This window comes from Lygodium microphyllum, chromosome 2, assembly GCF_053477565.2.
Source record: "Lygodium microphyllum isolate KBCC chromosome 2, Lygodium_microphyllum_v1.1.10, whole genome shotgun sequence".
In the NCBI taxonomy this organism is placed as follows: domain Eukaryota; kingdom Viridiplantae; phylum Streptophyta; class Polypodiopsida; order Schizaeales; family Lygodiaceae; genus Lygodium; species Lygodium microphyllum.
Genome location: NC_141136.1, coordinates 93,615,177 through 93,687,265, shown reverse-complemented (window position 1 = coordinate 93,687,265; position 72,089 = coordinate 93,615,177). Strand labels below are relative to the sequence as shown.

Here is a 72,089-nt window from a genome sequence, read left to right as displayed (position 1 = left end):
CAACAAATGGTTTATTTGTAAGTGGATTCAATAAATCAACTCGTAGAAAAGTGAGAACCGTCGTATTCCGCTTGGATGCGACTCATTGTGGACCATTTTCAACTCATAATAGCTTCGGGCATTCATTCTTGTTGGAGGTCATCCAAGAAAACCTTCCTTCAATTCACAACCCTCCGGCAAGAAAGTGGTGTGTCCATGATATACCATCTGCTTCATGGTTTGTGATCTTCAAGAGTCTAAATGTGACCCACACAATGGATGTGCATGATAACCAAAGGTAACTAGACCTGTCACAATACCCCTATCTAGTCAACCCAAACTTGAACGAGCCATGTTAGATATCAATAACGAGAACGGAAGTGCACTTACCTGAGCACTCCCTAAATCCTAAAAAGTCATGCATAGTCCACATGAGAATGGCTCATTTATTAGCGGACCGCCAATCATTATGCTTGCTTATGTCTTCCATAGCAACCCCCTCCTCCCACAAAATCTTGAGCTCATCAACTAATGGATGGAGCTAGATGTCTATGTTCTTTACTTTATAGTGCCCAAGAATGAGCAAGATAAGGATAAGGCATCCTTTCTTCATAAAAAGCTATGGCAGGATATTGTAGTTTACAAGGACTATAGGCCATACACTGTAAGAAGTTAGGCGGAGACCGAATGGATTTACCCCATCCATAGTAAGACTAAGATGAAGATTCCTTGGCTCTCGTTCAAAGCTTAGAAAGGTGGAGTCAATGTGGTTTCATGCGTGTGAACCTGCTGATATTCATCGGACTCCATCTCTGGATCTATTTTGCATATGCCACATTGTCAAGCTCGCCATGTCCGATGTACGAAATATATGACGTATACGTACTACAAGTAAAAAGTGTCTTAGAACCTTCTAAGGGACAGTTTGCCCTTGTAAGTCTTGTCGATACCTGTGAGCACCACACTTCGGACATGTCTCCATAGTCCTGTGTCTCCTTAAAATAGCACACAATTGTTGACACATGCATAGATGCTATTGTAGTCCATGCCAAGCTTTCGTAATACCAATCGTGCATCATCATGGGACTCAAGTATCGTGTTTTCAAGTGACAATATGTGATATTTTTGCACTCTTAAAAAAAACCAAGCACCTTTGAAAAGCATAAAAAGTACTTTTATAATGGAGTAAAAAACACAGGAGCATAGAATGTACCTGAACAACTCAGACACACTCGCATCGCTCTACCTATACTTTGCCTATACAGTTAGAAGTGCAAGCAGTGTCGTTAAGCGAGATACTCGACAGCCATCATACAATGGTATGGTCGCTTCCTCTCTCAATGGACCAGATAATTCAGCGATAATGTATCAATCATTGCCTTCAGCTCAGACTCCAAGATTGGAGAAAGGTCCGAAAGGTCTACTATCTCCTCTGGTACTGAGAGTGTAATCTGCAACATGCCCTCCAATGGGTTTATTGGCTCAAGCACTCCATCCATCACACGCCCACAAACTATTCTGATAGGCCACGATAGGTGCATCCCTTGGGATGGAGCATCACCTTTCTGTAGACATTTCCAGGGCATGTCTAATATTATTATATGTGATATTCAATTACTCTGCGAATGTAAAGCATGATTGATACATACTTTTCTTACCATTCACTCAAACTCTGAGATTGCCTAGTCAATGAACTCCAATTGAAACTTGCCAAAGCATCGCACATGGTCTATAGATAACCAATACTTTTATCTAATTGTCAACTTGCACTTGTTGTGGATAAAGGAGCCTCCGCCTAGCCACCTGAGTATTACTACACTGACAGTACCTGCCACTGCACACTGTAGGTGATAGGCGCTTGTCATCGTCACTTTGTTCTTTATTCTTTTAGTGACAGTTTGAATAAAGGAAGGCCCGATCTCACACATTGTGACTGTTGGAGTTCCCATTTCATCTCTCTCTCTCTCTTGCTCTTTCTCTCCTGTCATAGCTCTTACAAGCAAGCTTCGATCCTTCTCACCTTTTAACTAGTATCAGAGCATGGTTGCTCGAGCATTCCGACTTGGTTCATGACTCCTTCAACTTCCTATTGATTACCTACACTCATTGGGTCTCCTTCTCGGTAGCCATAGCCGACTCTCTCGAGCTCCCGTCACTCCCTAGCTTCCCAAACCCCTTGGGCATCCTCAGGGTATTCCAACAAAGGTATTCATTCACTTACTTTAGGCTTTCATTGATGTTCACAAGTATAGCATGGTTTGCAAGATCAGGGGCAGCCATAGCTCCCACCATTGGAGTTTGTTCCCACCATATCCTACCTGAAGCCTTTGTAGGCTACCTCGGGCTTGAACTAGGCCTTCATTAGCTTAAGGTTGAGCCCTCTTCCACTTGGTATAGCCTCAGTAGGAGTAGTAGAAGCCATCAGCAAATCAGCGTGAATTTGTGCATGTTTCATGCAGCCCCTGGACATCTCTACTTCTAGTTGCTAATGACCATGGCATACATCTACTAAGTGTGGCACCCCTTGGCAATGATGCTTGACATGTTTTGAAGTCTCCCAAGCCTTGAACATGGATCTAAGGTCCTGTAGCACTATTTTGAACTAGTTTACAACGGCTTACAGATATTAAATGTCAATGCTACACTAGCAGTTGATGCCTATGCTTGTTTGGAGCTTCCTAATTAAGCCATTTGATTCCTATTGATGACCGATTGTTGGGGGATGTAAGACATATGTATTGCCATGATCTTGGACTGATTTTTGGGTTGAAAAATCTCAGTTTTGAATAGTAAATCACTATTGTGCAATAGTGGGCTGAAGCCTATTACTTCATGTTTGCCTATGCCTCTTGGAATCGGGACATGCTTTGGAGATATACTTTGATGTATTGATCATTGGGGATCGACTTTGAGATTGATATTGCTTCGAATCACGCTCTACATAGCATATGGATCTCCATCTTGGATGTACTTATGGCATGTACTTCACTTATGTCTGACCAGTCTTGACATGCTTGGCCTATGCCATTACTACATGCCCGTTACATTGTCTAGAGTTGGATTCTATTGAGCCTTGCTTTGGCTTGACATTTGATTTCCCGGAGCTTACTTTGGCTATTTCTTGGCTTGCCAAAGTTACAGTTTGGATGTACTTGATGTTTATGGATGCTATGTACAGATGCTACATGGCCTTTATGCTCATGGTGTCTTATTGATAATTGATCTTAGATCTTGTGTCTCACTAGTGCTATCATATGCTCTTTTGAGCTTTTCTGCTCGATATTTACGACTTTTGTGCCAGTGGGAGCATCTTTGGATGCTTGACAAACATTGAGCAGGTGGGTTTATGCTACTTGAGCATTCAAATCCTTGAGACTGGGATCTTGACTTGGATGTTACATGGTTGATATGTCATGGTCCTCACAGATGTACTTGGGCTAATTTGGGCTTTGCACTTCCTAAGCATACACCTATTTGTGTTAGATCTTGCTAGTGTTGTGCACACTTTGCCCTATTACACAAGGGGTGTGTCGGCTTAATAACGGATTTATTTGACATGCTTGGTTGTTTGTTCAATGTCCATATGATGGTCACTTGATGATTTATGAAAGCTTGATGCTGGTTATGCTTTGACAGTCAGTGGTTGACTTGGTGCATTCATTTTACCTACAGTTTGCTCTCATTGCATCTCGCTATAATTTATTATAGCAAGCAGGTATGTATGGACTGATGTGGAATTTTCATGTTGAATCATCTTGATTTTATGTATGTTTGATAATATTTTGTGGGAAACATCATTAGCTATCTGTTCGTGGTCATTTTGCCTTAGTTTTAGTGATATTTTGGCTGTTTACGTAGCAAGCAGTTTTAAACTGTCTGCATTGTTTTGAACTGTAGTATGGCTTCTTCTTCCACTGACAATGCTATCTTCAACATCACTAAGCTTTACCGTACGAATTATGCCTATTGGAAGAGCCAAGTTTGGTAGGCATTGGTGTAGAAATCGCAGATAAAACCACTAAGGTTGCATGGAGAGCAACCTGAAACCATGATTGATGATGAATGGATGAAGCTTGATGAGTTATGCAAGTCCACCCTCATCTTGTCTCTCACTGAACTGGTGCATTACAATGTGGTTGAGGAAGTACAATGTGCTTGGTAGCTTTGGGATAAGATCAAGAACCTCTATGACAAGAAAAGTCTAGCAAGTCAGATGTATTGGTGGCTGAAGCAACTTATGGATCTGTGCATGAAGGAGAATATGACGATGTCTGCTCATTTGTGCCACTTCCATGCTATTCTCAAGAAATTGACTTCACATGGCATTACCTTTAATGCTAAGGTTACTCCATTGTTTTTGCTTGGGACTCTGAGTGAGTCATGGGATGTATTCTGCACTGCCTTATGTGCTCATGCTACTATTTTGAACTTGCCTGATGTAGAGAGTGCTCAAGAGATTGATGGTTAGGCATTGGATGAGATGACGTTTTTCCTCATTTTGTTGTACATGTGTACGTTGTACTGTCTTTTCTTTTTTCTTTTTAATCCTCATTGAGGTAGATTCGCCTTTAAGTGGGAGGTTGTTGGGGGTAAAGGCACCTCCGCCTAGCCGCCCATGTATTACTACACTAACAATACCCGCCACCGCACACTATAGGTGGTGGGTGCCCATCACCGTCACTTTATTCTTTATTCTTTTAGTGACAGTTTGAATAAAGGAAGGCTCAATCACACATTGTGACTGTTGGAGTTCCCATTTGGTCTCTCTCTCTCTCTCTCTCTCTCTCTCTCTCTCTCTCTCTCTCTCTCTCTCTCTCTCTCTTACTCTTGTTCTCTCACCATAGCTCTTCCAAGCAAGCTTCAATCCTTCTCACCTTTCAGCACTGAGTGCAAGAACACAAGACACATTGATTAAGGTAATCATTGATAATCTTTCTCCATTTTAGTCTCTACTTATCTTTCTCGCTCTCTATTCTTATATTTCCCTCCATTCCTTTTCTATCCCCCTCTCTATTTCTCTCCCCACCCCTCTTTCTCTCTCTCTTTCCCTTTATTTGTTTGCCTCCCTTAATCTCTCTTTATTTCTCTCTCCCCCCTCTCTCTCATTGTTTCTCTATCTCCCCCATCTCTCTACTTCTCTCCATTCCTTTTTTCTCCCCCTCCCTTTATATTTTATCTATTTTTATCTATCCCCCTCTCTATTTCTCTCCCCACCCCTCTTTTTCTCCCTCTTTTGTTTTCTTTGTTTGCCTCCCTCCATCTCTCTTTGTCCATTCCTTTTTCTCACCCTCTCTCTTTATCTTTATCTATCCCCCTCTCTATTTCTCTCCCCCACCTCTCTCTCTCTCTCTCTCTCTCTCTCTCTCTCTCTCTCTCTCTCTCTCTCTCTCTCTCTCTCTCTCTCTCTCTCTCCCCCTTTTCTTTGTTTCCTATCTCTTTGTTTCTCTCCCCCCCTCTCCCTCATTGTTTCTCTCACTTATCCTCCTCTTTCCCTCTCTTCATATCTCATTTCTCTCTTCCTCTTCCACTTTATTTCCTTTCTCATCTTTCCCTCCCTCTTTCTCTCTTCCTCACACTTCATTCTTCTCCCTCTCTTTCAATGCATTTTATTACAAAGAAAAACAAAGAAAGAGAAGAAGAAAACACAAAAACAAAGCAAGAAGAGGTAATGTACCTACCTCAAAAGACGTGAAGATGAACTGTTTGCATCGTTAGACACTAATAGTAACACATATAGCGATGCTTTTAGTAACATCGCTATTTTATGTCATAAATCGCCATCGCTATTGCCCCATTCCCTTGTAGTGTCCCCATCTCTCACGATAGACTCCTGATAATATACTCTAACAATTAATTACGATTTTTCAATAAATCCTTTTGGGTAATATTGAGCTTTGGGGAATATTTATTTTTACAATGAGATTTGTAAGGTATTGACCTTTGTTTATTTCCTTTTTAGTTTGCCTCTTTGTTATAAAATTAGATCGATTTGAATTAAACTTTTAGCTTAAATACATAGATTCCTAGCTAAATTATATTTTCCCTTGAACAATCTTGCCTCTCTCAGTATATAATGATCATGAGAAAGAGAGGGGGGGGAGGAGGGAGGTATTTAAAAAAGCCTTAATAAGCTATAAAGAGAGAGACAACTATAGAGGGTTAGAGAGAGAACTAATATGCAAGAAAAATTTGAAGTGAAAACCAAATAATTTAAAAAACCAGATAAGCGAGAGAGAGAGAGAGAGAGAGAGAGAGAGAGAGAGAGAGAGAGGGAAATGTAATAAGGAACAATACTAATTAATAATAAAATTAATATGTTATATACACAAAAAGTTACTAAATAAAATGGATGAGAGAGAGAGAGAACTAACATCACAGGACAAATTGAAGTTAAAATTTTAAGTTAATTCAAAAATCAAAATAACATTATGTAAAATGCAAAACTTAATAATAAGTAAACTATAAAAATAACATTTGATCATCTAAATTTATAAGAAGATCAAAGTATTCACAAATATGAAAATGAAAAAATAAAACTTAAAGAGGGTGGCAAAGATAGAGATAGAATAAGATTAAATCACACACACACACACACACACACACAAAATGGAAGTAAACTATTACTATATAAGCTATTCAAAACAAAGAACAATTGAAAATGATTGCACAACATAATTGGTAAAAATTAAACTATCAAAAAATGATTTATTATTGCTATGAAAGAGAGATAAATTTTTAAAAACTTGTCAAGAAATAACATAAAAAATCACATAAAACTCTTAATAAGCACAACTCAATTTTAAACCGATTAAAGCATGTACCTCGAAAGGTGGAGTGCATGAAGGGATATAAAAACAAAAGTGTGGTAGCTACATTAAAAAAACCATCACAAATGTAATGTTAGAGAGTATTTAAAGAGTAAACACATATAGTTTTAAATGTTTTTTAAAAATGATGAAATATTTCAAATGATGTTTTTAATGTGAGGGATATTGGAAAAAAAATAAAAGTAAATAATGAAATAATATAAAAATAAAATATAATTAATATATTATAATATATAATAATAATAATAATACCAAAATGTTATTGAGGATTACGATAATAATGGAGAGAGAAAGAGAGAACTATTTTAAATATATCTTTCATAAAAATATAGACAACACATAATCACCAATGTAATATTAAAATATTTATTACTATGATTTTAACTATGAGTAAACATTTTTATGCATTAAAATAAGAATGGATATATATATATATATATATATATATATATATATATATATATATATATATATATATATATATATATATATATATATATATATATACATACATCTATACATACATACATACATACATACATACATATATATATATACATACATCTATATATACATCTATATATACATACATACATACATATATATACATACATCTATATATACATACATACATACATACATACATATATACATATACATACATCTATATATACATCTATATATACATACATACATACATACATACATACATACATACATATACATACATACATACATACATACATACATACATACATATATATATATATAACATACATACATACATACATACATACATACATACATACATACATATATATATATATATATATATATATATATATATGTATGTATGTATGTATGTATGTATGTATGTATGTATGTATGTATGTATGTATGTATGTATGTATGTATGTATGTATGTATGTGTATCTATATATATGTATGTATGTATATATATATAACTATTTAAAGAACGATTCTTTAAGTGAGAGGAGAGAGATTTATTTGATGAGTAACATAACTAAAAACAAAATAACATGTGAACAATGAAGAAAAAGAAGCACCAATTTAGACACAAATATTTATATATGAACTATTTGCAAAAGACAAATAAAATAATAAGATAAACACTAAACAATTATACCTACTAAAGTAAATGGTTTATTGTGATAAAAAAGAAAAGTAAACTACTTCAACCATTAGTACTTATCGTAATGAAAATGAAAAGTCATTGGTTTATGCCTATACCATTGATAATTTAGTGTTTATCTTTTTAGTTTATCCATGGGGGATTCACTAGTAGTAATAGGGAGACGTCACCTGCGTGCAAGAAATATATGAAAATGCCCCTTATTTACCCCCTATTTAATGGACCTTACCTTATAAAATGTACCTTTCTTCCCTTATATAAACCCCCTCCCTTACACTCACATGGTACCATATGGTAAACCCTAGTGGACCCCCCAGGAGTTTATCTTTCTTTTGTAAACTGTAATGGTTTTTACCTACACTATTAATTACTAGTTACACTAGAGAGTTTATCGTACAATAACTATTAATCACTAATTGTGGTTTAAAGAAAAAGAAAAGCTATCAATGACATAAGTATAAAATGCTAATCGGTTTACCTATCAAACATAGGTAGCTTAATGGTTTATACAAAGCATAAGAAGAAAAAGTATATATATCTCATCAATATATTAAAAGGACAATATTAACATAACAGAATGAAGTAATAAAAAGTGTGTGTGTGCATGAGTGGGTGTGCGTATGTGTGTATGTATGTAGTGAAATACCACATTTTTAAAATGAAACTAAATTATTTTTCAAAAAACATTATTGTGTGTGTGTGTGTGTGTGTAGAGAGAGAGAGAGAGAGAGAGAGAGAGAGAGAACGATTAAATAAATATTTTTACAAAGAGAGAACCTAATTAAGAGTATGTACTTGGAGAGATGAAGTTGGTGAAGAGAGCAAAAGTGTGCTACTCCATCAAAAAACAATTGCCATCACCAACATTAACATTAATATAGATTGATTGCTATGAATTTAATAAGAGTAAAGCATTTTAATGAATGCCACACACACACAGTGAGTGAGAGAGATATTTAAAGAATGACTTTTTATGTGAGGAGAGAGAGATGCTTTAATGAGTAACATATGTAAAAACAAAATAACATGTGAAACTAAAAAGAAATGACATAAACTTATCATGCAACACTAAACCATTATACCTACACTAAACTTTAAACCATTGGTGTATACAAAGCATTATTTAAACATAACAATCTTTTAATATTATAAATGCATTGATTTGGGGGGGGGGGGGGGGGGGGGGTTTGGATATTAACACAATAGTTAGAAAAAAATTTGTGCAAGAGTAACTAAAATAAAAAAATTTAACAAAAATAGTAAAAATAATAACATAAGAAATGCAAAATTTTATAATTAACGATTTACACAAAGCATAAGGAATATATATATATATATATATATATCATAAACACATTCATTAGGGGGGAAGGAAGGGGGTTATTAGCATACCATTTAAAAAAGTAATATTTAATTTAAAAAATCAATAATAACATAAGAAAAATTTATTAACATAACAAAAAAGTTAATTAATGTTTTATATAAAGCATAACTAGAAAACAAAATAGAGAGAATATTAACATGACATTAAAAATATTATTATCATAAGAATGAATGAAATAACAAAATAATATTATATTATTAATTGACGTTGGAGTTGGCAAGGTGGTAATGGAGGTAGAGAATGCCACTACTTACTATGGAACAGGGGGCGGGGAGGGGGCGCCAAGGTGGTTTTTTGTGGAAGTTGGAGAGAGAGAGAGAGAGAGAGAGAGAGAGAGAGAGAGAGAGAGAGAGAGAGAGAGAGAGAGGGGGGGGGGGGGGTACCTTAGCCTTAGCCTTGTGGGATGTGGAGAAAGGAACGTTTGATGTGGAGGTTAAACATTATATAGAACTAAGGTTGAGAGAGGATCAAGAGTGAGTTCACAAGGTGGTTACGGCATGTAGCTTGAAGAAGATGGAGGATGGTGGCTTTACCTTGAACTACACATGATGGATCCCCCTTCAAATTGAGGATGTCTAAAAGGGTGGGTTATGACTCAGGTAGGCCCAAATTATATGGGCATGGGCATGGTAAGTGAGCATGAAGCTTGGGCAAGCAAGGTGGGCTATGGTGTAGGCGGGCTTAATGTGAGCACGGGTGTGGCAAGTGAGCACAAAGCCTAGGTGGGAGGGCAACGACTGAAGGTTTTGGGTCACTTTACAAGGGTGGCAAGAAGGCAGCATGTGGGGAAGCAACCCAAAACCTTTCCACAATAGTGGTGTTTACCTTATTAGTTTATTAATGAGAGAGAGAGAGAGAGGGGGGAAGAGAGAGAGAGAGAGAGAGAGAGAGAGAGAGAGAGAGAGAGAGAGAGAGAGAGAGAGATTTAAAGAATGATTTTTAATGTAAGAGGAGAGAGATTTTCTAAGAGTAACATAAGTAAAAACAAAGAAACATGTAAACCATGAAAAAAGTATGATATAAACTAATAAGGTAAACACTAAACTTTTGACCATTAGTTTTTACAAGTCATTAAAAAATAGTAAAATATTTTTAATGCATTCATTGGGGGGGAGGTGGGGGTAAAATAATAATAACATAATAATAATAGATAACAAATATTAACACAATAAAAATGTTAATTGATGGTTTATATAAAGCATAAGAAAAAAGCTGAAATAAGGGATGGGGATATTAACACGACCTTTTAAATTTTATACCTACAATAAAATAGCTTTATTTTGATAAAAATGAAAAGAAAGTCAATTTAACCATTACTTTATACAAAGCATAAGACAAATTTATTTTTTGAATATTACAAACACATTCATTGGGGGGAGGGGAGCAGGTGGGGGTATTAACATAACATTCAAAAAAAACAACATTAACATAATAAAGAAAGTTAATTAATTGTTTATACAAAGCATAAGTTAAAAACAAAATAGGGGGATGTTAACATGACATTTAAATAATATTATTAATATAATAAAGAATAAGTTAACAAAATAATACAATATTATTAATGCACTCTTTTTTTTGGGAGGTGGGGGTAGTAACATCACATTGAAAAAAAAACAAGCATATGAACAAAAAATAACAAACTATCAATATCATGGTATAAGACACTAATAGATACCCTAATGGTTTTAGCATAAGAAAACAACAAGATAATCTTTTAATATTATCAACACATTCATATAAGGTGGTTTTATTAAGATAACATTAAAATAATAACAATACATTATCAACATATTCATTAGGGATTATTAATATAACATTAAATAGCAATATTAAAAAACAAAATAGCAAAATAAGAGGCACCATGAAGTTGGGATGACAAATGTGGTGGTGGGACATGGAGGCCATCGAAGCTAGTGAGGTAGTAGTGGAGGGAGAGACGGCCGCTACATGTCATGGAGGGGGGGAGGGGGGGGGGGGGGGGGGGGCAACCAAGGTGGCTTGCTATGGAAGGTGTACCTCAACCTTATGGGAGATGTGTTGGGGTAAAGGCGCCTCCGCCGTGCCGCCCCATGTATTACTACACTGACAGTACCCGCCACTGCACACTGCAGGTGGCGGGCGCCCGTCACGTCACTTTATTCTTTACATTCATTTTAGTGACTAGTAAATAAAGGAAGGCCCGGTCACACATTGTGACTGTTGGAGTTCCCATTTCTTGTCTCTCTCTTTCTTGCTCTTGCTCTCCCGCCATAGCTCGCGTGCAAGCTTCGATCCTTCTCACCTTTCAACTGGTATCAAAGCTTGGCTTCCTCTTGCTTGAGCTCGACTCGATGCTTGCTTAGCTTCGCATTGACTCCCTTCTTGCATTGGATCTCCATCCCGGCAGCCCCATATCCGATCTCCCTGAGCTCCCGTCACTCCCCGGCTTCCCAAGCACCTTCTCGGCCTATTGAGGCACCTTCAAGGCATTGGTACTAAGGTATTTGATCATTCTTTCAGGGTTTTATTTTAGTCTATAGGTTGGAAACAGCAAGGGCAGCCATGGCTTCAAACCCTTGAAGCTTATTCCCCTCATATTGTGCCTTACACCTATCAAGGCTCAAAGAGGCTTGTCATAGGCCTTTGATAGGCCCTTCTTGAGCCCCCCATTATCCCCTTTCAGCCCACGTGGAGCAGCAGCAAGTTCAGCACCAACAGGGCAGATTGCGCCATTTTTCCAAGCTGTTAGCACTCGTCTACTTCAGCTCCACACTTGGCCATTGCTTCTTGCTCTCTACCTTGATCAAGAGGGCTATTAGACTTCGTGTTTGATGTCATTCAAGCTGTGGGCATTGGTCTTGATCATTCGGGGCTGATTTCTTCATATTTGGGACTATCATAAACTGTCATAATAGGCTGAAAACAGGGCAGCAACATTGGCATTAGCATTTGTTGCTTACACTCCATTCCGGTTGTGCTATTTGATGCCCGTATGCGGCCTACTTGATGCCCGAATGTCTTGGGAATGTATGCATTCGATTTGCCCATGATTTGGCATTGTTGTTGGGATGGAAATTGATAGTTTTGGACTGTTTAGAGCTGCTGTACATGAGCAGGCTGAAGCTCATTTGTCACATGTATTGCTTCTCTATCGATACCGGATGTATGCTATGGGTTATGTTATGATGTATTACACTTTGGGGATTGACTTCGAACTCATGATCGTGATTCCGGAATGCTTTTGAGCATCGCATTTGCTCCGTTGTTATTGGTTTGTCATTGGCAGTTTCGTCGACTTGACTGGCATTTGGGCCGCTTATGCCTATTGTCTATATTTGACGGATAAGCTCTATGCATTACATGCTTTGGTCAGTGGTTGATGCCTCTTAGCTCGTCCATGCTTGACAGATATTTTGGAGCTCCGATTTGGATGTTTTGAGCACTTCGGACTCACAGGGATATTGACTTTGGCTTGCTACTGGATGTATTGACTTGACAGAGATCTTGCCATTGGGATTATGTCTTGCTCAGTGGTTGCTACGACAGTTGCTTCATGTATGTCATGCTCTCTTGGATGCGTCTGACACATCGACTTGGTCACTTGTCACTGGTACTTTGTCTTGGTTTGCTTGAGCCCTTGAGCTCATTTGTATGCCTTTTGTGCCAGTGGGAGCATCTTGCATGCTTACTTGACCTTGAGCAAAGATTACATGCTATTGGAGTAGTTACATGTATTGGAGCAGTCTATGTCATTGAGCAATTCCAAAGGTATGGAGACTTTGGGATTATACTCTGACAATTGGATGTTGCATTGAGTATATGTCTTGGTTCACAGGATGCTTATGAGCTGAGTCTCATTTTTGGATCCGCTTTCTTTTGAGCAGACACCTATTTGTGTCAGGTTTTAGCAGTTGCAGGTACATTTTGCCTAGATTGTCTAGGGGTGTGTCTCTAACTGGCAGATGCTATTTAACATCTCTCGGTGTTATGCTCATGTATTTTCACTGTCATTTGGCTTTGCTTTGTCCTCTTTATGCTGGCTTTGGACCTAGCATTGTTTAGTTGACATTAGATTTAGTTTTGGGACAATTTGCTCTCATTATTGCAATTCTGAAATTTATTACAGCAAGCATTTATCGGTGGACTGAGCAGTATTTTTTATGCTGAAATATCTTGATTTGGTGTACCGCACCTAGTACTAAGTGGGCATCATTTTTTGGCACACTTTTCTCGCCATTTGGAGCTCATTTCAGTGGATTTTGGGCACTTTCTGCAGTAAAACAGCAAGCAGTTTTAGACTGTCTGTGCATTTCCAGCCTGCATTATGGCGTCCTCTTCGACTGATAATGCCATATTTAACATCACAAAGTTGGATGGTACCAACTACTCTTATTGGAAGAGTCAAATTTGACAGGTCTTGGTGTAGAAATCTCAGATTAAGCCACTTCGGTTGAGCGGGGAGCAACCTAAAACTATGAACAATGACGACTGGCTTGAACTTGATGAGCTATGCAAGTCCACGATTGTATTGTCTCTCATTGAACAGGTACATTATAATGTATTTGAGGAAGCACAGAGTGCATGGGATCTATGGAATAAGATCTTTATGATAAGAAAAGTCCGGCGAGTCAGATGTACTGGTTGAAGCATCTTATGGATCTGCGCATGAAGGATAATGCGACTATGTCTGCTCACTTGAGCCAGTTTCATGCTATACTAAAGAACCTGACTTCGTAGGATATCACCTTTGGAGAGGAAGTAACTCCTCTTTTCTTGCTTGGGACTCTGAATGAGTCATGGGATGTATTCCGCACTACCCTATGTGCCTCTAGTGTTACTCTGAAATTGAATGATGTTGAGAGTGCTCTTCTGCAGGAAGAGGTTAATCGCAAAAACTTGGATGCCTCTCGTGTTTCACATGCTTTGATAGTTAGAGGCATGAATGATAGGAATGAACGTGGGAATGGCCATGGCCGTGACTCTCAGAAGGATCGGTGTAAATCTCATGGAAAGTCGCGTGGGCGCAACGCTAATGTCACTTGTCATCATTGTGGAAAAAAGGGCCATATCAGACCACAGTGTCATGAGTTGCGCAATGAGAAGCGCAAGGATAAGGGGAAAGAGAAAGTGTAGGAGAAGTCCTCTGATTGCAGCATAGTACCTGCGAAGTCTAGCGTCAAGATTGAGGAAATTAATGTCATGCAGACCGAGGATTCCAATGGTGGTGATGAGTTCATACTTGCAGCTAGTTCTTCTGATGCCTCACTCTTGACTGAGACACCTAGTATGTATGCACAGTGCTGGTTATTGGATTCAGGTGCGTCCTTCCATGTGACGCCTTACCGTGAGTGGTTTCACTCTTACCGTACTGTATCTGGATCAGTCAGACTTGGAGATGACAGGTCTCTTGATATTGTGGACTGTGGAGATATTCAGTTGCAGTTTTCCACTGGCAGTTCCTTTTTGCTCAGGGATGTACGTCACGTACCTGCGCTTACGTGCAGTCTTATATCTGCAAGACAGTTGGATGATGCAGGGTTTCATGTCTATTTTGGAGATTCTGCCTGGAAGATTACCAGAGGCAGACTTGTGCTTGCTAGAGGCGCCAAGGCTGGCAGCCTCTATCCTCTTCTTGTATCTGGGTCTTCTGTAGACCATGTTTTGGCAGTGGGCTCTATCCCACATGTATCACTTTGGCATGCCCGTTTGGGGCATATGTCTTTGAAGGGAATGAAAATGTTATCTGGTTTGCAGTATCTTCTGCCTTTGGACTATGCACGTTTTGACTCGTGTGATCATTGTCTTTATGGTAAGTAGAATAGGTCTACGCATAAGAAATCGGGTAGGCCATGCATGAGTGAGCCCTTGGCTTTGGTGCATTCAGATGTTTGTGGGCCCATGCCGTGTATGTCTATGGGTGGCGCGAAGTACTTTGTTACCTTCATTGATGATTTTTCTAGGAAAGTGTGGGCTTATCCCATAAAGCAAAAGTCCGATGTCTTAGCAGTCTTTCAGCGTTGGCTTGCTCTTGTTGAGAACCAGACTGGGTATAGGCTGAAATGCCTTAGGACTGACAATGGGGGAGAATATGTCTCACGTGCTTTTGAGCAATTTTGTGATGACAGGGGTATTAAGTGTCAGTTGACCGCCCCTTACACCCCCACCCAGAATGGTTTGGCTGAGCGCATAAACAGGACTATTCAGGAGCGTGTGCTTAGCCATGCAGGCCTACCACAGAGCTTTTGGGCTGAGGCAGTTAGTATGGCAGTGCATGCCATAAACCGATCGCCTTCTAGTGGATTGGATTTTCAGGTTGCAGAGGAAGTTTGGGTTGGTAAGCCACCCTCTTATGCGCATCTCCGTGTCTTTGGATGTGAGGCATTCTACCATGTGCCCAAGGACAAGAGGAGTAAGTTGGATCCAAAGAGCATTAAATGCATCTTTCTTGGTTATGGTGATTCAGGAGAGATGGGCTATCGCCTATGGAATCCGCAGGCGTGGAAAATAGTACGCAGTCATGATGTAGTCTTCCATGAAGACAAGATGCACAGGCAGCCTGAGAAGGTGGTTGAGATCCGCAGAGTGAACTTTCAGGAGGAGCCTAGAGCTCCTGCACAGCCAGTTGGACAACTTATAGCTGCAGCAGATGCTCATGGTCAGGGTGTTGGACAGGCAGTTGGGCAGGCAGCAGAGCCTGCAGTGAGACGGTCTACTAGAGACAAACGTCCACCTGATAGATTTCAGCCCTCTATGCATTATGTTTTGGTTACAAATGCAGGAGAGCCTTTCACTTATGATGAGGCTATGCGCAGGGGTGACAATCACTCCTGGGAGAGGGCTATGCAGTCTGAGATCGACTCCTTGCATAAGAATGAGACTTGGGATTTGGTTGCCTTGCCTAAGGGCAAGAAGGCTTTGCCATGCAAGTGGATGTACAAGCTGAAAAGTACCCCTGGACACCCCAAGCCGGCATACAAGGCTAGATTGGTAGCAAAGGGTTTTAAGCAGGAGCATGGTGTAGACTTTGATGAGGTCTTTTCTCCTGTGGTTAAGATGACCACCCTGCGCTTGGTCTTGGCTTTGGTTGCTCAGCTTAACTTAGATCTATATTAGATGGATGTCAAGACGGCTTTCTTACATGGGGACTTGCATGATGAGATCTATATGGAGCAGCCTAAGGGCTTTGCAGAACCTGGCAGGGAGCACCTAGTGTGCAAGTTGAAGAAAAGTCTTTATGGCTTGAAGTAGGCACCTAGGGAATGGTATCATAAGTTTGATGCCTTTATGCAGTCACAGGGCTACAGTAGGAGTGCTATGGATCCGTGTCTTTACACGAAGAAAGCCCGTGATGGTTCATTGCTTATTTTGGTACTCTATGTGGATGATATGCTGATAGCAGGGAAAGCTCATGATGAGCTAGATGCTCTTAAATCTCAGGCTGAAGAAGAGATTTGAGATGAAGGATTTGGGACAGGCCTCTCACATACTTGGTATGCGCATTAGACGCGACAGGCATCAGAAACTCTTCTACTTGTCACAGAGGGAGTATATTCATAAAGTCCTTGAGCGCTTCCGCATGCAGGACGTAAAGCCTATTGGCTGTCCATTGCCTTCTTATGTGAAGGTATCACAGGCCGATTGTCCGCAGACAGATGAGCAGAGGGCCGAGATGGCCCAGATCCCTTATACTTCAGCCATGGGCAGTTTGATGTATGCTATGATAGCCACTCGTCCAGATATTGCCTTTGCAGTTGGTGTTGTGGCACGCTATATGGCTACACCTGGCAGGAAACATTGGGATGCGGTGAAGGGTATCATGAGGTACCTGAAGGGCACAACAGATATGTGTATTTGCTATGGCAGCCAGGATACAGGGATCGTGGGGTACACTGACTCCGATTATGTAGGACATGCAGATAGTAGGAAGTCCACTTCTGGCTATGTATTTACCTATGCTGGAGGTGCTGTTTTTTGGATGTCCAGGGTTCAGAAGTGTACGGCTTTGTCTACCACTGAGGTCGAGTATGTTGCAGCCACTGAGGCTTGCAAGGAGGCCATATGGCTAGGCCGTCTAGTTGCTGACCTTGGGATTGATGCTATACCTACACTGCATTCAGATTCTATGAGTGCCATTCAATTGGCTAAGAATCCGGTCTTCCATGTGAAGACGAAACACATTGAGGTGAGGTATCACTTCATACGTGGTGTCGTGGAGGACAAGTCTGTTGACCTTGTCAAGATCTCCACTGACGAGAATCCTGCATATCTGCTCACGAAAAGCCTCACTACTGAGCGCTTTGCCTTCCTCAGGAGATTGATGGGCGTTGGATGAGATGTTGCATTTCCTCATCCCTTGTACGTATGTACAGTTGTACTGTCTTTTTTTCTTTTCTTTTCTCTCTCACTGGGGCAGATTCGCCTTTAAGTGGGAGGTTGTTGGGGTAAAGGCGCCTCCGCCGTGCCGCCCCGTGTATTACTACACTGACAGTACCCGCCACTGCACACTGCAGGTGGCGGACGCCTGTCACGTCACTTTATTCTTTACATTCATTTTAGTGACTAGTAAATAAAGGAAGGCCCGGTCACACATTGTGACTGTTGGAGTTCCCATTTCTTGTCTCTCTCTTTCTTGCTCTTGCTCTCCCGCCATAGCTCGCATACAAGCTTCGATCCTTCTCACCTTTCAAGATGGAGAAAGGAACGTTTGCAGGTGGAAGTCAAACATTATATAGAACTAAGATTGAGAGAGGATTGAGAGTGAGTTCACATGGTTGTTGTGTCACACAACTCAAAAAGAATGGAGGATGGCAACTCTACCTTGAACTATGCATGGTGGGTCCCCCTCAAACTACGGTGCATGAAAGGGTGAGTTGTGACTCAAATAGACCCAATATGGGCATGGACATGGTCGCAAAGCTTGGGTAGGTGGGCAATAACATGAGCCGCTTTGGCCAATCATCCATGGGAGAGATCTTGGGACCTACAGTGTGCACCACCATCTCGGAAAAATGTGCTAGGTTGAGTACATGAAAAGCTCAGCGAAAGGTTAACTAGCAAATTTAGAAAATTAAGGTTGCCCTTTCCACATGCCATTAATAACGTGTTGGTAAGAACTATCATATAGAGCAAAAGAGAGGAAAACCACCCAACTTTCGAGAGGAGCCCTCACTTCGAAAAATTACTATCTATAAACATCAAAAAATTAATGGATAAACTCATGAGCTTTGTTGTTGCTTCTACCTTCTTACTTGTATGGAGAGTGTGTGAGAGATTCATAGAGGGAGAGTAAGGGACTAATGTATAAAGTTGTTTTCCTTTCCTATTCTCTTCTTCTTCTGCTTCTTTGTGAAGAGCAATTGAAGCTATGGAGATGGAGTGTGCTTGAGAAGCATCGCTTAAATAATGGAGCCATCGAGGATCCTTCGCAAATAGATTGCAATGAGGAGGTGAATCGATGCATTAGATATGGTATGCGCATGAGAGTGTGTAATGGTTATAGATTGCAACGAGGAGGTGAATCGATGCATTAGATATGGTATGCGCATGAGAGTGTGTAATGGTTATGTGAGAGATAACCATAACCATGTTGATTGAAGTGCTTGAAACAATATGCATCTTGTCAAGTCCAAGGCATCAAGCTTAAGAAAGATCCATGCACATGCATGACACAAGTGCACGTGTGTAAGGGTGAGTGAGTGTGTGCATACACATACACATGAACGTGTGTGTGTGTGTGTGTGTGTGTGTGTGTGTGTGTGTGTGCGCGCGTGCGCGCGCGTGCGTGTGTGCACACGCATCTGCAACAAAGAGAATATGAACGAATGGATGAATGAAAGTAGAAAGTTACATCAACATCCTCTAAAACACACAAAGGCACACATAACAAAAGGAGAAGCTTCTATTAATGTCCACTGAGGTGCCTCAAAGGCATATAAGAACAAAACATCGTACTTTAAGATAAATTACCATCAACTTTGGGTTACCATTTGCAAAAATCAAAACCAATTGCTAAAGCTAGAAGAATTATGAAATGCATCATGACTCTAAAGTAGCCTAATGTGTAGGCTTTCTAAACTATTTTATGACAACTTTGTGTGCTAAATAAACTGTTGATTTGCCTTCTTTCCTAGCTGCCTTTATCTTTGCAAATTTTATTTGTCGTGCTTTGAGTTATGCTCATGTGAGTTTATTTATGATCCATCTGTTGGTTCCTTTGAAACTTTTTGATTTCTTTAGTGCTTCAACTTTGCTTGTATGTCTTAAAACTCCACAATTACTTGATGTTCTCATTCTGAAATATGTGACATGGGGTCATCCAATTGAATGTGTACTTTTGCACTAATGATATTATTTTGGTCTTTGGCCCATATGACTCCAAACATTCTTTTGCTCTCATGTTTCTCCATCCCCTTGTTATGGAGGTCCCTTGGATATTGCATGAAGTTCAATATCCTTTTGCAATGTACCCTCATTAACTACTAAAAAAATGTATGTCATGCCTAGTTTATTTGCCTCCTTCCTTGTCTCAATCGGCCTTATGTATGTATTCTAGTACTCTTGTTGCCAATTCCTTGACTTAGGTTTCAATCTTATTAGTGATTACATTTGGTTGTATCTCTAACTTTTGCTTCTAGCTCAACTAAGCATGCATTCACCTTGGTAAGAGAGGTCTCTAAGATATTGTGATGTCAATACATTCCCATGCATTGTTTTCTTCTCTCTTTAATGGATCGCATAGATATATAGAGAACTAGGCTCTCTCTCTCTCTCTCTCTCTCTCTCTCTCTCTCTCTCTCTCTCTCTCTCTCTCTCTCTCTCTCTCTCTCTCTCTCATTGTGTGTGTGTGTGTGTGTGTGTGTGTGTGTGTGTGTACACATGCACACACGTATGCACATGGGTGTGCCTACATACATATACATCGCTGATATTCAAAGAAAAGATAAATGAGTGAGCTTATTCATTCCATGGTACATAGAACCACTTTGAGAAATTGAAAGAGAGAGTTTGAACTTTGAGAGGAGTGATAGAAGAGCTACAAGTATTCAATTGGAAAAAATGAATACATCATTACTTAGACTTGCAATTTTTTATTTGTTTTTTGAAAATAGTCTCAAATAAAAGGTAATTATATGCTCTATCTCTACATAGACTCTCTAAACGCATTTGTTAGAGATACAATGTTACTTGATATTCCTACTTGAATGATAAACCCTACACTCATCTCCATTATTCTAAGCACTTTGGGTTTTAGCCAAGATACAATGCACAAAGGACAAAAAATGCTCATTTTTTACTACTCTACTATGACGCAAGAAATAGACTCAATCCTCAACATAGTAAGAATGAATTAATTCAAGCACTGAAGCTCAAAAGGAAGAACCCATAACCATCTACATTATTGATATATGCATAGATAAGCAAAGTGCACCCTCACATGTACACGTGTGTGTGTGTGTGTGTGTGTGTGTGTGTGTGTGTGTGTGTGTGTGGGGTCCAAATGACAAAGAGAGACATTAGGATTTAAGCTACAATCCACTTGGAATACGATTGGCACGAAAAGAAAACCCAATTTCAAAATCCATAAGAAGTGTTCAAATATATTCATGACCCTCCAACAATTTAATAAACTTTTTAGAATTCTCTATGATGGCTTTGCCACCTCAATAAACTACACATTTACCCTCTTTACTAGCCACCTTCATCATGTGATTTCATGTGTCATGTTTTAAGTTGTGTGTTTGTAAATTCATCCATGATTTATCGTTCTCCTAAAACAATTTGATTGCTTTCATGCTTCAATTTTATATTTTGTGTATTCAAACTCCAAAGTTTGTTGATTCTTCCCTTGCTTAGTAAGACCGCATGATGGCACCACCCAATTGAACCCTTGTTCTTCCACTATCGGCATTGTCTCTAGAACGTATGACTTCGTACATGCTCAGTGATCTTATCTAGTTTCTTGTGTTTCTTTATGCCATCTATCAAGAGGCCTCCAACACATGCATGGAGTGCAATCTTTTGCAATGTAGTTTCATTAACTACTAAAAATAGTGGTGTATGTCGTACCTTTCTAGGCTACCTCCTTTATTTTGATCTCCTATACCTCCTGCACTTTGGTTGTTGACTTCAACTTCAATCGTAATTGTAGCCACCTCTATTGCCTACTTTTCTTCCAACTCCACCAAGCACTAAGCACCTTGGCACACGAAAGAAGCATCTATATATAATCCCAACGCTCCAGAAAACAGAAAGATACAAAGCCCAGGCAAAGTTTGAGAAAATGCCTTGCTTGAAGACAAAAGCTTAATAACAGAGTCTAACAATTCGCCATAAAATACACACTCCACCTTGTTATACACGTAGAACTGAGAGATTGCTCCAGAAATTAATACAGGAACACAGACCTTGTAACTTCAGCAGCAGTCACCGCCATTTGACATACATGTGAAATTTCCATATGGACTACTTTCAAAACTGGGATAATGCTCAGCTGAAATCTAGCAAGAAAACCCCCAATACATTTACAGTTGGGGTTTGAATTGTACAGTGGCCTTACCCAGACTACCTGCTGTCAAGGCATCTCAGAGCTCATCTTGATTGGGCAGGGCCCTGTGCTTTACTTTTTTTACAGTTGCAGCATAATGGAGACTTGTCATGCTCGTGCCCACATTATCATACAGCTATCTTCATAATGTACATCACCACGGCACACATCTGCTGCAGTGACTCAAGCATGCTATAATTTTGGGACAAAAAAGCATGACATTTTCAGGATGCAAAGTTGTCAACCTGTCTCCTTGACACATCAAGTGACCTACCTTCAGCTAGTCATCATGCTCAAAACAAATTATCATGCAGCATGACTGGGTTCTGCAGCGACACTCTCTGCCTCTGCTGACCTGTTCCGTGTGCCTCTTTCAGTTCTAGCATTTCCAAGCAACTTTAGGTAGAAATGTAGTCTCCATAGGGTGGCCTGATCCTGCAGAAAATGATTGATAAGGCAAGTGACAAACAGAGATATAAGCATGCACTTGATGTTACTTCATGCACAACATGCCATACGAAGTTCAAACCTACAAGAGCTTCAAAATCAACTTCGATCCTATCTGCTGCTGGTTTGAAGACATTGGCCGCAGACAAGATCTCAAGAGCCCTGTTCAAATTGGCAGGGGGTAGTTCACAAAATTTTTGACCAAGCTCTCGTTTTTCGTCCTCTCTCATTCTCCTACATGAAAACTCAAGTTGGTTTTTCCAATAAACAAATAAACAAATAAATAAGAACATGATTATAGATGCTCAATATAAGGCTCAATTTATTTAAACCTGCAGTTTTGCAGTAATTTCCTGATAAATCCTTCCAGCTGCCTCTCAGCATCTTGAAGCTGGTATCCACACAAAAATCTATTAAAATTTGAAATACCTATAAAAGACTTTCCATGCCCCTTCTGGGCCATAATACAATCCAGCATGCTGGCAATGCTAAACAGAAAGCAGTACACAAGTCTTAAACACTTTATGGTACCCATCTAGACCCTCTTTGACTAAATACCTGAGCACATACTTCCTCGGTAAATTGTTTGGCTGCCTGCTCTTCTGCCGCATGCAACTCAGCAATCTCTGACAAATACCGCCCTGGTTGATCTTCAGAGGATCTCTCCTCCTGACAAACACCAACCTTGATAGTGAATGTGCCAGTTATTACTGTATAACGCTTCAAACAGGATAACTAAGCATCCAGAAGCCAGCTATAATGAAGGGGAAGGGTTGCAATACAGTAAGTGCAAATGAGCTGAGAAAATACCAAAACATTCTAACAGAGAACTAAGATCTAGACATGATGATGCCAAACACAATGCAGGGCTCAGAAGTTTGGCAACACGAGATTAAGAAGGCTATATAAGAAGAGACAGATGACATCATGTCAAGTTGAATTTGCAATACAAGCTGACCATCTACAGAATAAAGAAGTGACTCTCTTCTATGCTTGAGAATAAATAAGTGAATTTGAACTACTGAAGGAGAAAGAAAGGTGCACATGTTTCCTGTTGAAAAGCAAATCAGGAAGACTGCTCCCAAGAAAAAAGGAAAATGAAATAGAATGCAAAAATAAGCAGGCAACTTGCAACATTTTCAAAAATGTAATGAACCTAGACTTACCTCTTCAAGTAATTTTGGTTCAATCTGCGACTTCCATTTCTCTTCAAACTTCTGCGACAATGTTTTTGCCATTTTAAAAATATCGGTCCAAGACTCATTGTATAACATGGCATTTCGAAAAACAAGTCGCACATCTTCACACATTTCTCGAACATGTCTATATCCAGTACCATCTTTGGCATGTAAGCGGCTTTTTATTGTACCAAGATCCATAGGTTTTCTGATAACCTGAACACATAATTTGGAACAAAAAGAATTACTTCTTGGCAGGAGAACACAAAATACAATCCAAAGTAGCTTTTCCTGTCTAGCAAGGTAGTTCATCTTACAAGATAAGAAAAGCTTCATCTAGAACTGAGTTGACCTTCCAGACTTGGATGGAGGTCAAAAGCATTTTAAGCTTGAGAAAGCTGACATCTAACTTCTATTTTACTGAGCATTTTATGAGATTGGAAAGAGATATTACTTTGTAATAGTCATGCAGTTGGAGACCTTTCACATCAACAGGTTGCAAAAATGGCCAGGCCCACTTGTGCTGCATGAGCTGAACACCACAAACTCCCATTAGTACGTATAGCAGCCGAGGATAGTCGATGTCTGCAGTATGCCAACACATATCTCTGAGTCCATAGACTGCATATACAAATTTCAAATTGCTACTTGGAGACATATTTGAAAAACCATGCACCCATAACACTTTGCAAAGACTTCCCAAAGGATTTATCTCCAGATGTCAACAAAAACAGACACAAAGTTTTCACTTGCAGTCATGAAAACAGCAGCAATCCCTACCTTTGGTCATCATATTCTGGACCTGTTTTCCTTGTTCAGGATAAGAACCATTGGTCAGGAAAGGACACTAACAAAGAAGACAATCCCCAAAGCTTACGGCTAGCCCAAGGGGAAATGAAATGATTTAGGCTGTACAGATACCCACATGGCATAGTGGCAATAGGCACAAGGATATGGATCACCTGCGGGAATGAGGAATCTGGCACATAGTGAAACCAGCCTTCCTTCTCGGATAGGGTGGTAATTCCTAATCAAGCACTTAATTACAGCAATCAGTAAATAACCACAAATTGAAATGAACACTTTACCCTAAAATTCTTGGACAATAGACACCTTGTTGGCCTTTCTTTAACTTCATTGACTAATGGATTGGGTACAAGCTGAGATTTCACAATCTCCTTGGCTAATCCAAAAGCCCCTTGCTGTATGTGCAATCAGCACACAAAATGGGCCAATTGCCCCTTCAATTTCACTGAAGACTTGCTCTAATTGTACCCCAACTGGCCGAATGCTGCCCCAACTTCACAATGGATGGGTTGGCATCTAGATTCCTTGATGAATCCACGAATTTCAGGTGCTGAATTTAGTGTACGACGCCTTCTACTGATGGCATAGGTCCTCACGTGGTAAACCCTTATTTTTGCATAAATTTAGGGTTTACAGCAAAATTTCCTCTACTATCCACCAAATTTGGCTGAGATCTCCTCCAAATGGTTGAGATATGCTGAGATCTTTTGAGGATGGGTTGGAATAGATGACAGAATAGCAGAGAGAGATATTTCAAATTTCAGAATTTGAAATCTCTCTCTCTCTCTCTCTCTCTCTCTCTCTCTCAACCCTAAAACCCAAAGCACTCTCCCTTTCTATAAAAATCTCCCCTCCCCCACCATCGCATTCATCCTTTCCAGTTCTCCATCCCTCCTCCTCCTTTCAAGCTCTCCATCCTTCCTACTTTCTCAAGCTATCTCCTCGAGTCCTCCCTTAACCTCTCAACCCTTCCAACCTCCTCCTCCATCAAGCTCTAGCCTCTCTCTACTCCCTCAAGTACTCTACTCCTTTAAGCTCTCTACCCTTTCCACTCCTTTCTTCAATCATCTCACCCTCCACCCGTGACCCTCTAGGCTCTCTCTATACATCATCAATGGTACCCCCTCTCCATGAGGTCTTTCACTTGCATTGTGCCTACTTTGAATGAGTGAAGAAGAAATCCAACACTTACAAGTAGCAATGCAAGTATTGCCCAAAGTTCCAAATCTCATCCATCACTCGCCTTCTCATCCGCCTTTGCAAATTAGGAGGGGAGAGCACACCATACCCCACTATCCCCGACGATGTCTATGAAGATTATCGTCGGAAATACTTGTCATTGAAGCGATGCAAAGGCCTTTCAAGGGCAAGTGAGGAGGTGATCTCTCCCAATCATGAGGTCTCGCATGCGGAAGACGATCCCTCTCCAACTGTCTCGCTTTCCTCCGTTGAAGGGGCCTCTTCTATCCCATCTAGGAAAAGCCACTCGAGTGATACACCTATGCCCAAGAGACAAGCCACTCTCAAGCAATGGGGTAAGTTTTCGGTCCTCTCTTCTTTCTCAAGGAGAGGCAAGGGCAAGCAGAAATAGAGATTGCACACACCATAATTGAGTGCAATCTCTCTTTCCCTATTCTCAAAGTGGATCGATGGAAGTGCATGGTGAAAGCCACCGTCGCCGGTGGTCCATGCAAGGGATGGTATGGTGTCACGTACAATGACGTGTGTACCAAGAAACTCGATGAGGAGAGAGAGAGAGAGAGAGAGCATTGATAAGTCCCTTGAGCCCGTGCATGCCAGTTGGGTGAAGTATGGATGCTCTATTGTATCCGATGAATGGAGTGACCGCAAAAAAGCGGGATCATCGACATCCTCGTCTTTTTCCCACTTGGCACATACTTCCTACGAGCAGTGGATGTGGACACAAGGGGAATGAGAACCACGAGCTCATTCATGTATTGGCACATACGGCAAGCCATTGTTTAGGTAATGCTTCTAAATCCATTATATTGTAATCTCTCTTTTCTTTTAACCTCCCAAATTTATTCTAATTTCATCCTATATAATCATGTAGGTTGGGCCGCAAAATGTGGTGCTAGTTGTTACGGACAATGCCTCAAATTATGCATCTATGGGGCGGAAACTTGAGACCGAGTTTCTTTCCATAGTACAAAAACCATGCGCTACACATTGCGTAGATTTTCTTATGGAAGATGTAGGCAAGCTGGAGTAGGTGGCAAGGATTGTCAACGATACTTGCATAATCATTGGCTTTGTCAACTCCAAGGTTTGAGTTCTCGCAATTTATCGCTCATACTCGGACTTGGAGTTGAAGAAGCCCTCGAAGACTTGGTTTGCAGTCATGTGACTTCTCCTCGAGCGACTCTATGATGTTCACAATAAGCTACAAAAGACGATTGTGTCAGATGAGTTTAAGAAGCGACTTGAAGGGGAGTCCACATCAAGCCAAGTGAAAGCAAGGGCTATTCAAAGGCTTTGCTTAAAGGAGGAATTTTGGATAGATATGAGAGGCATTGTCATTGCCATCACTCCCATCTACAAGGTGCTTCACATGACGGACATGGAGAGGGCTAGTATAGCCTCCTCTATCATCTTATGGAAGATACGATGGAGGAGATACAATCATCAACCATCTTGGATGGGAAGGCCTCTTCTTCATGGTATTGTTTTTATTTCTTTTTTTTTTAATGATTCATGCTTCTTTTTAGTTTTAGAATCTATAATTCATATTGTCTCACACTCTCTTCTTTTCAAATTTCACCTCTAAAACTCCCTCTAAATCTCTATCATCTTATACCTATTGTAGTGCTATCTTGGATACCACCCCTAAAAGAAATTACATTCTATTTTTGACAAAGAAAAGATAGGAGTGGATGAAGCGACCCATACATGAGTTTGTGGCACCCTTGCATCCCGCCTTCAAAAAACCCTCTCTTCATGGATGCCAATGTCCTTGCCAATCGTGATGTCTTTCTTCCAAAGGCTTTGACGGAAGAGCACCATAGTGCCTTCCTCCAAGAGCTCATCAATGATAGTGATCAAAGGGGCACCACTTTCGCATCTACCATTTGTTAGAAGCGGGAATCATTGATAAAGCCCCTTTTTTTATGAAAGTCATTTAGCTACCGATTGTCTCACCTCCAAAGAGTGGCCTTATGCATTCTTGCACAGGTTTGAAAATCTCTTCTCTTTTTTCATTTAATTCTAGTTACAACTTATAACTTTGTAAGTTTAAAGTTTAAACTTACTTTTTTTTCACATGGTTTAGATTGTTCGTCGGGTGCAAATGAGAGGAATTAGTCCGCCTATTCCCTCATACACACCAAATTTCCTAATAAGCTTAGCACACGACAATTGAAGCAACTAATTTATTGTCCCTCCAATTTGCACATGCTATGCAACATGTATGAGATATCTATGGCAAGACAGATATCGTATATCCAATTTTTATACTTTTTAGTTCATTACTTTATTCATAGATTATGAAATATATTTAGAGAAGTTTCATTTGTTTAATCTAAGTTTTCCATTCTTTAAATGTATAGATAAATGTGGATTCACTCAAGATCTTTACTAGCACACTTAAAAATGTGACTCGCAAGACAGACTTAGAGAAGGAGCAAATCTTTAGGGAGCTTTACTTGGAGCTCGAGGAGTAAACCCGCGGGTCTCTCGCACTCGTGCGCGCCGTGCCCATGTTGTTATTCACCCTCGTGCCGGTAGCAATGAAGCTTCTACTTCCGCATCCACATCAACTGCTCGTGATGCTTGCGGAACCCTTAGATACTACACGAGACATGGGAGTGGCTCGAGAAGTACTCCTAGTTCGGCCAAGAGGACATACCTATCACTGCCTCTCACCTTGAGCTTAGAGAGCCCGAGTATGATGACGAGGGCAATGTCATTAGTGAGGGTGATTTTGTTGAGGAGGGTGATGGCTTCTCAAGCGATGACGAGGATTCTTCCACCTTCGATGCCGAGAGTGATATAAGCACTTAGAGTAATCATGTATCTTGATTCGACTTAAGCCATGGGTGATGGCTCTTATCTCAATCCATTTTTGTATACTTTTTGCATGAGATTGCACATCTAGCTCAAAATAAAGTTGTTGGTTTCATTATTCATGCTACACTCTTGAGTCTTGTTTCAACTCTCTTTTGCACTTTTGACTTGAATCTCTAAGTTTATGTTTTAACTTTTAAGTCCAAACATTACGCATAGACTTAAAATCATATATATTTTTTCTTTCATCGGACGTAACATCGAACATAAGTCTAAGATTTATTAGTCCGATTAGTACCGTACTAGCATCGGACTGTACTAATCAGACGCCATCAGACGTGATGACCCTGAACCTAGGTACGATGCTTAATAAGGCCATAAACTGAGAGGAGTCGAAAGCCTAAGTCCACAACATAAAGAGCTTGTAAAAGGGAGCTCAAAGCACGGTTAAGAAAGAAAGGCAAAGTATCAACATCACTAATGGGCACTGAAACAATGTTACCAATAGTGACTAAATCCTCAGAAGGACATAGATCCTACCACAGATCACCTCGTGGAGTCGTAAAACTAGAAGCTCCACTATCAACAGCCAAGGCCTCTCAGAAGACGAGGCAAATCATTGAAGAAGGCTCCTTCAAGTCAACAATATAAAAGAACATTGACTCATGGGTGACTGCTAGAGTAGAGGTAGAAGGCTTGGATGTTTTAGCTCCATCCTTCCCTCCCGAATGAAGGTTAGTACTTCTCCCAACATTTCTTCTTCGGATGTATCCCCTTTTCATAATATGGGCATGTAGGCTTCTCTAACAAATCAGAGTTGAATCTTGAAAAACCCTCCTGTCGTTTAGCCTTTCACTTCTCTTTCTTCTTCTTCCCCCCTCCCAAACTTGCAACAAAAGCTTTGGTGGAGGTGGATCCACTGGCAACCTCTTTGGCGCACTTGCCATGCTCTAAAACAAGCCGGGCAAGCCTCTCCCATAGAAGCTTCTCACGGATCCTCCATATAAAAAGACTCGTGTAAAAGACATCACACCGAGGAGATGGCAGTTGAGTCAAAAGAATCATGGCTATATCCTCTAAAGAGATCATCCTACCAAGGGACGCAAGCTCATCCCTCATATCCTCCAACTTGTTAATATGATCCTTTATGAAAGAGTCATCAACAGCGAGCATTCGTAATTTCTTTTTGAGAGTAATCTGTTGGGAATAAAGGCCCTCGTGTCTTTTAATGTACTCAGGTATGAACACACCCTTAGCACTTGTACTTACACATATATATCTATCTAAAAAATCTAAAGTGATACACTCATCATTGTACCAACAAATCGTGCATACTCTCTACTCTGCTCTCTCTCACTCTCTATCTCGCTGCCGCATAACGAACAATGACTGCCTCAGTCTTCGTGCCTCCCGAACACTACAAACTGGTATCAAAGCAGGCAAGAGATAGCTCAGGTGTTGCAAGAGTCCTAGGTACTCTTGACGAGCAGCAATCGACAGTCGATAGATGTGGGGAAGTTGCAGGCAGACTCGAGAGCAGAGGAGACAGTCAACTGGTGCAGAAGCGTGACGGGCAACAGCAGGCGTAACGGGACCAGTTGACAAACGACTAGCAGGCGAGCAGGCTACGCCGACGAGCGACTACGCAACGGGACAACAGGCCTAACAGACATCGGCCTTCACGAACACTGATGGGAAACGGGACTTGAGGCAAGCTGAACAGCGCTGACGACGAACACGTGGCGGCACAGTCGAGTAGGTCAACGGACCCCATCACAATTTTCTTTTAAAATCAATTTTTTCTTGAAACTTCCTTTGCCATTGTGGTTGTGGAATGCAATAGCACATGATTTGGTGCTTTTGAAAATTTAATTATAGATCTGAAATCTCTGCTTCTACAGGGTCATTTATTGTTGGTTGGTACTTGTTTGTACCTTGGTCACTTGTGTGACAGTTTAGGCTTGTATTTGCTGAATTTTTTTGTCACATTTGGGCTGATTATCATGGCTCGCAGCAATGACAGCAATAATCTCATGCACATAAAGAAGCTTAAAGGAGCACATAACTTTGCAGTTTGGCAAAAACAGTGCTACAATATCTTGTTGCAAAAGAAGCAAGCAAAGCCGATCAAAACCAAAGGGGCAAAGCCCCCAGACATGGAGCAGGATGATTGGGATGAGTTAAATGAGCTTACATGCTCAACCATTTAGCTATCAATTTCTGATAGTTTACTGTTTAACATTGAAGGTTTGGATTCTGCATATGCTATATGGACTCGATTGAAAGAACTATATGCACAGAAGAGTGTTGCAAGCAAAGTGTATTGGCTGAAAAAGCTTATGGATTTGCATATGAAAGAGGGTATAGCAATGTCTACTCACTTTAGTGAGTTTAACTCCATTTTCAGCCAGCCAGTTGCCTTGAAGTTCTTGATTGATGAAGAATTTAAGGCTACGTTCTTGCTTTGCACTCTTCCAAAGAGTTGGGTTACATTCAGAACTGCCATGAGCAATTCCAATGCAATTCTTTTGTATGTTGACGTAGAGAGTGCTCTACTCATGGAAGAAATAAATTGGCAGAACAATGCATCCAGTAAGCCTTCTAGTGCTTTGCATACTAGGGGCGGATCACAACAGAAAGGCAAATCTAATAGCAAGGGACGCAGTAAACCAAGTGGCAAAGATGTTGAATGCCATCATTGTGGCAAGAAGGGTCACTTTAAACGTGACTACTACAACTAGAAGAAAGAGAAAGGAAAGGGCAAGAAGACAGATGATCATATTGTTGTCGTGACCGAGCAACCAAGTGTTTCATTGTGGCATGGCCAGTTGGGACACATGAGTCAAACTGGAATGAAAATACTTTCGCGTTTGGGTTACTTGCCTTGTCTTCATTATGCTGATTTTAAGCATTGTGATCATTGTATTTATGGTAAACATGCGCAGACGTCTCATAAAAAGTCTCTTTCATTGAAATCTTCTCCTCTAGAGTTAGTACATTCAAATGTATGTCAGATGCCAGGATTATCTTTAGGGGGAAAGAAATATTTTGTCACCTTTGTCAATGATGCTACACATAAGATATCGGTTTATCCTATTCGTAGCAAAGATGAAGTGATTGACAAGTTTAAAAAATTATTGGCTTTGGCTGAAAATCAGACTGATAAGACACTTAAGTGTATTCGCTCTGACAATGGTGGGGAATATGTGTCCAAGGCCTTTAAGCCATTTTGTTACAGCAAAGGGATCAAGAGGAAACTTATTGCCCCTCATAATCCACCCCAAAATGGAGTTGCAAAGCATATGAATCGGACCATACAAGATAAGGTCCGTACGATGTTGTTTCATGTTGCATTACCCCATGGTTTTTGGGCAAAGGCTATTATGACAACCGTACACTTAATTAATCGATCACCAAACAGATCTTTGGGGAGGAAGGGGGGGAGAGGGGAGTTCCCCAAGAAGCATGGTCGGGCAAGCCACCTTTATATGCTCACCTGAAAGTGTTTGGCTATGAGGCTTTTGTGCACATTCGTAAAGAAAAACATAGCAAACTTGAGCCAAAGTCCTATAAATGCATTTTCCTAGGATATGGTGACGAGCGTGAAATGGAGTATAGATTGTGGGATCCCGAGAAAAGAAAAGTAGTACGCAGCAATAATGTTATCTTCCCGGAAGATCGCATGCATAAACAGCCCGAAAAGACTGAGGAGATCCGTAGGGTTGTATTCCGGGAAGAAATACCTTTTGGACAGCAAAATGTGCCCGTTGTACAGCAGCAAATACTTGCTGTAAATGAACCTGTAAATGCAAAAAATAATGCTGGAAATGATCAGCCAGCCATTGCCCATGATAATGAGCCACTACATGTGCAAGAACAACCAGGACAGCAAGCTGTTAACGCTGATTTGCAGGCTGAAATGCCAGGACAGCATGCTGAAAATGGAAATTTGCAAGAACAACCAGCAAACAATGATCATTGGGTTAGGAGATTGTCTAGGGCTACTAGACAACCTGATAGATTTGTTCTTGGTGCAAACAATGTCGCTGATTATGTCATGTTGACAAACTCTGGTGAACGGTCTTGCTTCACAGAAGCAATGGATAGGCAGGACAGCAAGAAATGGTATGAAGCCATGTTGTTAGAAATGAAATCTCTTGAGAAAAATGGCACTTGGGACTTGGTGCAGTTGTCTAAAGGGCGGAAAACACTTCCATGCAAATGGGTTTACAAGATGAAGGTCACTTCTGGTTCCTCACCAAAGTAAAAAGCAAGATTGGTTACGAAGGGGTACAAGCAGGAACATGGAGTTGACTTTGATGAGATCTTCTCCCCTGTACTCAAGATGACTACCTTGAGAAGCATTTTAGGCTTGGTTGCAGCTGAAGATATGGAGCTCATACAAATGGATATAAAGATTGCATTCTTACATGGTGATCTGTATGAAGACATATATATGCAGTAGCCTCAAGGGTGTGTGGCAAAAGGGAAAAAAAAGATGGTATGTAAACTGAAAAGGAGTTTGTATGGGCTGAAACAAGCACCAAGAGAATGATATAATAAATTTGATACATTTATGCAATCTCAAGGTTTCCATACAAGTCAAGTGGATCATTGCTTGTACACTAAGAAGGTAGCGGATGGCAGTCTGATTATCTTGGTTCTGTATGTTGATGGCATGCTGATTGCTGATAGGGATACTCGTGCCTTGGACTCACTGAAGCAAAGTCTTCATGGCAGCTTTGACATGAAGGATCTTGGTGATGCAAATCACATTCTTGGCATGTGAATACTCAGAGATAGGTCCAAAGGATTTCTGTATCTATCTGAGCAAGAGTATATCTCCAAGGTTTTGCAGTGTTTCAATATGGGGGGGAAAACAATTGGGGTTCCATTGCCTCCCAATGTGAAACTCAGTGCAGAGGACAGCCCGACATCTAATGATGAGAAGGCTGAAATGGCCAAGATATCATATGCTTCAGATGTTGGTTGTTTGATGTACGCTATGGTCGCTACACGTTCTGACATTGCCTTTGCAATGGGAGTGGTTAGCAGATACATGGCAAACCCTAAAAAGCATTGGGAAGCAGTGAAAGATATTATGAGATACCTCAAAGGCGCAAAGGAGTTGTGCATCTGCTTTGGAAAGCAGAAGGCATCTGTTGTTGGTTTACGGATACAAACTATGTTAGTCATGCGGATTGCAGAAAGTCCACTTCTGGGTATGTGTTTACCTTCACAGGAGGAGTAGTCTCTTGGATTTCCAGGCTACAAAAGTCTGTTGCATTGTCCACTACACACAAGCAGAGTATGTGGCTGCCACTAAGGTATGCAAGGAGGCTTTATGACTTTCACATCCGGTAGGAGAGCATGGCATTACAAAGTTACATGTTCTCCATTGTGACAGTCAAAGTGCTATCATGCTAGCACGGAATCCTGTCTTTCATGCAAAGACGAAGCACATATAGGTGAAGTACCACTTCATTAGAGATGTACTTGATAGCAAGAGCATTGAGCTTGTCAAAGTGCATACAGATGATAATCCTGCAAACCTTCTCACAAAGAGTCTTCCAGCAGAGCGGTTTGCTCATTGCCGACAGATGATGAGAGCTGGATAGACATATGGATTTCAACTTTGTAGATACCTAGACTTAGCTGATTCTTTTCTCCTCTTAAGGCACATTGTCTTTAGGTAGGAGGTTGTTGAAAATAAAGGTCCTCGTGTCTTTTAATGTGCTCGAGTGTGAACACACCCTTAGCACTTATACTTACACATATATATCTATCTAAAAAACCTAAGTGGTACACTTATCATTGTACTCACAAACCGTGCACACACTCTAATCTGCTCTCTCTCACTCTGTCTCATTGCCGCGTAACGAACACTGATTGCCTCGATCTTTGTCTCTCCCGGTCACTACATAATCCAATGGGCAGATGTCTTCTGATGGTACAAAGAAACAAGCTTTGTCCACACTTCTGCTGTTTTCTGCAACCTACACATGCACTAGGATAAAATCATATAAGCTCATAAAGAGGAAAGATCGGGCTTTAGAGTTGAGCTGATCCCACAAGGCCGCATGATCCATTAATGATCCAATGGTGGAATCCTCCATTGGATAGGGAATAGGATGGGTAACAGACTTCCAAAGATCAAAGGTATCAAGGATAGTATAGTATCCTGAAACGGCGTTTTGGGACTGCCGAAACGGACCAGCCGTTTCGGACCGAAACGGAAACGGCAAACCAGCGTTCCAGCATCCTTCGGTCCATTTCGGGGCACTTCAGCTACTGTTGCCAAAGCCACCGCCACCGCAGCCACCACCTCCTCCTCCTCCTCCTCCTCCTCCTCCTCCTCCTCCTCCTCATTACCTAAAGGCTAATCATGGCACCAGATCCATATTAGAGACACATCACTCCAATCAAGAGATACGAGGACTCCGTCGGATCAATGAAGTGGCGGTGCAACTATTGTAAATTGGAGAAATCGGGGAGCATAACGCGCGTGAAAGACCACTTGGCATGTGTTCCCAACATAGACACCAGGCCTTATTGTCCAAACTACAATTGCGAGTTGTTCATTGATGTTGATACTTATTACTCAATAGTTACTAGAGTCTAGGGACTAGTACACAGTGCTCAGTGCTCAATGCTCACTGGACTTTGGAGTTTTGAGAATTTATTCACATGACGTAGTTACATATATCATCGTATCTTGATGTCACTTATTATGCATCTTGATTCTTGTTCCATTGTTATTGATGTCAATCTCCACTGTTCTTCATATCAGTCTTCACTACTCTTTAGATCATAGATGATTTATAAGTCATAAATTATAATTCATTTTGTTGCCGTAAGTTTTGAAAATTGAGTCTTAATTGTGTTAAGCTGTCTTAAGTTTCAACCATTGAATCTTGACTCTTCAATCTTCACTCATGAGTCATGACATGTGTAATGAATCATAATTGCAATCATATGACATGAACTCAAAAGTTTTATATGAAATTTGGGTACATGTTATTGTAGGCATTAATATATTTCCATATCCACATAATACTGTATTTATTTTAACGTACAATCCGAAACGCCGTTTTTCCATTTCCAAAATTTGGTCAAAACTCCGAAACTCCGATTTTTCTCAATTCCATTTTCCCCGTTTTCGAAACTCCCCCGTACTTTAAAGGATACACTCCACCTTACACGACCAAAGCGAGTAGTTTGAACCATCAAGCCGGTCTTCTTTGGGTAAAGAAGGGAATACATACACCTATATAGAGGGTGCAATGGATGGCATATAGATGCTAGCTGCTAAATGGGCCTTCTATGAGACATGGAGAGAACGGGGAGAAGAGGGTTCCCTAGCAAACAGGCTAGATGATCTCCATTCATCATGATCCGCGTGATAATCTCGCTAATGTTCGAAGAAGTGCTAAGAAGGCTCCTCATCTCTATCATCAAAGCCACAAAACTGATTGTAAGACATCTTCAAAATCCTACAAGACACCCACAAGAAATTTATGTTTTGCGATAGGCTTGGCAGTAGGTAATCCCAAAACAAGAGAGAACAGCTACAGGATCACAAGTCGGTTGATATAGAGGATCAGCCTAGAGGAGAAATATTGTCACTTGCAGCACAAAGAATCTATCGCATGTTGCAAGAAGAAACCTACATTTTTAGAACAATGTTGATGTGGCAAGACCACCTGGCAATCTAGGAGGGTGGTCTTCTCCGCGAGAAAACAGCTTTGATTCTCTTTTAGGCGATGATACCATATGAGAGTGTGCAACGAAAGAAGGAACATGAACACAAAGACAAAGGAACAGAGAGAGACTACAAGAAATGAAGAAAGAAATCTGCAATGAACAAGGAAAGAATGTTGAATACAAAAGGAGGACTGATCGGCCCCTGCAGGCAACCCATGGCATTAGTGAGGGCACCAGATCAGGCTGATGATGACGGTTGCACTAAAGACGGAGGAAGATGGCAGAGTCGGGAATGTGCACCTACCAAGAAATGAGAAAGATATGTGTTTGCCGAGTGGAAGAAGTGCTTAACTAATAGACACAAACCAATAAAACTAGCAAACTACAATCTGGGGTCAAAAAATATGGCCAACCAGCATTAAATGCTGAAATGCCAAAAAATCTTCAAAAATTTCCCAGAAAGGTAGACAATGTCCAACAAGTAAGGCAAACTGACGAATGCCAAAACTACTCGGAAAATGCACACCAAATCCCAAGACAAGGAGAAAATGCACTGAAAGGCAATAAACTGAGTGCTCTAGAATGAGCTACCTCCTCTGTCAAAACAAGTGACAAACAGGTCAAAGCTCCTATACTCCTCATCTAAGACTGGGGCTCACATGCAAGAGATAACAAGGTATGACAATCATGACTACTAATAGACCATGTGACAACGTGCAATGGAAGAGAAACACGAACGTAGAGAGAAGCATAGAGAGAGAGAGAGAGGAAGCAAAAGATGAAGGAAAAATATTGCACTAACTAAAGAAGAATGATGAACTAATCGGTCCTTGCATGCAGCCCAAAGCATCAATGAGAGCACCAGGTCTGGTTACCTCAGGTTATCATGCATGTCCATTGTGTGGGCCACAGCACAGTTAGACTCCCAAAGGTCACGAACCATAAAGAAGATGGTATATCAAGGACACGCCGCTTTCTTACCGGAGGGTCATGAACTGAGGGAAGGTTTTCTTGGACGACTAGAAGACATGGATGATCAAGTCAAAACTATCAGACAAGACATCCAAGCTACCAAAGACTGTCAGAAAGCTTATGCTGATCTAGGACGACAAGAGCGTATCTTCCAAGAGGGAGACATGGTTTTCATCCGTGTACGCCCAAAGAAGAGTTGTCTGTCATTGGGAAAGTTCAAAAAGTTGAGTCCAAGGTATTGTAGACCATGACAATAACAGCACCAAACACAGAGAGTCAAAGTGTGCACTTGTAAAGGGAAGTTTGAAGACTGAAGAGTGTGCGTGTCTGCCAAGTAGGGGAGCTACCTATAAACCCAAATCTGGCCAACCTGCACCAGTAAGTGTCCAAAAAGTTGGCCGACCAACATTTAATATTAGTCATTGAAGAAAAAATAGGGGAGACCCAAAAAAATCCCAAATGACAATGACAATGTCTAACAGGTAAAAGCAACAAAAATTGGTCTAGGTATACACATAGGAAGCCGACAAATAAAGAAAATGCACCTAAATTGCCAAAGCTTCTATGTCTCCATCAGATTCTGACAGGAACTCACAACCACGAGATGACAGATTAACATAACTAACATAGGTAGGCTAACACCCCCTCTCGGATCCTAGGAGTGTTTAAAGACTTAACAACCTCATATGATGAAGCATAGAAATCTGGGACAAAGGCTTCGTGAAGAGATCAACTATGTTGTCTTCCGTGGCACAATAGGCCAGCGCTAACTCAGAATCCACGATCCACTCTCAAATATAGTGATACTAAACCTCAATGTGCTCATGCAAGCATGAAACACAAGGTTCTTTGCTAACATGTGGGGAAGCCAAACCGCCTCCATAGCTCTAAAACATAATGCATAATACTCTGCCTCTGCAGAAAAAAGAGCCACATTAGCTTGCTTTTTGCTACTCCACAAGATAACTCCCGATCCAAGGGAGAAGGCACAACTTATAGTGGACCGACACGAATCCTCATCATCTGCCCAGTCAGAATCACTCCAACAAGAGAGAGTAACTCCTGCTCCGTACATGATCCCGTAGGATCGAGTCCCCTATAAATAATGAAGAATGCAAAAGGTTGCTCTCCAATGCTAGAGTGGGAGTGTTCATGAAAAAAGACAACAATGCCACAACAAAAAAAACATTCAGCTGAGTGTGAATAAGCCAGATGAGGGAGCCAACAAGACACCTATAATGGGTAGCATCTGTAAGGGCAGCTCTAGCAACCAAAATCTTGGACTTCTGGGTCCATGGGCAAGAAATAGACCGACAATTGACCATACCAAACTCCTAGACAAGTTCAATAATGTACTTGTGCTGCCAAAAAAAAAAGCCCTATGCCATCTGATAGATCTCCAAACCAAGGAAAAAGTGTAGGACCCCAAGATCCATCATGTCAAACTCCTATCATAAAATCCCCTGAGCACGATCAAACTCCTGAGTAGAGCTCCCTATAATGATAAGATCATCCACAAATAAAATGAGCAAAACACACTTGTCACCCTCAACCTTGAAATATAGATTGCCTTCCTTCTAGGATAGGGTGGTAATTCTTGATCAAGCACTTAATTACAACAATTAGTAAATCATCACAAATTGAAATGCACACTTTACCTTAAAATTCTTGGACAATAGATAGCCTGCTCGCCCCAAAATTGGTGCCCCTTTTGGTATTTCTTTAACTTTATTAAAATTGATTGGATACGAGCTGAGATTTCACAATCTCCTTGGCTGATCCAAAAGCCCCTTGCTGTGCATGCAATCAGCACACAAAATGGGCCAATTGCCCCTTGAATTTCACCAAGGACTTACTCTAATTGGACCCCAACTGGCTAAATGTTGCCCCAAATTCACAATGGATAAGGTTGCATCTAAATTTCCTAATGAATACACAATTTCTAGATGCTGAGTTCAATGTAAGATGCCTTGTATTGACGGCACAAGTCTCGAGGTGGCTACCAAACCCTAATTTCTACATAAATTTAGGGTTTACAACATAATTTCCTCTGTTGTCCATCAAATCTAGCTGAGATTTGCTCCAAATGGCTGAGATAAGCTAAGATCTCCTGAGAATGGGTTGAAATAGGTGAGAATGTCGAAGAGAGAAAATTCACAAATTCCTCACAAGAAATGGCAGAATTCTGCTTGCAACATGTCAGGTTTGCCCTAAAGTTGCCGCCCACTGCCAAAGAGGCCCAAAACTATTTGTTGCTTGATCCTAACGGTCCTTCTCTTGCTGATGCTTGATCCCCTAGGGCCTCTAGCTGGTGTATGGCTGAAAACTGGTCTGAATTCTAATCTACAGCACCTTCTCCCTTGCTCTCACAAGGTGCAAAACTAGTCCAAATGCCCTTCAGCACCCCACAAAACGTTTTCTCAGTTTGTGTGGGTATTTTTGCCAAGAGGTAGCCTTCTAAACCCAATTTTTCGTATTATCCAATCATTTGATTAGTTTTCAGAATTAGATAATTCTGAAAATTAATTCAACCCTTCTAACCCTGCCCAAAATTAAATATGTGTATCCATAATTAAATTGGCCACACCATTTGCAACTTGGAATGGTCCCCAACCTCTATTGTCCCTTAGACTGGCATTAATTAACTAATTAATTAATGTCCGATCCCTAGTGTCACCACTGACACTTAGTGGCCAAACAACTATCCAAGGGTCCAAATTGACACCAACTAACCATACCGAAGCCTAACCGGCATAACTTGTCACAACTTTTGCCTTTGACACCCACTGCATCCTTAGGGTCCTTGGCTTGTTACCATGAAATAACCGCCATGTGCATCACACGTGCTAAACAACATTGCACATTTGATTAGTAACGCAATCAAATGTTATCGGCAAGATTAAAGCATCTCAAAATTTCACATCCCTGTGACACTGTTAGCAAGCCAAATGGTATGAATGCAACAGCCTTTTGGGCCTCTCTGCTGGCAGCAGAAAAGATCCAGAAACTTGTGACACGAGCTCCAAGCCACCAAAGGTTGTGCAGGCAGCAGTCAGGCTAAGCCTGTCTGGCAGCTACCTAGGAAGTGAGCAACCAGCCTGTAAATCCCATTTGCCCTTCAGACCACATCCAAATGACTGCCACCTACTACTGGAAATCTGCTGTATAAACTGGCGAACCTCCTGAAGAAGTAACTGGAGGGCCTACTTCTGTCATGGCACAAATACAGGCTGCACAGCCTGGTTTGAAGAATGGGATTTGAGAAAGGCTGAAGTGAGCAAGCAAGTTAACTGCTGTCCTGGGGCAGAAACATGAAGAAGCAAGTGTCAACCAGCACACTAGAGAGTTCTCTGGGGCTGTTCCAGAGTCTACTGCTGGACTACTGGCAGAAATTTTACCTGATGCACAGCCTGTAAGTTCTAAAGTTATCCAGAACCCCGAATAGATGCTGTGAATATAAGTTGTAACTGTGGTTTTTCTGCTGTTCTGTCCCAGCCCTACAGTGGCCTGCTTCAAATGTACACGAAAGGTTGGGAAGGCTGGGAAACATGGGAACAGGAAAGGTATGCTGCTGTGGTCTGCTAAAGCCACTTTGATGCCAACTAAAACCCCTTATCCATGTGGAAGGGACCAGAACACTGCAAAGGGCCTCGACAACATGCATTTGAACATGCAATGAGAAAAAAAAATCAGACTGAGAATGAACAGGGCTAGCACTCAAAACTGCTGGCAAGTTGATTTCAGACCTCATGAACATAGTACCTCACAAGTGTCTCAGCCTGAGTGCGAGACCTGCATAAATATCTGCGGGTGACATCCAAGCCAGCCCACTCATATAAAAGGTCAGACCTGTAAAATTAAGAAAAAGTGCCAAATTGGAGGCATGCTGTATACATGGAAGCCTTTAGAAAGAATAGGCTCAGCTGCATAACAGTAGCATATACAAGAGCAACACCCAACTGGCCCAGTGATTACTTATAAAATATAATTAAGGTCCTTTGACTCTGTGTCACAAAGTGCATCAGCTACAGGCTCAAGTGTATCGATAAGAAACCCCTGAAAGGCCTTGTGTTCATATGATTTGGTTTCTAAAGTCCATCTAGGCTGTCAAGCACTTGTACTTCCTTGACTTCCTTTGAGCAATATAATTAGCCACACTTTATTGTGCAAAATTAAGTTTTTCAATAAAACTTTCTCTAGTCAAATGTTCTAGGAGCTCATAGTAGAGAGCATGATTCAAGGGTATAAAAGCATAACAAGGTGTGTAAAAAATGATAAGAGGTGAAATAGTTTAAGATGAAACCTGACGAAGAATATTGTTGAATACTCGGACAAGCTCCATTGTCCTCCTCCTTTTAGCAGCTTCATTACGCGCTGCATCTAAAAATCGTTGCTTCTTAGAAAGGCCTCCTAAATCCCGATCTTTCAGAGAATCACCGCTCTGAGACTTTGTTCTTTTCAGGGTTGAGCGCACTCGTGCTACCTGAAGAACTTGCCGCTGCAACTGTTCCTATCCAAACTATTAGTATTTTGCTTTCCTCTGAATCTTACAAACAATGCCACTTGAAGGATTTTGAGACTTGAAACTGGGAAAATACAGGAGTTTTTGTTCAGATACAGTAGTTTGTGGCGCTCTAAAAGACCTTCCTCAAGATGGTTGCAATAATATATATTGTTTCAACTTGATTAAATTGATTACACTACATTCCCTATGCATGAAAGTAGGAAGGATAGCTATTAAAAGTAATAGATACATTCTGATCAAGTATGCAAAGTATTCAAGGTTCTGATCACGTCACATGTGCACATATCAGGGGAAAAAAAAGTTACCTAGTTCAATAGTCAAGTGACCTTCCACATCAATTATGCACATCGTGTCATGTGCATTGAATCTAAGTGAAAAATCTTACTTCCCACCCTAAACACCAAGCATTATAAGTAGGCTTATAAAATAGCCTTAAACCAACTGTTTGTGAGTATGCTTCACACATGCCAGCCTGCGATTGCAAGGAGTGTGGAAACTCTCAGGTCTATAGGACAACTGGAGAACTCATGTAACGCTCAAATAAAATTAACCCTGGTGGGCTATGCATCCACATAACCAAAAAGGAGTGGACCATATTAAAGCCTAACATATGAGCTCGCAAGAAAAGAATGGGTAAGGTCGGTGTGAATGCTGAAACAACAAACTCGCATTGAGAATGAGAGAGAATGTGCAAAGCCACAATATAAGAAAAGATTATTAAGAAATGGTATGGTTTGTAAGCAGAAACACAGTGTGTGTTCAGTGAGCACCATGAAATAGGACTCAGAAACATAGAAGAATAATAAAGCAATGAATCATGCTCAATGTTGATACAATGGAGTGAGAGCCAATGTCGGGGTTCTTTGTCTCTAGGACCACATTGAGGCAAGCACGGTCGAGTCAATTACACAAATCAAAGCTCAGAGATGACTGCACTATCTTGGCTGATCAGGCTGCAGCACTTGTAAAGGAATGCCCTGGAGGGAGCCAAACGCAATCCTTTAGGAAAGGGGGTGTTAGAGAAGACACCGAGGGATAAAGAAAAGCAATATAGGGAGTGCTCTTCAGGAGCTATCAATGACAAAGAGAAGCTGCTCTAATATTAGTAGCATAAACACATCTTAGAGGGGTTGGAGGCTGTGTGACTGCTGGAAAGGGCTTGCTTGTCAAGAAACAGAACATTACACTTTGATACCACGTCAAGAAACAATAGGGTTTGCATGGAGCAACAGATTGTACAACAAACATTGTGACAAAGAAAACTCAAAACGTAGAAGAAGATCAACACTACATCATGCTGATACAATGGAGTGGAGCTTGGGGATGACTATATTGTCCTAGCTGATCAAGCAACATCACCTTGAAGAGATCTACACTATGAGGCAAGCAAAATGCAATCCTTCGAGAAGAGTTGTTGATGACAAGGAAAAGAGATACTCTATGGAGGAAGCATAACACGATCCTCTAAGCAATTGAATATCAAAGTAACATTGGAAGATGAAAAATGCTAGTAGAGGGAGCGGCGAGTCCTTGGAAGCTATCGAAGATGAGTCACAATGATGGCCTAAGCACCCTAAGTGAACAAAGGGTGATATTGGCAAAAGTTGTGTAAAGTTATGTTGGATAGATACTTGTGGGTGATTGGTGTCAATTTGGGTCTAGGCTATTAATTGGGCCATTAGAATGTTCTGTGGTGACATTGGGACTCAACATTAATCAATTAATGCTAGTCCTAAGCTAATTAATGTTTGGAACAACTTTGAAGTTCCAAAGGGGTTAGCTCATTAAATGTGAATGGGCACCAATCAATTAATGGGAAGGATTTTCCATTAGAGCTAATAATAGCATTTTTGCCAACTGAAAACCTAATTTACACCAACAATTAGGGTTTCTCATCCACAATGGAATTCATGCCCAATAATTGAAAACCCAAAGATTCGCAGTAGATTGTGAATTTACAGCTGGTCTGAGGATTGAGACCATTCCCATTTGTTTGCCTTGCCTGCAAAGAGTCCAAGGATCAAATAGTGCCCAAATCTGAAGACAAAGGAAGGGGCAAATTGTTCCTTGTTGCTAGTGGTCATTTGTGACAGCACCCTTTGTATTGAAGATTGATGGAGATCAACCCTAAATCTCAATGTACTTCATCTTTGAGCAATTACAAGTTAAAGAGGTACCACAAGGGCTACTACTTTTGGGGCCAATCATACGTTGACTGTTCAAGGTTATTTGATAAAGTTCAAATTTCAGATTTGTGAATTTTATTGCTGGCTGTAATTTGCAATGAGTCGGGTCACCTACAACCCTATCTTTGAAGTAGGCTAGTTTAATGGTTCCATTGTTGCAATACATGTCTTTTCTGAAACCTGTGCACCTATATATTTGTATAGATGAGGCTCAACTGCCCTATCTCACCACCCTCTCACACTCCCTCTCTTGCACTAGAAAGTCATGAGGGATGAGCGCATCACCTAGACTAGAAAGCAGCAGATAAAAGCAGTCAAGCCCTTCCCCCACTCTGAAGAAGTGGACCCCTTCCACGCCTTGGACTCCTCCTTGGCCATAGGATCGAAGTCAGAGTCTGAAGAAAAGGATGGCTCGTCGAAGGAGTCATCCCATTTCTTCTTCTTCTTCTCCTTTCTCTTCCGTGAGGATGCTAACTCCTTGCAATCCTTCCACAAGTATCCCTTCTTATCACATTGATAACACTGGGCCTTCAACTTCTTCTTCCTATAATCCCTCTCAAGAGCTGTAAAGGCCTCACTGGAATCTCCATAATGAGACAAAAGCCTCCCTTATAAACACAAAGATGCCTCATGCTCAAGCAACATCGAGGACATATATATAAAGCTCACAAGTGTAGAGAATGTCTACACCCACAAAGCATTGGCCACTCCATCAAACTCCACGGGGAGCTTGTAGAGTACCATTCCCACTAGAATACCTTTGGAAGGGAAAATTGCATGTGTCGAAGAATGTCTACGCCTACAAAGCATTGGCCACTCCATCAAACTCCGCGGAGCTTGTAGAGTACCATTCCACTAGATGCGCCTTTGAAAGGGCAAACTGCATGTGTCGAAGTTGGTCCTGTACCTATGTGACACAAAGCAAAAAAGATTGAATGGTATTCTTCGGCTCAAACTTCATTTGCTAAAGCTATCCATAAAGGGTCACGGCACGCATGGTGGAAGGTGCCTCGTGCAACATTTGAAGCTTCCAACACAACTTCCTATGGTTGTTGTCATCAAATCTTTGGGAAGAGGAAAAGGACGTTAAGACTAAGGAATAGCTCCATTTACAATGTACCAAATCCGCTTTTGCACAAACCAAGCTTTCATTACAACACTCCATGTAAGACAGTTAAGTCCATGTAACTTATGATCTGTAGAAGTGCACAGACAGCCATCAAGAGAGGAGAAGAAGAGAAGATAGAGGATACAAGGTATGCGGAGAGGGAATACAGGCAAACCAATAGCAAAAACTTCACAAAATGAGAGTTCACATGCAATGTAACCACAAATCTAATCAAAAACAAAGGGCAACCGTTGAAAAATGAAGAAAAACCGGTCAAAAACTGCTAGAAAAGGCAAAAACGGACTGTAAAAACAATCGCCCAACCAGCCACGGTTAGGGACAGAAAACCAAAAACGTAGGCTAGTTGGGCATTTAATACAACAAACTAATGATCGCAAGCTAGAATCCAAGCATAGGCTGAAAACACAAATTGTTGGTCTGAAAACGCAAGCAACAACTAAGTACACACAAGTTGAAAACCACCAACAACAGGTCACCTAATCAACAAAGGAAAGAAAGACTTGCAATCAACAGAAAAATCGTGGTAGGAACCTAGATTCTGCAATCTAATACCATGTCAAAAGTGGTGTAGCAATGGAAGCATAGACAAGTGCTGAAATAAATTGCTAAACACAAGACACATGAGAAAGAAAATAGAAGAAACATTGCAAAAGAAGAGAACTCAGATATGTGCTCAAGAAATGAAATCCATATATCAAACACGAGAATGACACATACAACAATGAGTCATTGGCTGCGTGGGCACCAGCACTAGCTCCTCTCTCCATCATAAAAACCACTTGAAGAATGATGATGACTGAGAGGGAGGAAGAGGAGACACAAAATAAATAGGCCTAAAATGGCTGTTTGTCGGCCAACATTTAATGCTGGCTAATTGGCATAAAATGCCACCAATGCCTCACAAAATCACTAGCATAATGCCTAAATAAAAGACAATGTGCCCAACCCTGATAGACATGCACAAACTCACACATGAGCTAACAAACCTGCTAACATTACGGACTCATGGATACCATTTTACCCCCTATGATCCAAATCTATATGTATGCACCACTAGTGCGGGGGTCAACTATATCCTGCTATACGTTGATGATATACTCCTCACTGGCTCAAATTCTACAACCATAGCAGAAATCAAGGCAAAACTTTGTGCTACATTCGAGATGACCGACTTAGGTTTGTTGTCTTATTTCTTGGGGATAGAGATAGTTAGATCCAAGGGAAGTATCTTTCTATTTCAGCACAAGTACGCCCTACAGCCGGCGGAACAATATTACATTGATTCAACACCACCACTGGCTATGCCTCTTGATCCCACTGTCCATCTGCATAAGGATACCTCGGATCCCTTGTGATACTCGTACCTATCGTTCTGTTGTAGGGAAACTATTATGGGTGCACTAGACTGTGCTCAAGAGACTAGACTAGATGCAAGATTTGTTACAAGAATTCTGATTACAAGATAATCCCACATAGGGACACAAGGTACAATGATAACTTAACAAGATACAGAAAATCCCACAACCCGAGACCATAGGTATAGACAACAAGACTCGATAGGATATGAAGGATCCCACAACCCCAGACCGTAGGTATGGATACAAGAAATCACAATTACAAGATCTCCCTCGACAGGGATGAACAAGATACAAGACAATATTAGACAAGATCTCGTACTACGAGATTACAAAGTGATGAGACAACAGGAGTATAATGGAAGACAAGACAAGACTAGATACCATGACTAGACAAGAACTAGAACTTGAACTCGAAGTTACTTACTTGGAGGTCTCGACTCCTTGAGCTCCCAAGACTTGCATTGGTAAGATTGAGAAGCTCTATGGCGAGCCCCTCCTTTTATAGGTGTTGGAGGGTAGCTAAAGATCTTCTAGAATGTTCTATGATGACATCATAGATGATGCAATCGACGACATGGCATATCTTCTAGAAGGTTCTATGATGACATAGCAAGGTGGGTTCGCATGGTTGGCTCGAGGATGTCCTATTAAAGGTGCGTTCGCATGGGGTGTGGATTCATATGACATGAGCAAAAATTAATCTGTACACTTAAACATGGCATGTCTGTGACATCACTCCCTCCTCTAGCAACGAGTTCTAGGAGGAGCAGCTTGGTGGTTTGGTCCAAGTTTCGTTGGATTCCTCTTGTGAAATTCTTTAACTTTGAGATGTGCTCTTTGGAGATATTCTACAAGTTCCCAAGTGCAATCATTGATGTCATATCCTTTCCAGTAAACAAGGTATTCCAATTGACCTCGGCAGATCTTCGAGTCTAAGATATGCTCGACCTCAAATTCTTCATGATCTTCAATCTAGACAAGTGGTGGGGGATTCGATCTCTTCCCCCTCAATGGTGAGCTATGGTATGGCTCCAGCAAGGAAACATAGAAGACTGGGTGGATCTTCTTGGTACTGGGGGGTCGGAGTCGGTAAGTAACTGGATTGATCTGGGCTACAATAGTGAAGAGCCCAAATCTTTGGTGGTCTAGCTTGGTCGAGGGCCTTGTTGTCTGGAGGTTATGCCTGAGTAACCATACTTTATCACTGACTTTGTATACTGGATGTTGAAGACAATGCTGGTCCACATGGTGTTTATACTAATTCTAAGCCTTTTGCATTTATTGCTTGAGTTCTTGGCGTATATCTGCTAAGTGTTGAGCTTTATCTCCAGCGGCAAGATTCTTTACTTAATTGGAGAGATATATATCCATCCTTGGATGCTAGCCATGGTTTGCAAAGAAAGGAGTTTTCTTGGTAGATGCATGGATACTATTATTATAAGCAAACTCTGCAAAGGGCAAGCGCTCAAACAAATCATTCTAATAGTAGTTGATGGTGCAACGAAGATATTGTTCCAAGACTTGATTTACCCGTTCTATTTGACCATCAGTCTATGGATGATTGGCAGTGGATAACTTAACTTGGGCTCCAAGGAGGTTGCAAAGGCTCTTCCAAAAACTAGATATAAATTGGGGACCCCGATTGTTGATGATGTCGTCTGGGAGTCCATGTAATCTAAAAATGCATTTGAGGAAGAGTCTAATGGTAGCTGCGCTTATGATGGTCTTGGAGGTAGAAATGAAATGTGTCATTTTTGTGAACCTATCCACCACAACAAAAATAGAGTCATATTTGTCTAATTTGGGAAGATCTGTTATGAAATCCATGGACAGAGAAGACCAGGGTCACGCTGGAATGGGCAAGGGTTGCAAGAGGCCAGGTGGTTTGTGACAAGATACCTTGGCCCTATTGTAGGTATCACATGATATTATATACCCCTTAACTTCATTCCACATCTGGGGCCACCAAAAATCTCTTGAAATAAGCTCTAAGGTCTTATTAACTCCAAAGCATCCTACTACTAGGGTATCATGGCGTTGTTGGAGTACCTAGAGTCTTGACTTTCCTGGAGGGATGTAAAGTAGATCCTTATAGTATAACAATCCATTGGTTTCATGAAACTCACAAACTTTATTTCCTTTTCCCTCTTAATTTTTTCTCTTGACATTGTTGGCCAAATCATCATGCAACAAGGCTTCATGGATTAACTAGATCAAGGTAGGGTCGTCTTGATAACAACTAGAGATGGCTGCTAGCTGGAGGTGCTTTGGCTTGAGTAGTATTACATGTTGTTGATCAAAAGCTTCTTATCTCTTCTTAGGTGCCAAGTAGGATCTTCTTGAAAAAGCATCTAGTCGGCATTGTTGGCGTCCTGGGCAATAGGTGATGACAAACTCAAACCTAGATAAAAAGTTACTCAAGCAGGATTGTCTTCAATTGAGCATATGGGTTATCATAAAGTATTCTAAATTTTTGTGACCTGTACAGGCAATAACTTTATGGGTTGCACCCTCTAGATGATGATGCCAAGTATCAAAGGCATCTACAATGGCAAGTTCTTTGTCATGGATCTTATAGTTTATCTCTAGAGGGGAGAACTTCCTTGAGTGGAATACCACTGGATGCATATGATCATCATCTCCATGCTGGGACAAGATGGTTTCTAAGACATAGTCTAATGCATCGGTCTCCAAGAAAAACGACTTGGTAGGATCTAGGTAGACTAGAATTGGGGTAATGGTGAAAGCGGTCTTCGGGGTCTAGAAGGCCTTCTCGGCTTCTGGGTTCCATGAGAACTTTGAGTTTCCTATGAATCTGGTGAGCAATGCGACTATCTTTGAGTAATCCTTGATAAATATCCTATAGAAGTTGACAAAGCCAAGGAAACATTGGACATTGCAGATACATGTGGGTATCTGGCACTACCAATCAAGAATAGTCTTGATCTTCTTGGGTGTTGGGATGTAAAGGTCCTTTATTCACCTCCGTGTATGTACACGTGTATTATTTAGTTGTACATATGAATGCACCCTTATGTGCCCCAAGTATAAATACATTTTATTCTTTGTGTACCAACATATTGTTGGCACACCCAAAATCATATCATACTTTCTCTCTGTCACTCTCACTCACCTGTTCACTCTTTTGCTGCTGAAGATCTTCACATTTCCCAATAGCCACCCACAACAACTCGTATCAAAGTTGACGGTACAAGCCGGCAGTCACTGTGTGCAGTCTTCATTGAGATTGGCGAATGGCACGGACTGCTCAACAAGTCAAGTGTGACTTGACAAGACCGGCTAACGGGGCTGAAGAAGCAGACGACCAACGAACACGTCGTGCAGGCAGCTCACGCTAGGTCGAGCAGATGAGCAAGCAGAAGACCTGTGCAGCACAGGTCATGCCGAAGACAATGGCACGCTCTTAGTCCACACAAAACGCAGGCAGCCACCCAACCAATAGCAAACAGGTCGCGACCAGTGTGCAGATCGACGCATGGACCAAGCCCCAACGGAACCAACGTGTGGCTAACAAGCCGGCAGACAGACAACGACCAAACAACAATGGGCTGCAAGTGCATGCGTCCCGCGACAGGTTGCGACGTGACATGTCGGCCGGTCAAAACCCTCCCCCCCCCCCCAAAGTCATTTTTCTTTATCAGAAATTTTTCCATCTTCCTTATCCCCTTCCTCTGACAAAGGTTCGCACGTGGAAGCACAATCTTCAAATCTGTGCAAATCTTGTTTGGAAATTTGGGGCTTTTCTCAAATTTGAAGTTGTTTATGCTTGACAATGACATTTGTGTCAAAAATTGCAAACATTGTGCGTGTTGACCTCAGTTAAATTGGGGATTTTGCCAAATTTGTCGAAATTTTGCTCATCCAAGTAAAATTTCCTGACATTGGACCTGGAAAATTTGGGGCTTTTCATGTATTGATAAAATTTTGATCAACTGGGTCAAATTGGCTAACATTTACGCACCATTGGACCTGGAAATTTGGGATTTTGGGCAGATTTTGGTAAATTTCTGCAGTATTTGCCCATGTGGTGGCTGGTTTATGTAAAAACAGTAGAGGTTCATTGCTGGTTGGGAAAGAACAGCAATATATTTGCTGGTTCAGCTTGTGCTCTTGCAATTCAATGAATTTACACTTGTGTTTGTGATAAAAATGGCTGCAACTTCTTCCAGTTCTGACATTAAGAGTTTGATGGAAATCAAACGGCTTGATGGTCAAGGCTTTGACCTTTGGAAAGACCGTATGCAGAGCATACTATTCTTAAAGGATTGGGAGGATGCTTTGCATGAAGATAAACCTACAAAAATGTCTGATGCAGATTGGGACAAAGTCAACAAAAAGGTTATGGCTTATATAAAGATGGGTGTCACTGATGACATTTTGACAGACGTTAAGGGCTTAGATACTGGTTATGCAATATGGGAGAAGTTGAAAACTACCTATGAGATCACCACACCTATTAATCACGTGCATTTAATACGCAAGTTGGTGAATATGCGACTAGATGAGTCTAAGCTTGCATCCGAGCACTTGAGTGCATTTACTGGTGTTTAAATCAGCTCAAGGATGCTAATTTGGATTTTGATAATAAGTTGAGGGTGATCTTTCTGATCATGACACTGCCTGATTCCTTGAAAACCTTGGTGGCTTCTCTCAGTAATAATCCCAATCTCTCATATGACGGTGTGAGGGTTCAATCCTGAATGAAAAAATTAGACGTAAGTCTAGTGGAGAAGGCAGCAACTCAGCTTACAATATTAGAAGCAAGGCTGAAAAGAAAAATGCAAATGATGGACAGAGAAGTAGAAGCAAGAGCAAAGGAAAGGAAAAGAGTGATGTTACTTGCTATCAGTGTGGTCGAAAGGGTCACAAGAAGCCTGATTGCAGGTACTACAAGAAGGAACAAGAGAGAAAGAAGAATGCAAGAGACAAAAAGAAGAAAGAGGATAAGACAAATATATCTAAGGCAGCCAAAGGCAAGGAAAAGGCCAATGTGGCCTCCAATGTAGTCATACAGGAGCTCTCGGATGCAGAGGCTGATGTACAATGTGCAATAGATTAGGATGCCCTTGTATGTCACATACAAGATATGCAGATTACCAAGGCTGATGTGATTGATGCACTTTTGTTAGTTGATGATGGTGTCACTCAAACTTCAATTGTAAATCTAGTGCCTCTTTCCATATAACTCCTTGCTTGGAGCGTTTTGCTATGTTCAATGCAACCAGTTATGGAAAAGTATATCTTGGAAATAACCATGCTTACAACATTGATGGGATTGGCACTGTACACTTGTCTTTGGATAATGGGTAAGAGCTTGTGTTAAAAGATGTTAGATATGCGCTTGGCATCAAGAAGAGTTTACTATCTGTTGGTCAACTTGACTTGCATGGTTACACTACACTGTTTGGTGGTGGTTTGTGGAAATTGAAAAAGGGTTTCGATGCCGATTACAAAAGGAACCAAGAAGGGCACTTTGTATTGTCTGCATTGTAAAGCTTTGAATGGCAAGTTTCTTGCAATTGCTGAAATTGGCTGTCATTTGGAGTTATGGCATAAGAGATTAGGCCATATGAGCCAGAAAGGACTTGATGTCCTTACCTCTTTGAAGAGGGTTGATGGAAAAGGCTCTAAACTTGATTTTTGTAATGAGTGTTAGTTTGGAAAGCAAATGAAATTTTCATTTTACTCTAGTATCTCTCATAAGTCCAATGTCTTAGACTTAGTACACTCTGATGTATGTAGTATGCCCGTGAAATCGTTGGGTGGTGCTTCATATTTTGTCTCTTTTATTGATGATTGTTCCAGGAAGATTTGGATTTATCTGTTGAAAAAGAAAACTGATGTGTTTGCTGTTTTTAAAACTTTTCATGCATTTGTGACCACTCAGACAGATAGAAAGCTGAAATGCTTGAGAACTGATAATGGGGGTGAATTCACATCTACTGAGTTTAAGTCTTTTTGTGACTTGCATGGAATCAAGAAAGAGCTTACAACTCCTTACAACCCTTCTTCTAATGGGATGGCTAAAAGATACAATAGGACTTTATGTGAAAGAGTGCAGTGCAAATTGTCCACTGCTAATCTCCCTCATGAATTTTGGATAGAGGCACTTAAAACCGCGGTTCACATTTGCAACCACTCTCCAAATAGGTCCTTAAATAATGGCATCCCTGAGAAGGTTTGGTTTGGCAAATCGGCCTCATATGACCATTTACGAATATTTGGTTGTAATGCTTTTGTGTTATTTGGTTGTGATGCTTTTGTGCATGTTAGAGATGAGCTGAGAAGTAAACTTGACCCGAAATCCTCCAAAGGCATTTTCATGGGCTATGGTGATGAGGGTGAATTTGGCTATAGAGTGTGGTTACCACAGTCCAAGAAAATCATTCGCAGCCGTAATGTTGTGTTTAATGAGGCAAAGTTGCTGAAAAGTACTTTAGCCTTTGATGAAGACATGAAAAATGTCAAATTTCAGAATCTACAGCCACCTATTACTTCAAATGACGAGCCTCATGATGCTGTACCGCAGGCTAAAACTGATGATCAGCTGGTTATTTTTGGGCCAGATGATGATGGACAGCAAATAGAAGCACAAGGAGGTCATGGACAGCAAGATAGACTTCCTGATTATGAAAATGCAGGTGCTGGAGATGAAAATGAAGGTGCTGTATAGCATGAACAGCATGCTGAAAATGGCTTACAACAGCCAGTAAATGCTGAAAATAACATACCTCCTGATGTAGACCCGATTTCTAAGAACATAGATCACTGGGTATGCAGGTATACACGCTTAAGAAGGCAGCCACATAGATATGACCCCTCTTTGCACTATGTGATGCTTACAGATGAGGGTGAGCCTCTTACATATAAAGAGGCCAAGTCATGTAAATTCAGCAGTAAGTGGGAGCTAGCTATGCAGGAAGAGATTAAATCTCTGTATGCAAATAATACTTGGGATCTTGTGTCGTTGCCCAAAGGAAGAAAACCTCTTCCAAATAAATGGGTTTACAAAGTAAAGACAGTTGATGGGAAACCCAAGTACAAGGCAAGACTGGTTGCCAAAGGGCATAGTTACTTAAAATAGGGAACAGGAACGAGACCCCCTGGAACAAGGGGAACGTCGAAGGTGGGGGAACGGAAACAGGGGGAACGGCACGTCTTAAGTGCCTCAAATATGCCCTACATGACCCAAGTTGCCCCAAAGAATGTTCCTCTAATTGCCCCAATATCCCTCAATGCTCCAAATTGACCCAAATGTCCCAAAATTGACTTGATTAACCCATAGCTCCAAATTGCTCTGAATTGCCCCAATTATCCCAGTTCCCCTTGAAATTAGACAATTTAAATGGATGATTACCTTGGAATTGAGAATAGGCTGAAATTTGATTGTGATTTGCAAGAGTTCATAATGCATCAAATTTGAACTTTGCATGGACTCCTAATTGGCTTGTAGGTTGTCATGACACTTTGAATCTTCAATGAGAGAGGGAGAGAGAGACAAAGATTAGTGTGTGCACATTAGGCGATAAAGATGGATGAACATGTGGTAGAAGGAGTATGATACAAGCAAAAAGAAAAAACTAGAAAAAATGTAAATTTTGGTCAACAAGCCTGGAACGGACGTTCCAAACAGGGAACGCCAAGGGAAACGGCAGGGAATGGTAGGAAACGGCCTTGGAAGCAGCAGGGAACATTCCCTAGCCATTTCACCTCCTCGGAGGGTCTAGAATGTGTTAGGCCATTCTTACAGGCCACGACCGTTCCCTGTATCTATGCCAAAGGGTATGCACAGAAGGAAGGGATTGACTTCCAAAAGGTCTTCTCACCTGTTGTGAAGATGACTACTCTACGTGTGCTTTTTGCTCTCACTACTGTGTTGGATTTAGAGTTGTACCAAATGGATGTGAAAACAGCTTTTCTGCATGGTGACATTGATGAAGAAATCTACATAAAACAGCCCGAGGGCTTTGTAGTTCCTGGAAAAGAGCAATTGGTGTGTAAACTAAAACGCAACTTGTACGGGCTGAAGCAAGCACCACGGCAGTGGTGCAAAAAGTTTGACACTTTTATGCTTTCTCATGGGTTTACACGCAGCCATGCAGATCATTGTTTGTACATGAAAAAGGATACAGAAGGCAACCCCACCATACTTGTTTTGTATGTGGATGATATGTTGCTAACTGGGAAAAGAAAAAATAGCTTGGATGCTCTCAAAGATCAGCTGAAATCAGCTTTCTCCATGAAAGATTTGGGAAATGTAGAGCATATATTGGGCATGAGGATTCGCAGGGATAGAACGCAGAAATTGTTGTTCTTATCTCAAGAGAAGTACATTGAAAAGATACTTGACAGATTTAATATGGCTGAAGCTAAGCCTCTTGGGGTGCCCTTACCTCCGTATCTTAAGCTTAGTAAAGCCAACAGCCCAAAAGATGATATGGAAGCCAATGCTATGAAGGGAGTCCCTTATGCATCAGCTTGTGGCTCTCTTATGTATGCTATGGTCGCTACTCGTCCAGACATTGCTCATGCAATGGGAGTTGTCAACAGGTTTATATCAAATCTTAGCAAAACACATTGGGAGGCTGTCAAGTGTATTCTTTGTGTACCAACACATTGTTGGTACACCCAAAATCATATCGTACTTTCTCTCTGTCACTCTCACTCACCTACTCACTCTTCTACTCTGCTGAAGATCTTCACGCTTCCCAATAGCCACTCACAACATTGGAATCCATGAAGATTCCTCTCTAGGAGACATTGTACCCCAAGAATTCCACTTCTGTCTGATGGAAAAACACTTCTCAAGTTTTGCATATAGTCCTTTATTTCTGAGCTTTTCCAAAACTAATTTTACATGGTGCTCAGCTCCTTTGGATCTTTTGAGAATATCAAGATATCATCCAAGTATATAGCTACAAAATCATCTAGATGCTCTTGGAAGATATCATTCACCATATGTTGAAACACTGTAGGAGCATTGATGAGACCGAATGGCATAGTGGCCATACCTTGTGCAGAAGGTTGTCTTCCATTCATCTCCTTCTCTGATATGTACAAGATTATAAGCCCCTCCTAGATCAATCTTTGTGAAGATCTTGGCTTTTCCAAGGCATTCCAATAGCTCTCATATCAACGGCAAAGGGTATCGATTCTTGACTATTATCTTGTTGAGTCCTCGATAATCCACACATTCAAAGTGACCCGTCTTTCTTCTTCACAAACAGAATTGGGGCTCGTGCAGGAGACTTCAAGTGCCTAATGAACCCCTTGGCTAAGTTCTCATCAAAGTTCTTGCATAGTTCAGCTAGTTCATCAAGGAATAGCCTGTAGATGGGTCCAAAAGATGGTTGAGTCCCCCTCATGGAGTTTTATAGCACAATCATGTGGTCTGAGTTCAAGCAAGAGATATGCATTCTTTTTTTCAAAGACACCTTGAGAGTTTTGATACTTGCTTGGTAGCATTATTGACTCATCCTTACTAGATTCTTGAGCTAGTATATGATATGTCATGTAGGTCAGTTTCTACCTTGCTATATGCATAAAGGCTTTGGCTCCTAGATATACTGACTTTCCTTGATTTTCACGACGTGTAATCTTTTGCTTAACCCAATCAATTTTTGGGTTGTGTTTCTTTAGCCAAGGCATCCTAGGGATGATTGGATTTGTGGGACTGGATATGACATTAAGCATACATGAGATTTGTGATCGCCAAGAGTTACCATGAGTGGTCGGGTTTCCTTGATAATATCTCCAAATGCTAGGGGTCTTCCATCCACGACTTCAGCTGTTGCATGATTGGTCTTTTGGAATACTAGAATCTGATATCTATTCACAAAGTCATCATCCTTGGTATTATCTCCAGATGCTAAGGGTCTTCCATCCACGACTTCAGCTATTGTAGGATTGGTCTTTTGGAGTACTGGAATTTGATATCTATTCACAAAGCCATCATCAATGAAATATGCAAAGGCCCCGAAGTCAACCGCAGCTTTGAGGAAAAGGGTCTTTCTTGGCACGATCATCTGGACTGTGACAAGGAAAGTTTCCGTGGGTGTGACTAGGATCAAGAGGCCCTTTTTTATATCAAGTTTTGGTTGTATGGTCTCATTTACAACCGGACATCCTCATTTTTATGCTCGAGGATGGTTGCAGCAACTCTTGGGGTTTTTGCCCTCTTATTTGGGCAATTTTGGGCGATGTGTCCAGGTTTCCATAATATAGGCATAGATGATTCTCTCTTCAGCTTTGCTTTTCTAGTCAAGGGCTGGAATTTGGTATTATCCATTTGCACTAGTTCGAGCTTGATTTCTTCTCTGATTGGAACAGGGTTCCATTAGCGAGGCCTTAATTCTTCTCACTTTTCTTGCTTTCTCTTGAACAATCTATTAGCAAGGCATTAATTCTTCTCACTTTTCTTGTTTCCTCCTAAACAATCTATTATCACATTGGATGGCTTGCATGATATAATCGTTGAGTATTTTTGCCTCAAGTATAGTGATCATGAGGTCCTTGATGTCGTCTCAAAGACCCCATCTCAATTGGCTGATAAATACTCCTCATGCCAAGTGAGGTCACAGATTTAATTACCTAAATTCAAATATATAGGCAAAGGCAAGGTGGTTACCTTGTCGTAGCTTTTGAAGTTTTGTTTCTGCTACTCGATCAATGTCTGCATCTCCAAATGTGGAAGTCAACTCGCAAAGAAATGCCTTATAGTTATGAAGTAAGGACATATTCTTTTCTAAGATTGGGGTGAACCATGACAAAGCTTGACCACAAAGCAAAGTCCCAACGAATCCCACCTTGAAAGCATCATCTAGATACCTATCCAATTGCATGTGGATATAAAGCTTTACTTATTACAAGAATCCCCTGAACTTCGAATGGTCACCATTGAACTTCTCCGACATGCTAATCTTGGGTTCCTTGTTGGAGGTTGATATTTGAAGTTACGCTTGTCAATCATTCAAGTCTTGAATTTGTTGTTGGAGGTTTTTAAGGGAGGCCATGATTCTTTCAAGGGTCGCCTCCATGGTGCTCAATAGGGCTAGAAAGTAGTCCTGCCAAACTGTTATGGGAGCACTAGACTATGCTTGAGAGACTAGACTAGATGTAAGACTTGTTACAAGAATTTTGATTACAAGATAATGCCATGTAGGGACACAAGGTACAATGATAACTTAACAAGGTACAAAAAATCCCACAACGCACAACTGTAGATATAGACAACAGGACTCGATAGGATATGAAGAATCCCACAACCCAAGACCATAGATATGGATACAAGATATCAGAATTACAAGATCTCCCTCGACGAGGATGAACAAGATACAAGACAATACTAGATAAGATTTTGTACTACGAGATTACAAGGTGACAAGACAACATGAGTATAATGGAAGACGAGACAAGACTAGATACCATAACTAGACAAGAACTAAAACTAGAACTTGAAGTTACTTACTTGGAGGTCTTGACTCCTTGAGCTCCTAAGACTTGCATTGGCAAGACTAAGGAGCTCTATGGCAAGCCCCTCCTTTTATAGGTATTGGAGGACGGCTAAAGATCTTCTAGAATGTTTTAAGATGACATCATCGATGATGCAGGTGACAACATGGCATATCTTCTAGAAGGTTCTATGATGATATGGCAAGGGTGGGTTCGCATGGTTGGCTCGAGGATGTCTTGTTAAGGGTGCATTCGCATGGGGTGTGGATTCATATGTCATGAGCAAGAATTAATGCGTATACTTGATCATGACATGTCCATGATAGAAACTACTTTGGTTGATTCATACTAGGCTAGATCTTGCATACTCAATTAGTTTTCTTAGTCAATATTTTAATGTACCTAGAATGTCTCATTACATTACCTATCTTCGTGTATTAAGACATTTAGGATCTACCTATAATTATGAACTCACTTATAGTCATGGTTTATGCTTGCAAGGATACACTGATTCTTATTGGGTAAGAGACCCTAACACCCAACATTCCCATGGCGGCTACCTCTACTCCTTGGGCACAGCACCCATCTCTTAATCTAGCCATAAGCAAAAGACATTGGCAAGCTTCCACGATCGAGGTAGAGTATCGAGCTCTCTTTGATGGTACCACTAAGGCCATCTATCTAAGGAACTTGCTAGCCGCACTTCAGTATCCTTGTAAGGCACCTACAGTTGTCTACTGCAATAACTAGAGTGTCATTACCCTTGTAGGCAATCCAATCATCACACCACCGACACATGGCAGTTGACTTCCACTTCACCACAGGGCAAGTTGAGCTAGGCACTATTTGCCTAGAATTTACGCCTTCCAATGACAATTTTACAAATATTTTGACCAAGGTGATCAATATGCCAATGCTACAATACCTTTTACCAGGGATCACCTTCGATACGTCCTCCTCTACATCTTCAGCTTAACGGGAAGAGGGTGCTTCCCTCGTACTTCTCCTTTGAATTAAAGAGGGGGTCATTTCTTTCTGTTGATAGTGACAATAATAATGCTTACAATTTTTTCCTCTCAGACATCTATTTATTTTGTATTATACATTATGGACATTTGTAACTTCATCCGCACTATCAAGATGACATGATGGCAAGTGAATAATTCTCTTGAGAGGGTACTGTCCAAGTGGCATCGTTGCATCGCATTCTATAAGAGTATGAATACTTACATCTTCCTTTGCATTACCCCATGCATTGACATTCTGTTCATGTAAACATGCATCTATGCACATTTGTCCATTTTCAGTCACCTTTGGGAGTGGTTGACTCCGAATCCACCATACTCGTGGCATTATACATTGCAATCTCAAAAGGCAGTTTTTTTTTCTATATGCTTGCATGCTAGCTTTGCTCATCTTGCTTGCTCACATGAAGTATTACTTGTCTCTCCATATATTCTCCATATGATTGGCACACATACACATACCCTTGGAATCCCTAGGCATTTATCCTAATAGTGTGTGGGATTGTTTTTCATGTTTTATGAAGATATTGGGGCTATCTATCCTTCTTTCTCATACTTTGGCCACAGCGACTCAATGGGGCAAACACTGATTTGAAACTCTCACTTAATGCTAAATCTTATGACAACCTAAAACCAAGCCCTCAAACTAAAAAAAAAACCCATTGTTGATTCCATATACCTTTACCTCTAGGCAGCTGACGAGCACCCTTGGTCCAATACCCTAAGTATTTCTCTCCTCATGTACCTGTGTTTTTCCTCTCTCTTTCCACTATGTGTCTGCATTAGATCTAGCCTCTCTAACTGCATTTGCTAGTGTTCGACACACGGAGGCTACCTTGTTGCATTTCGAGATCTATTCGGAGTATGCTCATTGCATAGTGTATTCGTTGTATGAGCATTGTATATTCAATAGTCATTCACTTCATTATTCATTGTGTTCATTGTCTCTGGGTTACCCTAACCCTAACTATATTCTATGTTATCAGTTGTGCTTTGTCATACGATTGGTTTGCGTTTTCTACGTGTAGAGCATTTCTTCACATGGGCCCACCACTCTCCCTCAATCTCGTTTATGCAAGTTTCAAGAGCCGTATCTCCACTGCCCACACTCCATTCGCAGAGAACATCCTGATCAGAGCATTCCATTTTTGTCTACTACTATCTAGCGCCAAATTCCAACCTTCGTTTCCATCTAAGTTGTTGCTTGCATCCTGGAGCTGTCGCCCGTATCTTGGAGTTGTCGCCTAGTGCCAAGAGTTGTCGCCTACTATTTGCACCTTGCATATGCTACTGACGTCATCAGCTGGACCTATTGCCATTAGTCAAACACTATCACCATCATCAAGATTTTGTGTTTGCTAAGTTTCTCTCTTCTCCAATTGTTGCCTACACTTCCTGCACATTCGTCTACTATTTCAAGCTAACGCCTAGTTTTCCTCTCTTCTCAGATACGTGTGTTTTTTGTCTCTCTCTCCTCACTACTTGTCTACATCAAAACCGATCTCTTGCTGCATTTACTAGTGTTTGACACAAAGAGGCTACCTTGCTATGTTTCAGAATCTGTTCGAAGTACGACACACTCTCTAACTCATAACCTTTGCCTTGATCCTAGAGATATGAGAGTTCAAGGTTCAATATTCGCTGCATAGTGTGTTTGCTATATAAACATTGTATATTCAGTAGTCATTCACTTCATTATTCGTTGTGTTCATTATCTCTGAGTTACACCCTAACAACACTCTCCCTCAATCTCGTTTTTGCAAGTTTCAAGAGTTGTATCTTCGCTGCCCACACCCCGTTCACAAAGAACATCCTATCAAAGCTTCCCATTGCTGTCTGGTATCATCCGACACCAAATTACAATCTTGGTCTCCATTTCTAAGATGTTGTCTGCATCCTAGAGCTATCACCCGCATCCTAGAGCCATCCCCTGGTACCCTAGAGTTGTTGCCTACTGTTTGAACCTTGCATTTGATGTCGACGTCATCAACTAGACCTGTCACCATTAGTCAAATTATATTGTCACCATCGTCCAAATTCTGTATTTGCTAAGTTTCTCTCTTCTCCAGTTGTTGCCTATACTTCATGTACAGTCATCTATTGTTTCTAGCTGTCACCTAGTTTCTCTCTCTCCTCAAATGCCTATGTTTTTTGTCTTTCTCACTCCTCACTGCATGTCTACATCAGATCCAATCTATATGGCTACATTTGCTGGTGTTCAACACACAGAGGCAGTCTCGTTGCCTTTCAGGATATGTTCGGAGTATGACACACTCTCCAACTCATAATCTTTGCCTTGATCCTAAAGATACAAGAGTTCAAGGATCAGTATTCACTGCATAGTGTGTTTATTGCATAATGACTTTGTACACCCAGTTGGCCCTAGCCCCAAAATTGATGACCCTTGTAATATTTCTTTATCTTATATTGTAAATGGAAGGAGTACAACTGAGATCCTCAAATCTCCTCCGCTAATCCAAGTATCTCTTGCTATCAAAATTGACTAATAAGCCTCCAAACCAATTTGCCCCTTGGTTTACTTAGAGATTGGCCTTCACCCTACTCCTTGAAAGACAATTTCAACCCCAAATCTAATATTGGCTAGTTGGCCTTTCGAATCTCCTTGAAATTCCTCAATTTCAGCTACTAGAATTCAAGTCCTAGGCTCTCAATTCAAAGGACACATCTTGAGACGGCTGTCAAAACCCAATGTCTACTGTAAATTTGGGTTTACAGCAAAGATTGTCTGAAATCTCTTCTTCTTATGGCTCAAACTGTTGGAAAATGCTAAGATAACTTGAGAGATGGCTGAGGGATGAGAGAAAATGCTGTAGAGAGAGAAATTTCGGAGTTTCATTGCAAGAAATGCTAAAAAGCTACTACTGTCATGCTCAAACAGCCAAGAAGCTGTCACCTACAGCTTAAGACTACCAAAAAGACTACTATCTCCTCCTATATGCTGTCATTTGCACCAAAAGGACCTTGGGCTGCTGTCACCTACTCTTATAGACTCCAAACTATTGTCACATGCTAGAACTGATCCCTGGTGGCTGCAAATCACATCAACAGCCTCTCCTTGCTCTCTAACAACCTCTTTCTCTCTCACAATGCCTGGAATAGACTTCTGCTACCCCCTAAAAACGTTTTTCCCATTTACAGAGGCAAGTTTTGCCAAGTGGCAACCTTCTAATCCCATTTTTCAGCATTATCGATCTTTTTGAAAATTAATTTAATAATTATTCTAGAGCTCAAAAAATGAATTTCACCAATCAATAATTAAATTGGCTAGGCCAATTTGTCTTACAAGTATCCTTGAGCAATTATCAACCCTTAAACTGGCATTAATTAATTAACTAATGCCTAGTCTCGAATGTTACCACCAACATTAGTTACCAATAAATTGATCTAGATCCAAATCTAACACCGAGTACCACCTAGTACCTGTCAAGCATAACTTATTACAACTTTTATCTTTAGCATCGATTGATATCTCGAGGTCCTAAGTCCCACATTGTGAGATAATTGACTTGCACCTCACATGCGTAAGTCACATTAGCACATTTAATTAACTTTTAATCAAATGCTACGCAAAGCAATTAGATTTCATGTCCTCATGACACTCGGTCACCATCACCGTCTAATCCAGATTCTCTTATGTTGCATACTCTCACATGGTATCATCGCCTACATGAGGACATGGAGTTTCTAGCCAAAGAGGAGACCACACTGTTGCTGAAAAGTCAAATTTCAGCTTGGTGTTCGCTACTACTGTAAATGGAAATGTTTTTGCATTTTAGAGGTGAATTCAATAAAAGCGGGACATCCACAACTCTCTTCTTGCAGATTTTGCTGATTTTTCATCAATTCGGACTCTCTCCAACAAAACGCAGCAGCATTCATGTGTTTGCAAGTTACACCAAGATGTCTAATCCCTAGTTTACAGGTTTTGATGATTCAGACGATGAGGTTTCTTTCACTCCTCTAAACTGCGGCATGACTATTAGAGGTCACCAAGCCCTTTTACAAGGTCTCATTGTTCAGAGCAACAATATCCTTCTCCTCTCCCTTCTCTCCATGTTTCCCATAGAGTCCATTCTACTGGCTTCAAATTGGCTAATATGGCACCACCTGTCCATGTGCTTGTTCTCCCTTCTTTACCCAAAGAGGACTGGCTAGATGGTTCCAAATGTTCACTTTGGTTCTATAAGGTGAAATGCATCCTTGACACCTTCGATCTTTGAGAGCTTGTTACCCTACCTATTCCCCATCCCGTGGAGAATCCCCATGAGGAAACGACCATGGATCGTGCAACCCTATGAGATCGGCTCAACTCTCAAGCTTGATCCCTCCTTTTCATGAGCTTACACAATTCTGTCCTAGTGCATGTTCACAGTTTGAGAACAACAACAAAAGTGTGGGAGAAGCTTGAGTCTTTGTATCATCAAAAGACTTTTGCCCATAGGATTTCTCTTGAGAAGAAACTTTGGATGCTCAATGTTGATGGCTCTCCTTCGATGAAGGATCACATTAACAAATGGGAGGACATAAGGGATGAGTTTGCATCCCTCAAGAGGACTATATCTTCACAGGATATGGCAGTGGTTCTTTTGACTTGACTGCCATCTCTAAAGTTCGATGTGTTCTATACCGGCCTTCTTACATCAAGGACCTAAGACTCTTCTTTAGGAGAAGCTTGCTCAGAGAGGTAGGTGCTAGTGGATTCGACTACACGAAGGCTTTCACAATAGGTTCAGGAGAAGGGAAACTAAAGGCGAAGCCAAAGGCAAAGAAACATGAAAACAAGAAAAAGGACACAAAAGATAATAAGAGAAAGTCCAAGTGTCCACACTATGGGAAGGGAACTCATCCGAAGGAGAACTATTCACAGAAGTACCCCATTTTGAAGTCTTAAGAACCCTGGGGACTAAGGATTCAAAGGCTATCCTAGCTACCATTGAGTCCATCTTCATAATACTACTTTTGCTTCTTCCTCTTCGAAGAAGCCTTGGCTCATGGACAATGGGGCTTCTTCTCACATGACCTATTGACAATATTGGCTTTAAGATATGAGTTCGAGAAGGGGATCTTTCACCATTGGTAACAATTCTTTCATACACATTCGTGGAGTAGGGACCATTCCCCTATTGCTGGATCGGCAACATTCTTTAGCTAGCACATCTGCAACCAATCTCCTATCTTTGCATTACAGGATATGACTCCCTATGAGGCTGTCTTTGGAAAGAAGCCTTCCATTTTCCACTTTTGAATCTTTGGATGCGATGCATTTGTTTGTGTGGACAAGAAGAAGAGAGGAAGCAAACTCAACTAAAAGTCCAAGAAGCTTATCTTCATGGGCTACAGCATGACCATGAGGGCTATCGACTCTACGACCCGAAGAAACGAAAGATTGAGGTGAGTAGGGACGTAATCTTTGATGAGGCTTTAGTCTTCGATAATCCTATTGATGATTCTTTTACAAGTGGTTCTTTGTCTTCAACTAACCCTATGCCACCATCAGCACCTCCCCTTCCTTCCAAGTTACCCATTAGCCCTTCTTCTTTGTCTACGACTCCTCCCTCTCCTCCCTCTTTATCTACTTCCCGTTGAGAAACCCTTCACCTGCAGTTTGCGTTTCTGCGTTTTGCATGTAGGGTTTGTGTTTAGGGTTTGCAGCCCCAAAAAGGGGTGCCATCCTAGACTAACTATGTCTATTTATAGCCCACTCTCTCATTCATTCCTCACGGCTGATTCATTCAGTCCGTCACCTCTTCTCTCCAGCCTCTCCACTACCCTCACATCCCGTCAAGAGGACATTGCGGTTCGTGGTTCGTGGTTGTCTTCATCATCTTCCTTGTGCTACGGCACCCTTGTTCCCTTGTATCACATTCACTCCACGATTTGGAACTTCATCATTCCATTCATCAGAGTTTCTTCTCTCTTCTCTTCCCTTCTCCATGTTTGCTGAGTTCACTCTGTGCTTCTCCCCGCAAACCCTACTATCTCACTGGTACGTCATCTTTTGACACTTCTCTTCCTAGTTTAACGGCTCCTTCTTCTACTACTTTATCTTCAAGTATTTCTACTCCCTCCGCATCCCCTCATGCTTCTTCTAGGGATATTGAGCCATCAAAAGGGAAGCCTCCCTCTTTGGATAAGGGGGATTTACTGTCACCTAGTGAGGGGGAGCCCATATCCCAAACAAGTACATTATAACTGCCAAACGATACTCAATCTCCTTTGCAACAAGATAAGCCTATTAACATTTCACAGTGGTATCAATAACTTATGCACAACTCAAGTGTTTTCCACTTTCCTACTACCCCTTCACACCCACGTAGACTTACTAGATTGCGGACCCAAAGGGATAGTTGACTCTATGTGGACTACGCCCTTATGTCACAGATTTTTCAGGATCATGAGTCTACTAGAATTGATGAGACTCTTGTATAGGATATTTGGCATTGTGCTATGCAAGAGCTCAATTCTATCGAATAAAACCAAACTTCCGATTTGGTTCCGCATCCAAAGAAGCAAAAGGTAATTGGTGTGAATTGGGTCTATAAAACCAAGTATCTTGCAAATGGATCCTTAGACAAGTCTAAGGCATGGCTTATTACCAAGGGATTTGCCAAGAGAACAAGATTCGATACCCAAAGACCTTCACACTTATAGCTTGAATGTCTACTACTCGAGCTATCTTGGATCTTGCCACTCATCACCATTGGCCTATTTCCCAGATGGACATAAGTTCACCTTTCTAAATGGCATCTTGGAGAAGGAGATCTATGTCTCACAACTTCTTCGTATTTTTGTGCAGGGGAAGGAGAACCATGTTTAGAGATCACAAAAGGCCCTCTGTGGCCTAAAGCAAGCCCCTTGAGCTTGGTACCAGAGAATTTATCGATCCTCCTTATAGAGTGGCTTCCAACAAACGGATCATTTCCCCAACCTTTATTATAAGGTTAAGGGTGACAAGTGTGTGCATGTCATCTTGTATGTGAATGACTTGATTAGCACAAGGAGTATCTCACAAGATTGATCGAACTTGAGAGATCTTGAGACAAGAGTTATGACATGACAAATCCAGAGATCCTACACTTTTTCCTTGGCTTGGAGATCTATTAGATGGGACAAGGCATCTCCATATCCTAGCACACATACATCTCCAAGTTAGTTTTAGAGTTTGATATAGCTAAGTATTGGCCTATTTCTTGCCTCATGGACCCAGAGTCCAAGCTTTTGCCGACCAATGATCCCCTTCCAAACGCTACCCAATATAAGTGTCTTACTAGCTCATTGATCTAGCTTATTCACACTTAACCAAATATTTCCTTTGTGGTAGCATTGTTGTCTTCTTTTCTGAAGACTTCTACTCGAGCTCACTAGAGAGCCGCTTTGTGCATTCTGCACTATTTAAAGGGTACTCGATCCTGCGATATCATATATGGAGACACGGCCACTCTTTTTGGATGGAGTAATTCAAACTGGATAGGTGATGTGTATTCAAGCCAATCCACTACAAGGTTATGTTTTCTCCTTAGATCAAAAGCTATCTAATGGAGTAGTAAGAAGCAACTTATTGTGGCACTTTCTTCTATAGGGGCCGAGTACCATACCCTTTGTTCCACAGCTAAGGAGGCAATTTGGCTTTACCAGATGGCTTTCCAGAAGCAGGTCCTACTCAATTGCGCATGAATAACTAGAGTGCCTTAGGGTTGGCCAAGAACCCTGTGTTTTATACTTGCAAGAAGCACATTGAGGTTCAATATCATCATGTACATAAGCGGATTGTGGATTACGAGTTAGCGGTGGTCTACTATCCTACCTTGGACAATGAGACGAATTTCTTCACAAAGTCTTTGCCCAAGGTTTCTATGCTTCATCAAATGAGATTGTTGGGTCGTAAGACACTCCCAAGATCTGAGAGGGGGTGTTGACGTACCTTATTTTGTCAGTTTGTCATCTCCTAGTTGCAAGCCCTAGTAAGAGTTTGAAAGGGATATTTAGAGCTTTGACTATGTCTTTCTTCTTAGTTTTGATGTGTTTGTCAATTATGTTGTTCTGTAAAATGATTTCTAACCGCCCAAGATAACTGTGATTTTTTCCAATTGCCCGAGAGCCACATCAACATTTTTGCGACTGCATTTAATGTAGCCAACTAGTTTTTTAGTTTTTATGCTGTATATAGCAAATGCAATCAATGGGTAGATCATTCACTTTTCTATCTTCCACATTCTCCACCAAGTAGCTGCAATCTTTCTCGTCTCTGTCATGGACAAAAAGCTACACACTTTCCATCTCCTTCACTATCACCGTCTTCGCCACCGTCACAAGTACTGTCATTATTATTCAGCCTAATCCGGTGCCTTCACTGATACCTTTGGTTGCAAGTAGGGATTGATATGCCCTCGTTGTATTCAGCCTTCTTCTTTGTTCAATGCAAATCATTCTCCTCTTCTTGCTTTCTCTTCTTCTCTCCTTTTCTCTCCATATTTGTAACTCTCTTCCGTTGCACATTCCCATAGCATCTAGAATAGAACGTGTCATTTTGAAGAGACAAGTGTCCCTACACTTGTCATTTTGCTCAGTACTTATCATTTTCAATAAACACTTGTCATTTGTAGCCTTTTCTACTTTTGAGCACCCAAGCCCCACACCTATATATTGGAGGTCTCTCTCTTCATTACCAATAAACTCTCACACTGAAATCTCAACCAGGTGCTTTGTACTCTTCTATCTATCACCCATCCAAGAAGCACCTTCTACTTAGCTTAATTTAGTTCAAGCACTAAAGAAGAAAATTAGCTTCTACCCAAAGTATTCAAATATTAGAGTTTCAAAACCCTAATTTTCAAAAATACAACAAATCAACCCTTTGCAAATAGTTCAAGCACTTTGTGCCCGTAATTTATTTCGATAAATTTCTATAAAGAGGGAGGGGCCGGTTCCCCTCTCAATGTGGTGTCGACTCTCTCTCTCTCATTTTCATGGTGATAATTGATCAAGTTGGTTAAGTTCAAAGTATTATCATTCTCGTGTTTTTCCTCGCACTTACATTGGAATCAAAGCTAGAAGAGTAAAGTAAAGACTATTGAAAAATAATTGCAGCTTATGAAGAAGTTGTAGGATCAAAAGTACTTTAAGCAACGTCAGGTGAACGAGATGGATTTTAAAAGGGAGGGATAGTTACCAAAACATATTGGGTCAATGATTCAAATTAATTTTATACTCATGTATTTCGAAAGGCAATTTGTATTATTTAAGTGTTTCTAAATACGATTAAATGTTCATCTTTCTATGCTCATGATCAAAGAAACAAGCAATGAACCAATGAACCTATATAATGAAGCTCTCCAAAATCTAAATTTGGTGCCTCCTAAAATTTATGACATTGCTATTTTTGAAAATCGCTCAAATGGAAATTTTATTCACATCAAAAGCTCCAAAAATTCGCAAGAAATAATTGTCTTCAATGGATATCTTAAATTCTTACCCACTTGAGAGTTTTTAGAGCAAAATGTTTAGAAGCTTCTTTCTCTAAAAAAGTCATATATGGCATCTAAAATAGATACATGTGAGTGCAAACAAACATTTGAAAATGGTGCATAATGCGATATACAATAGGCATGAATACCATATTAGATAGAAAGCACAAAGCATCTTGTGTGTGTCACGTCTAGAAACCTTTCTATCAAGCTTCTAGCCCATTCACTCACTTGAACTTGCATTCTATTTCTAGGAAGTGGCCATCTCCAAGAAAAATGCTCCCAAATGATAGGTGCATACTACAAGCACTGAGCATATATTTGCAATACCTCAGCTATGTATGCTCTCAAATACACGAAACCACGGGTAGCTAACACATACTCTTTTACTATGCCCATCCTTATGTTGCCCAAAATAAATCATTGGATTGATTATTACTCATAATGCTTAGATGGAGGGTTCCCTCGACTTGAATACATTTTTATTGATGTTAGAGGGAATGATTACCAAGTCAGGCTTTCTACTGTCCACACATGTGCTTTACTTTTTGTGTCCATACATTTATTAAATTAGAGGAGATGAAGATTCAAATTATATGAAACATTTATTGCCATGGATGTTCAATACAATGTACTGATTCTAGAAGAAATGCTCGTCCAATTAAGCTTTCCTTTGTGCAAATCATATCCAAGCAACCATGCCTTAACTGTGATCTATGGATCCTCTCATGCATTTGTTGATCTCAGAAAACATGATTATCCATTACTTTCCCACATACGCTTTACTTGGATCCATTTGCAGTCTGAAAACGATCAGGAAGAAACAAGGACAAAGAAACGGAACGCCAGCATTTTGACAGTTACCTGATCTACCACCATGGTCATGGATGCTACAGAGTGCTGCAAGGCCTTAGTTATAAGATCGCTGGGGTCTTCCTCCTTGCCCTTGGCCGGGGTGGTGACAATGGAGGTGGCCTCACGATGTCCTTCCTCCAGAATGGTGCCTGAGGCTTTGTCTCCCTCTCTTGTTCTTTCTCCTTCACTTTCTCTTGGCTCTCCTTCTGCTTTGAATGCTTCACCTCCTTCTCCCTCTCCTGTGTTCCTCCCTCCCCCTTCTGTTCCTTCACCAACCCTAGTATTGTCATTTGCCCTAGCATTGCTTACAAAAGCCACAGGCCCTTCCTCAATCAAGTCCAGGATATCATCCTCACCCCATTCAAGGAAGGCCTCCTTGTCCAAGCCACTTGGTCTCTCCTCTCCTCCCCCTCCTCCATAATCTTCGTCGTCATCATCTAGCATAATAATGGTATCTGGATCCATGTTGCATCTTCCCACCACCCGAGCGAAAAACCTAATTGGAAAAGGAATTAGCCTGTTTCTCGAGGACCAAACACGAACAAGAGAGGTAGAAACAAGACGAAAGTGTCTTAGAAAATAGCACACGGAACTCAATCCCAAAAAGAGAGAGAGAGTCTCGCTAAATTGATCCTTTATATTAGGGTGGTTACACACAGCCTCGAGCGGCTGGGGTTATGTGCAAGTTGTCTATTGCTCTGGCTACAGATTAAAGTGCGTTCAAATGTTTCACCAAAACAGGGTTGGTTCATTGGTAATGACATTGAGGTGAGTGGGATTGGTGGGGATTCAATTCTTGTCAATCGTGCAATGCCCTTTTTGAATAAATGTGTTGTCGTCTTGCGCATTGGGCGTGCCCAAATTTCAGGACAAGGGAGATCCCCTGCTCAAAAGTGTCCGCCAACCACAAAAATCGGGTTCAATGACCTTTCGACGCATAATGCAACGGACGCCTCTTTTTCCACCTCCTATTCGTCCATAGCCCGATGTGTAACCGGCCTTATTCTAACATTAGCATTCCACGCTTGTACCCACATAAGCGTGCATCTACAACATGATATTATTTTCAACTCCCCACATCTCTCTCTCTCTCTCTCTCTCTCTCTCTCTCTCTCTCTCTCTCTCTCCACCCTTCCCATTAACTGCACATTAAACCCTAAACTCACTTCTTACAATGCATAGCATACACGCAACCCTCTCTCATCTTACTTCTTACTACTATATTATTTTGGTTGTATGTTTAAAAACCTCCGAACCAAAAGGCTTTTCGAACTTACCCCCTTTTCCAAACCTCCCTTTTTCAATTAAAATTCTCTCACCTCCCCTCTCTCTCAAGTGTAATTTCTCATTTTCTCTTCTCCCTTCCCTTTTTAATTAAAAGCCCTTCCCCCTCCCCTCTCTCTCTCATTGTAGGGCCTAGGCTCTCTCTCTCTCTCTCTCTCTCTCTCTCTCTCTCTCTCTCTCTCTCTCTCTCTCTCTCTCTCTCTCTCTCATTAAAACCCCCTCCCCTCTCTCTCATGTATAATCTCTTTTTATTTTTCCCCTCCGCTCTTTGATTAAATCTCTCTCTCTCTCTCTCTCTCTCTCTCTCTCTCTCTCTCTCTCTCTCTCTCTCTCTCTCTCTCTCATTAAAACCCCCTCCCCTCTCTCTCATGTATAATCTCTTTTTATTTTTCCCCTCCGCTCTTTGATTAAATTCTCTCTCTCTCTCTCTCTCTCTCTCTCTCTCTCTCTCTCTCTCTCTCTCTCTCTCTCTCTCTCTCGCTCTCATTAAACTTTTTTATTTAAAGCTTTTTAGACATAGTTTTTCACACACTTTGAGAGGGAGATAGAAGAAGAAGAAGAACGAGAATGATAAAAATTTAGAAGAATAAGAAAGACAAAAAGACAAAAAGAGGGGTAGAAAGAGAAAAGAGAATAGTCTTTTTTAAATTAAACATTTTTAAATTGGTTTTTAACTTAAAGAGAGAGAGACAGATTTTAATTTTTTTGGATATAGTTTTTCACACTTTGAGAGGGAGATACAAAAAGAAGAAGAGGGAGAAAAAAATAAGGAGAAAAAGACGGACTAGAGGGGGGAAAAGAGGAAAGATAATAGTCTTTTTTAAATTAAATTACTTCCCCCCTCTTTCTCTTATGTGTAGGCTCTCTCTCTCTCTCTCTCTCTCTCTCTCTCTCTCTCCTTTAATTAAATCAAACTTCTTTATATATATATATATATATATATATATATATATATATATATATATATATATATATATATATATATTGCATTAAAATTTTTTGTTTAAACTTTCATTTTAATTAAACATTTTTGAAAGCTTTTTTTAATTTAAAGTTTTTTTGACACAGTTTTTCACACGCTTTAAGAAGAATAAGAAGAAGAAGAAGAAGGATGATAAAAATAAAAGAATAAGAAAGAGAAAAGGACAGAGAGAGGAGGGAGAGAGAAAAGAGAATAGTCTTTTTTTTTATTAAACTTTTTTTTATATAGTTTTTGACTTAGAGAGAGAGAAACAGAGAGGAAATATATAATTTGAAAGAGAGAGAAAATAGAGAAAAGAAAGGGAAAGAGAGGAAAGAGAAAAATAGAGAGAGAAGAAAATATATATATAGAGAAAAGAGAGTGAGAGAAAAAAACTTGAAAGAGAAAGAGAAAATAAAATAAAATAAAGAGAGAGAGAGAGACAGAGACAGAGAGAGAAGAAAAGTGCAAAGAGCAAAAGGAGAGAGACAAAGAGAGAGGAAGAAGAAGAAGAGGGAGAGAAAATATATATAGAGAGAGAGAATAATAGAAAGAGGAAAGATAAAATTTAAAAGAGAGTGAGAGAGAGAGAGAAGAAAAATGTTAAAAAGAAAATGAAGAGAGAGAAAAGAAGAAAAAAAGGAGAGGAAGAGAGGAAGAGAGAAGAAAAAGAGAGAAGAGAGGGGGAGGGGGGAGAGAGAAAGAGAGAGAGAGAGAGAAAAAAAAATTAACAGGGAATTTGGGGGGAGAGAGAGAGAGGGTGAAGAAAAAAATTAGAAACAGAGAGGGAAAAGAGGCGAGAGAAATATGAG

At 40.7% G+C, this 72,089-nt stretch overlaps 1 protein-coding gene across 4 annotated transcripts; it reads right to left on the bottom strand.

Annotated features, from left to right (window-relative positions):
• Positions 1-21,670: 21,670 nt before the first annotated feature.
• Positions 21,671-69,644, bottom strand: LOC148040030 (transcription factor GTE6-like). 4 transcript variants are annotated; one of them, XM_087696087.1, is made up of 8 exons: positions 69,042-69,644; positions 41,301-41,507; positions 23,946-24,023; positions 23,480-23,707; positions 22,884-22,982; positions 22,646-22,704; positions 22,400-22,547; positions 21,671-22,301 (listed from the first exon to the last, which is right to left on the bottom strand). In XM_087696087.1, exons 1-8 carry the CDS (start codon positions 69,495-69,497, stop codon positions 22,173-22,175), a joined length of 1,404 nt encoding a protein of 467 aa, XP_087552213.1. In that variant the 5' UTR covers positions 69,498-69,644; the 3' UTR covers positions 21,671-22,172. The 4 variants fall into 4 exon arrangements, with proteins under 4 accessions (XP_087552213.1, XP_087552195.1, XP_087552203.1 ...); XM_087696069.1 differs by having other exon boundaries at positions 22,872-22,982; positions 69,042-69,643; XM_087696077.1 differs by having other exon boundaries at positions 22,872-22,982; positions 41,301-41,501; positions 69,042-69,643.
• Between the last annotated feature and the right edge of the window lie 2,445 nt (positions 69,645-72,089).

What these genes read in the sequence shown, in the direction of transcription:
- LOC148040030 (XM_087696069.1), bottom strand. Translation starts at nt 69,497, where the DNA reads ATGGATCCAGATACCATTATTATGCTAGATGATGACGACGAAGATTAT. An exon ending in AACTGCATGACTATTACAAA is followed by an intron (nt 23,708 to 23,945) that starts GTAATATCTCTT and finishes TTATGTGTTCAG; the next exon opens with GTTATCAGAAAACCTATGGA. An exon ending in AAATTACTGCAAAACTGCAG is followed by an intron (nt 22,548 to 22,645) that starts GTTTAAATAAAT and finishes GTTTTCATGTAG; the next exon opens with GAGAATGAGAGAGGACGAAA.